At 43.6% G+C, this 72089-nt stretch overlaps 1 protein-coding gene across 2 annotated transcripts; it reads right to left on the bottom strand.

The window, feature by feature from the left end:
- Positions 1-21629: 21629 nt before the first annotated feature.
- Positions 21630-63429, bottom strand: DIPK2B (divergent protein kinase domain 2B). Of its 2 annotated transcripts, none has more exons than XM_087427338.1 (5): positions 62933-63429; positions 55290-55554; positions 26056-26256; positions 23168-23456; positions 21630-21979 (listed from the first exon to the last, which is right to left on the bottom strand). In XM_087427338.1, the coding sequence occupies exons 1-5, from the start codon at positions 63163-63165 to the stop codon at positions 21639-21641; spliced, it is 1329 nt and encodes a 442-aa protein (XP_087283464.1). In that variant the 5' UTR covers positions 63166-63429; the 3' UTR covers positions 21630-21638. The 2 variants fall into 2 exon arrangements, with proteins under 2 accessions (XP_087283464.1, XP_004435059.1); XM_004435002.3 differs by having other exon boundaries at positions 26056-26229.
- Between the last annotated feature and the right edge of the window lie 8660 nt (positions 63430-72089).

Genomic DNA, 72089 nt, shown 5'->3' with positions numbered 1-72089 from the left:
TCTGCCCTAGTCCTAGACTCAATCATTTCTCTTAGGAATCCTGGTTCCTTTTATTGAAAAATGGTATTAGAAACCATGATCTGGGTGATGAGTGTGCTCATTGCTACTTGGCTGTCACTGCTTCTAGACCCGCTAAAAGGACAGAACTAGGAAATATATGTATGTATACCAACACATGTATACACATGTATCCATAATTCTGTTTCTACCTGCATATATATTAAAATAAACATGATTTCACTCACATAAAAAGTACAAGGAAATTGATGCAAAAAATTAAAATCATGCCTTGCCTTCCCAATCTTCCAGAATTGTTTCATCTATAACTAAAATAAGTGTGATGTAATTGCATACGTACATACATAAACACGAATTCATACTGATATCTGTGACCTGAATCCAGCACCACAGGGTTCAGTCTAGCCATCTGCCCTCCTCCTTTGTTTATTTGTAACTATTTACTCTAGTACCATGGTTCCTATTATCTACAATTTATTTAATTATTTGTTCAACTCTACAATACATGTAAGGTAGTTTCAGAATTATTATTCTGTGGCCCTGTGAGAAAAAATCTTTACAAACTAGAGTGCAGTATTTATATACAGTTCTTTTTGTCTTTAGTCTTTGAGGATCTAATTAAAACGCTGTTTTCCAAAGTTACTTTGTTCAGCTCCTTTTATCCTCACCCACTTCAATGAGGTTACATCACACATTTGTAATACAGTTAGATTCATTTGTTGCAGTCTGCATTCCATTCATCCTGGCGTCCCCTGACACCTTTGTTGATTTTTAAAAATTTGTATACAGTAAAGTTCTACTCTGTATGGGTAGAATCATGTGTCCACCACCCCAGGACAGTTCAATCACCTTAAAAATTTCCCTTTGTGTTCTCCTCCTGCTCCCTCACCCCGCCCAGGGCCAGGGCCATTTTGAAGGGATAGCTTCCAAGTCTGCAGAAATCATAACACTGACCCACTGAAACTGCTGAGATCAGACAGCTGGGGTACAACAGAATAGAAGAATGTGATTTCTTCTTTCTGACTGCCCTCTAGAGGCTGAATAAAAAGCCTGCAACAATTCCCAGAAGGAACAGAAAAGAAGGTCTGTAACCTTCAGTTGGTCCTTTATCTTTCTCATATACTATATTCCACTTGTTAAACAGCAAATGGTTGAGATTATATGTCTTCCTTCTGGAAAACCATAAAGAGAAAAAGTCTACTCACACAGTCTTGTGGGGAAGAAATCTCTTAATATTAAGAACATGACCTCATGACCTAATCTTTAAGCAGCCCTGTGAGAGACCAGAGAGGAGACCTATGCATTTGAATAGAGACTTTGCAATTGACAATAAAGTAGGTGTAGCATTTTTCTTATATGCCACTGAATTCAACTGAAAATATTTCATTTGTTATTTTTTGCATCTCTAGTTAATAGTGAGATTGGTTTATAGTTTTCTTTTTTAATTTCTTTTTTTTTCTTTTGCTATCTTTGACAGGTTTTGGTATAAGGATTTTGTTCCTTTTGAAAAATACTTTGAAGTTAGAATTCTGTAAAGATGACAAACTGGATATGGGTCGCAACCCAAATCTGGTCAGTTTCTGGAGCTGATAGTTGGGGGTAAGTGAGACTATGAGCCTCATGAGAGTCCTAGCAAGGAGAATTTGGGTGGAGCTTTCTCCCAGGTGGAGTGGTCAAGCCTCAGAGACCAGAAGGGGAGACCCCCAGGGAGGGGATTAGAATGAGGTGACTACTGGAAAAAGCTCAGATCACCAAGGCATGGATCTCAAGGTGTGGAGGGGAGGGGGACTGACATTGGATTCTGTCAGGTGGGTTTGACTGTCTGGACTTCCAAGAGATGAAAGGGAGCTAAAAGGGTAGACTATGTCCTCTCTATGCCTGAGTCTGAGGAGGTGTAAGGAGACCTGGGAGCAGGAAGGTTTTCTCCTGGTGTGTCAGCGGGGTAAACTGGTAGCCTGCCTGTTGCTAGGGGAGCTCCTGAGGGGTGAAACCACTTGGTTTTCCACAACTTTGGGGCCTACTCCCCCTGTACTTTAATAATTAGACCTCAACCCCAAGTAGAACTAACTCATCTAAGGGGTCCCAGAAAGTGGAGAAAGATCAATCAGAATAAGGATAACACATGTCCAACCAAAATTGTTAAAAAAATATTAATCCAGGACAAGTTCTGAGTCAGTGTGACTTCCCGACTGCTCAATTCAGTAGTTGATTAGAAGAAAAGGATGGTCATTATTGAGACACAACTTTGTGGCCTGCAAACTCAAATGAAAGAAATACTTCAAAGCATAGAGCAAAAACACGGAGATGGAAACCACGAGGAACTTGTCATGAATTGAGGTGAATGTATGCATGAGTTTCTTTAGTAGATACTCACGAGTAGAACTAGTGCATCATAGGGTAGGTAATCTTCACCTTTATCAGAATGTGCTAAACCATTTTCCAAAGAGGTAGTACCAGTTTGCATATTCATCATCAGTTACGAGTTACCTTTGCTGCACATCCTCCCAACATTTAGTGTTATCAGATTTTTAAATGTTTCCCAATATGATATGTGTATAGTGGCATATCATCATGGTATTCATTTGTATTCCCTCTTTAACAATGAGGTTGAACAGTTTTTCATACATTTATTGGGTACTTAGATTTCCTCTTTTTTGAAATGGCTATTTCAGTGTTTTGCCCATTTTTATAATGAGTTACGTTTTCCTCCCTCGTTTGTACGTAGGTATTCTTTATATATTCTGAAAGTGAGTCTTTTGTCAATGAATGTGTTGCAAATATCTTCTCCCACTCTATGGCTTGTCTCTTTATGGAGTCTTTTGATGAATAAAAATTCTTAATTTTAATGTAGTCAAATGTATCAATCTTTTGATTTATGGTTATTGCTTTTTGTGTCTTGTTTAGGAAAACTTTCCTTGGTCTCATGTCATGAAGATATTCTCCTATATTGTATTCTAAAGGCGTCAAAGTTTTGTCTACATTGTTTCATAGTCCACCAGAGTGATTATCTAAGGTGTGAAGTAGGGATCCAGGTTGTTAGCCTCTTTCAGGCTGCCAGTCTCCTCACATGAACAGTAATCTTTTATTATCTCCCCCTAATTCTAATCAAGCACCTCAACTGAGCACTCTCTGGTACTTCTCCCCCCTCCTGCATTCTCATTAAATCAACATAGGTCAGATCTTCCCTTTCTCTCACTTGGAATGGAGATTTCTCTGCCTCACTCTAACACCCTTCATACATAATACTACCACTCACCTCTTCCTCAAATTCTGAATTTATTATATTATCCCTCTTTTCAACCCCACTTATGTTTCCCATGGCTTTAAGGATAGAATTTTAGCATATAGCGTGTCATCAAAGCTGTTGGCTGGCTATGCTCCTTCCACACTTCTTGCCTTATCTTCCTCTCAGTCCTGTCACAACTCTGATCTTTCTATTCTATTCTTTCTATTCTATCAACTTTGAACTTCCTTCTCTCATGTTCATCTTTGAATTCCTGGTGCTTAGCACTTACCCAACAAATTTCTGTTAAAATACAATTAAATCCAGCCCACACAAAGCACATGTTCTGGTCAATGGCACATCATAAGTACTTAATAAATGTTGGTTTGTTGAAAGAATGAATTACCATCTCTGCACTTATAATCTATATTTTGGTAGCTAACATACCATAATAAAGTTACTATGATTTACATATCTCACAGAGTTATGGGGTTCAGTCCTTGGAGAAATGAAGCAATAAGCAATGACAGTCATATATGACATAGCAAAATGTTTTGTAGAGACAGTGAACAAGATAGTAAACATGGAGCAGATTGTATAATCTGGATAATAGAGATAAGACGTGCTTACTAAGAAAGAGACTACTGAAGAGCAATGTCAACAAGGAAGGCCTTTAGGAAGAGGTAGGGTTCAGATGGAGTTTGAAGGATGGTTAGGCCTGGGGAATCCCAACCAGAGGAAAGAGCAAATTCAGACATGGGATTGGGCTTGGAGTCTGGTGGGACATTCAAGTTGGTGGTCATTGCCCCTGCAATCTGACCCTGTAGCTGGCACACAGGATCTGCCTGGCTGGAGCCCATCCTGAGGTTGGTGGTGAGACATGAATGTGAGCAAAGGTAATGATGTCATCAAAGCAGTATAGCATGGTGGTTAAGTGCATGGACTCTAGAGTCAGACCTAGGCTCAAATCCCAGGTCTGCTGCTTACTAGTGTGTGTCCATGGGCAAGTTACTACTATGCACTGAATTGTGTCCCCCACCAGATTCATATGTTGAAGCCCTGACCCTTAATGTGATGTTATTTGCAGGTGGGGCCTTTGGGAGGTAATTAGATTTAGATGATGTCATGAGGGCAAGGCCCTCATGATGGGATTAGTCCTTTTATAAGGAGAGGCACCAGAGAGCTTGCTCCCTTTCCCTGCCACACGAGGACCCAGCCAGAAGGCGACTGTTTGCAAGCCAGGAAGAGAGCTCTTACCAGAACCCAACCATACTGGCACCCTGATCTCCCACTTCCAGCTTCCAGAATAGTGAGAAATAAATTTATGTTGTTTAAGCCACCCAGTCTGTGATATTTTGTTATAGCAGCCTGAGCTAAGATGCTTATCTTCTCTAAGCTGTGGTTTCCTCACCCATGAAAAGAATAATATAATACTTACCTCCTAGTGCTTATGTGAGAAGTAAATGCAAGCAAAAAACAAACAAGTAAACAAAAGTCAGAATGGTTCTTGTCACCGGGTATACACTCAACAAATCTGCTACGGAAAGTGAGGTGGAGTTTCTCATAGGGAGTGGAAATGGGGGCAGGGCAAACATCCAGGCATCATTGTGACTGCAGGGAACCCTCTTTAGCATCACAGATTCTGCAAAGGAGATCAGATCAGTGTCCTTGGTCTCCATGGCATGGGGTGGAATCAGTAGTCTTTATTTTAGACCCATCATTAATAACCCCTCCTGAGTGCCGTAGGACAGTTAAGGGATGAATGGATACGACAGGGGTCATCCACGAAGAGGTTGGTTTAAATCCCATAGATGGTGACCAGGTCATTTACGTTGGATTTGTCAGGCCAGAGTCTGAGAAACTCAGCCAAGCACAAAATTTTAATTAAAAATAAAGACTTGAGCCCAAGAACAGCTCCCATTGCTATTGCGTTTCATTGCCATCAGATACAGCTTCCTTTGGACTGTTAGAAGCTATGGATGGCTTCCTTGATTGGGCAAAATTGGGGCAGCTTCTTTGATGCTCTAAATCTATCTGTGAGCCGGGCCTCTGGAGATGAGGCCATCCCTCCAATGTCTTATTGCTCTCGATGAAGACTTTGGACCCAGACTCAACTGCCTTGTTCTTCCCCAAGAGAAATGGATTCTTCAGTAAAACAGGATATGTCTCATGAAGACATGTACAAAAACGTTCATAACAGCTTTATTTATAATAGCTTCAAACTGGCAATAACCCAAATGTCCCTCAACGGATGAATGGATAAACAATACATGATATCTCCACACATGGAATTCTACTCAGCAATAAAAAGGAATGAAGTACACACAACATGAGTAAACCTCAAAAACCTGTTGAGTGAAAGAAGCCAGATGCAAAAGAGTACATACTGTGTGATTCCATTTATGTGAAGTTCAAGAACAAGTAACAGGAATCTATGGTGAGAAAATCCAGAATTACGGTTACCTTTGTTTGCAGGTGGGAGAGGGTACAATAGTGAATGGGAAGTTGCATGGAGGACGGTTCTTGGGGATTGGAAACGTTCTATATCTTGATGGTGCTCACCTGGGTGCATATATCTGAAAATTCATCAAACTGTACATGGAAGATGTGTGCCTTTTTGGTGTCTTAAGTTATACCTTAATTAAAATAAGAAGAAGAAAAGAAAGAACAGGGGTGGAAGTGGGAAATGAAGTCATCAATAAGCCCAGCAAAGCACAAACCGAATCTAGCAGGAAGTGCCATGTAGGCGTGTTCTCAGCAGAGTGGAGGCAGGCAGCTGCAGCGTGGCTGTGAATGGAGCCAGTCTTCTGGGCTGCTTCCCCCAGACTCCTGTGTGGAGTTGGCCCAAGGAGGGAGGCTTGACTTGATCTTGGGGCAGGGATGGGCTCTACCAGGCCAGGGGCTCTCAGCCTCCAGAAACAGTCATCGCATAGTCTTTCTGGGAAGACATATAATTTTGTAAAAATTACTCAAGCTTTTGCCGCCCCGTTCAGCCTCAACGTTTTGGCAGCTGCTTTGGGAGCGTCACAGAGCCAGTTGAGACACTTTCCACAGTGTGACAGAGTAGGCATTAATCCCACAGATTTGCTGCCAAACAGGAAGAAAAATGGCAACTTAAAAGAAGGTGAAGAAATAGTAGTTGGAGGCCAAGACTGCTTTACTGAAGGGCGAAACTGCCTCCTGAAGTCGCAGCCAAGTTCTGTGTTGGGCGGTTTCCTCCTATTCTCAGAGGGCTGGCTCTCTGACTTTCGAACCACTGATGGGGAAGAAATTATTGCTAACACAGCTCCTGATCTTTCTCCCCTCTTCCTTACTCCCTCCCTCCACATTCCTAGCTCCCACCCACATTGTTGCGTTACTTGCTTGTTCCCTCTATGTCTACGCTGAGCTGAGCTGTATCCTCAAAGAGCAGAGATCGTTTGTCCCCTTTCACTCAGCCTAGAGTTGCCCCTGTTTCCATTTGTTTCTTTCCTCCTGTGGGTCCTAACAGCGTTGATAGCAAGTTGGATTTCTGTCTCTCTTCCTCCATCCCACTCTCCTCTCTTATTTTGCGCATTCAACATATAGTTTTCATGCATCTATCCGTGAAAAACTCTATTATGGACACTTGGGTAGACAATTACTTTTAATATAATGTAGCCAAAAATTAGCCAGCCCTCACATGAAAAGATGTTCAACATCACTAATTATTAGAGAAATGCAAATCAAAACTACAATGAGATATCACCTCACTCCCGTCAGAATGGCCGTAATTAACAAGACAAGAAATAACAAGTGTTGGAGAGGATGTGGAGAAAAGGGAACCCTCATACACTGCTGGTGGGAATGCAAACTTTTGCAGCCACTATGGAAAAAAGGATGGCGATTTCTCTAAAAACTAAAAACAGAAATACCATACGATCCAGCTATTCCACTTCTGGGTATTTATCCAAGAACATGAGAACATGAAATCAACAATACAAAGAGATTTATGTATCCCTATGTTCATCGCAGCATTATTTACAATAGCCAAGATGTGGAAGCAATCTAAGTGCCCATTGATGGATGAATGGATAAAGAAGATGTGGTATATATATATATATATATATACACAATGGAATACTACTCAGCCATAGAAAGACAAAATCGTGCCATTTGTGACAACATGGATCGACCTTGAGAGTATTATGCTAAGCAAAATAAGCCAGACAGAGAAAGACAAACACCGTATGATTTCATTCATATGTGGAAGATAAACAAACACATAGATAAGGAGAACAGATTAGTGGTCACCAGAGGGGAAGGGGGTCGAGGGGGGGTGAAACGGGTAAAGGGGCACATGTACGGTGACGGATAAAAACTAGACTGTTGGTGGTGAACACAATGCAATGTATACAGAAATTGAAATATAATAATGTACACCTGAAATTTGCACGATGTTAAAAGCCAATATGACCTCAACAAAATTAAAAAAAAAATTACCCAGCCCTAGTGGTCTGGTGGTTAAGATTCGGTACTGTCACCGCCGCAGCCTGGGTTCCTTTCTGGTGAGGGAACCACACCACCTGTGTGTCAGTTGTCATACTGTAGTGGCTGTGTGTTGCTGTGATGCTGAAAGCTATGCCACTGGTCTTTGAAATACCAGCAGGGTCACCCATGGTGGACAGGTTTCAGCAGAGCTTCCAGACTAAGACAGAGGAAGAAAGACCTGGCCACCCACTTACGAAAAAATCGGCCATGAAAACCCTATGAGTAGCAGCGGAGCATTGTCTGATACAGCGCCGGAAGGTGAGAGGATGGCACAAAAAGTCCAGGCAGGGTTCTGCTCTGCTGTACACAGGATCACTAGGAGTCAGAATTGACTGGATGGCGCTAACAACAACCAAAAATTATGCATGTGCAACCTAGGCAAAAGTTATTTATGTATAACTATTAGCCTCCTTTTGTATGAGTACATGAAGGCAATATAAACTATCATTCCCCATACAACTCATGACTCTAAGGAGCAGCGCACAACTCAAATGGAAACCGAGAGAAAGCAGGCTGCAGACTGAAGCAAATAAAACAAAAAAAATGATAAATGTGAAAATTATTTTTTCCAGGTTTCGTTGTTAGTCACCCAGTTTCTGAAATTCTTCTGAAACTTTGTGTTGGTTTGTTTATAGTTCCCAGGACTCAACTTGAAAATAAACATCAAAACTGGTTCAGATATTTTTTTCAATAAGGTTTTATCTAAGTTTTAAAAAAATAGCGATCTTGGTGCCTTAGATCTGTCTCAAAGTCAAGGCCAAGACTCAGAAGCCTTGGTCAAATCCCCGTTGGCCAGCCAGACTGTCTGGGGCGCGGCTGTGCCCAGGCCGCTGAGCATGCGTGAGGGAGAAATCCTCTCTAAAAATGTCTGCATTTTTTCATAATAAAAGCAGTACATCTGGATGACTTTATTTTCTTCTTGGTCCATGTTAATGTTTCCAATATTTCTATAATAAACACATATTTAATATTATTATTAAAAATATTTTTTAAAGTTCCTAAAGAATATTTGTTAAATACAGAAAAGTAGAACTGATTTTTAAAGAATCAAAGCCCCATTATCTAAATCCAACCACTGTTAACATTTCGATATCTTTACTTCCAGTCTTATTTCTATGCAAAACTTTATTTATTAAAAGAAAAAAGGAAAAATACAAAAAACAAAACAGAAAAAGCTCAATGCATATAGAACGTTTTGTGACCTGTTAGTTTCACTTAGCATTGGGTCTTAGGCATTTTCTCATGGCATTATAACTTCTCTGTGAACAGTATTTTAATTTAGTTGCGTATATAATTGCCTGGGTGCCACTCAAATTACTTAGCCATTTCTCCACTCTTGGGAATTTAAATTATATACAACTCTCTGCTATTTAAAATAAAGATGTGATTATAATTTCAATGCATAAATCTTCTGTTTCTTATATTTAAAATTTTTTGGTGTTGCTTTAAAAAAATTTTTGGCAAAATTATAGATATATATAGTTTGGAGAGTCATATGGTGCTGTAGAGTTTGTTACAAAAACCAGCTGCCCCCACCTCTTCCCCTCCATTTGCCTTGCCACACAGGCAACAATATCTTTTAGCTAATTCTTTCACCTACTTACCCACTTCTCTGAATAACAGGTTTGAATGGCGACTTCTTGATTTTTCTATCGAATCTCCACTATGGAAGATGATTTGTTTTGCTTTATTTTTCTTCTCCCTGGCCCCCTCTTCTCATGCACACTCTTTCCATACTCGCAATATAGATACATCATTATTCTGATTAAATCAATATTTAGTATTAAAAGAAAATTTTCCAGACAATGTACTAATCTAGTAGGCTTTTGTTCAGTGATTCATGGATTGGGCAGCATCCAATCTAGCAGACAGAAAGGAGCTCTGAAGAGCTATACAGGTGAGAGGTTTCTACAGACCAAAGTGAGCAGGAACAAGGAAGTTATACCAGGCATTTGCCAGTTGGTTAAAGCAAGGTTGCTTTCCTTATATGAAGCAAAGGGAAGTCTTAGAGCCGGGTCTGGTAACTTGTGCTGAGCAGGCAAATGCTGATTGGTTGCCCTAGGCCTCTTTTTCTGGGAGAGCCATGCATAGAAACTTAGTTAAATTTTAGTTCACTGACATGGCGCTTAGCATGAGCAACTCCATCTTGGGCCTAATCTGGTTACTTTAACAGTGTTTAGATTACTATGTCTATGTAAATGCCATTCAAGGCTGAGCCGTGTAGTATACAATGCCCACTTTTCTTTTTCTGCATAATTTTTTGTTTTCTCAGAAGTTCTTAATTGTGTTGTTAATTCCTTTGATTGGTTTTCTATGTATTTATTGTCAGTTCAAATCCAAATTTTTTACCAACGGTCTAAATCTTCTTTCAAAAGATTCAGATGCATCAAGTTTGTACGAGTTGCACCTTCCTCAAGGAATGGCTCTTGAAGCCTTCTGATCTGCTCCCCTGTGGTCTAGGTGGCCCTATGCCTGGTGCATAGCTGTCTCCTGGGACCACCCTTTGCCATCATCCAGGAACCCCTTTCCCCTTTCTCCCACACTGGATATCTTGTTTCCTATATCTCAGGTCTCCTTTATCTTGGTCTACTGCACCCTTTTGGTAGAAAACATCCTCCAATAGCTTCCTAAGACAGAGTGCTTGAAAATGAAAACTTTTGAGAACTTGGATGTCTGAAATTGATAGTTTGACTAGATATAGGATTGATTGATTGTTTGGGTAGAGAATTGAAGGTGAGAAATAATTTTCTTTCAGAATTTTGAGATCATTGTCTTCTGGCTTCCAGTGTTGAAAAGTGTGAGGCTGTTCTGTCTCCTGACCGTGTGTGTATGTGACCATCTGCCCTGCCCTCCAACCTCTGGAAACTTGTAGGGCCGTTCCTTTGTCGCTAGGGCTCTGAACATTCATCCGTTGGAATGGGCACTCCAAAAGTCCTTCCAATGTAAACACTAAAGGCCTTTAATTCTGGGAAATATAATTTTCTTGTTGATGATTTCTTCCTCTGCGTGTATGTGTCTGTATGTCTGTGTGTTTCTGTTTGTGTATCTGTGTGTTACTGTGTGTGTGTCTCCATGTCTGTGTCTGTATCTGTGTTTGAGTGTGTCTGTGTGTCTGTATGTGTCTTTGTGTCTGTGCCTATGTTACTCTGTGGTGTCTGTGTTTATGTATGTATCTGTTTCTGTGTGTCTGTCCGTGTGTGTGTTCTCTTTGGAACTCCTATTATTGGACATTGAACTTCCTTGTTCCTGCTCACTTTGGTCTATAAAAATCTCCCACCTGAATAGCGCTTCAGAGCTCCTTTCTATCTGCTAGATTGGTTGCTGCCCGATTCATTACTCCTGGAGTAATTCTGTAATTAATTTTTTTCTCTCACTTTAAGTCTGAGGTTTTGCTCTACTTCCTGGGAATTTTTCCATTTTCCAAACCTGGGGAAATTTGGAGCATCAAAATAAGTGATAATAAAAAATTATAACCCATTGAATAAAATAAGAATCCACAAGTCCATATTTTATGAATGTATTAATAAGTAAGTAGGGGTGAAGAAAAGCTTTTTTTTTTTTTTACAATAGAATGCCAATTAATAAATGTAAAAGAAATAATAGAATTAAAAAATCACCATTTGGCAACCATCGTAAAATAATTGATTCAGGCAAGAATCATCAATGGATGCTAAAATCAGTGGGTAGAAGTTTGATAGAGGATATTTACATAGTCTCAAAGTATTTCTTCTTCTGTTGTATATTAAATTTACGGTGGAGAAACCTGGTAGACCTCACGTTAACCAAGTGAACATCATCAATAATGGGACAAACTGACCTTATGTGTCTTCTGATAGGATACAATGAAGAGAACAGAGCATCACTTCTAAGGCATTCCTACCAAAAGTGAAAAACCTAAATTGAATCATGAAGGAACAAGAGACAAACCCAAGTTGAATGAAATTCTACAAAATAACCAGCCTTTCCTCTTCAAGGATGTCAAGATGAGGAAACACACACACACATGGAAGCTGAGAAACTGTTCAAGATTAAAGGAGACTAGAGAGACATACAAACTAAATACAATATATGATCCAGAATTGGATCCTTGGCCAAAAAAAAAAAAATTTCTATGAAGGACATTATATGAGAAATTGGCAAAATTTGAACAAGGGCTGTAGTTAGAGAACAGTGTTGTATCAGAGTTAATCTCCTGATTTTGAGACTTATACTGTGGTTATGTAAGCCTTTATTCTGTTTTTAGGATATAAACTCTGAAGTATTTAGGGGCACATAAGCAATTTACTCTACGATGGTTCAGAAAAAAAATGGAAGGGGAAGTGGAGAGAGAAAGAGACAGAGGAGAAGAGACAGGGAGGGGGAGAGAGAGATGAAGAGGGAGAAAATGATAGAGCAAACATGAGGAAAAAGGAAACAATTGGGAATATGGATACAGGTTATATGGGAGTTATTTGTACTTTCAACTTTTCAGAGTCTAAAATTATTTTAAAATAATATTAGGATAAAAAAAAACACAGAAAAGAAAAGGAGTGGGGAACTAAAAAGATGACTGGGTGCTCTGGACAGCCAGTGGAGTTTGTCAGCTGTGACTTTCACTGTAGGGACCTGGCTGTGTGGGGTGGTTGAGGGGCTTCTGATGTCAGGATCTTTTGGTCTTTTCCCTGGAGGCTCACTCATCAGTTCTCCTGCCCTGGGGAGAAGGCCAGGCTGCCAGTGCGGGGGGTGGGGGGTGGTGGTGGGGGGCAGGGAGCTGGCAATCACTGTGCACACATGCCCTTGTAGGGGCAGAAAAATTTTCCCTTCTTCCCTTCTGGGTTCTTTGGCTGGTCTAATAATTAAATTGATGTAAGACAGATTAACAGGAGAAAAACAAATTTAATTTCACATGTACAGGAGCCCCATAAAAGTATGACACTATCAGGCAATTGAGGCTTATATGCCATCCTGAACTTAGGAATGGAATAGAGACCTGGGGCTTCAAAGGGGAGGAGGGCAATTCAGAGGATGATAAGAAAGGCAGATATTTGGTAATCAGATGTTTGCCCTGCCATGCAGGCAAGTCTTTCAGATAAAAAGTTATCTCTGATGATAGCTCTCTCTCTGAGCCAGACCCCCTATCTAAATTATTTTAGGCAGTTAGGGGAGAGGTAAAAGTTTTCCCTGAGTCTGCTGGGTTTTGATTGCCTTCAACTCAAAATAATCCACGTGCCAAAGTGGCACATTTTGGGATGGAACATTCTGCTCCCCTTCACCCTTGATACCCCAGTTTTCAGTGTGACCTGTTGTCCTAATCTCTGTGCTGTCCCTGAAGATCCTTGAATGGACTCGTTCCAGGGAAGGAGCCTTTGATCTTTTGTTGGGTCTTGGAGAGCTATCATCGGGCCATTACCTGGTTGTGAAGTGGGGAGGGGGCATGCAGGATCCAATTGCTTCTTAAAAGGGCCTTTTAAGACTCATCCTTATTTCAGCCTTCCCCCTCACTTCCTCAGGGATCTAGTGCCACCAATTCCTCAACCTTTTGAGAGATTTTTGTGGTGTAAATTGGGATGGTTCTCAGCATTCTTTGCTGCCAGCTTAGAATTCAGTTCTTTTGGTCTCGCTAAGTTATTTGCTTTCCAGCTTTCAAAATTTTGTTTCCGTTTTTCTATTCTCTCATTTCCTCCCGTGTGGTAGTTTATAGCTATTAAAAATTCCACTTATTCTCATTTTAGTAGGAGTTACAAGGGTTCAATAGGTGGTTTTTAACAGTCAGTCTGTGCATAAATCTCTCTGCATTCTTGATTACTTCCTTTGGATAGCATCCCAGAAGTGGAATTATTGGGTAGAGTGTGCAATCCTTTTTGAGGCTCTTGATGAACTTTGCCAAATTGCTTTTCAATAGGATTATATTCTCACCAAGTTTCCATGACTTGCCTCTTTTCCTGAATTTTTGCCTGCCTTGGGTAGGATCATTAAAGAAATAAAATATGAAAATATGTGTTATTTTGACAAGGGGAATATTAACTCACTTTTGGCACAATTCCCCCTAAAGAATGATTTTTCAGAGAGAATCTTCAGGTGGGGGCATGAGGCAGAAAGGTGGATTCAGCTAAGTGGCGGGGTTGGGGGATGTGTGAAGGAGCATTTCAACTCATGCTAGATGCCCTCTTTACACGAAGCACTGTGGTTTGTGTGTAGAAGGGAAGGAATCAGATGTGAGCGTGTGAGCCCCAGGTCTCTACTGGCTTCCAGTGTGGTGGGGGCAGCTCTGATTCTAGCATGGGCACATTCACCTGGGCAAATTGAATAAGAGAGACGGAGAGAAAGATCAGTAACAATGAAAATGGTGCAGTGGTGCTTCTACTCAATGAGCATCACCCTAGAACAAGCCCCAAATGGGAGACATGAATCTGACTTTTAATCTAACTCAGTTTCCATGTGTTTCTCGTAGTTGGGACCATCTTGTCACACAGGTAATGCTTTCATGTTTTGGGATACGTCTTTTGTTTTATATAGCACAGCCCCAATATGCAAGCCAGCTTCTTCAGCCGGTGCCAAACCAATTTCTACTTCACGCACTGAGTTGCTTTTTTAACTTTTTATTTTAGAATAATTTTATACTTACCAAAAAGTTCCAAAATACAGAATTTCTGCATCCAACTTCCCCTAATGTTAACATCTTACATAACCATAGTACAATTACTGAAACTAAGAAATTAACATTGATAAAATACTATGTACTAATCTAATAGACTTCATTGGAATTTCACCAACTGTCCGACTGAGAAAGGGAAAAGCAGCTGACGGTAGCTGGAAACTCGCCTGGTGTTGTTGGGCCTTCCCCTTGGTGTTGCTTGGAGCTGGCCTGGCCCTCGCAGCTGGGCCTTTGTGTTCTCCTTGAACATAAACAATTTCTCAGATCACTAACATCAAACAAGGCCACTCTGTGACCTTGATGAATCAAGACAAAACAAGGCCACTCTATACTCATGTCTGAACACAAACAACAACATAAACATTGTTTAAACAACAATGACCAAACTTCCCCCTATCCTGGCTACCATGAGTGACTGCTGCTTTACTAACTACAGCCCTAGCCCGCTTCACTCCTCCTGCCCTGTAGATAAGATTTATTGAGATGTGCAGTCATGGATTTACCCCCGCTTCCTGACAGCATTCAATCCAGAGCAAAGCCCCGCTTCCTTGAACCTTCCTCCAAATCACCTAATGAGTCCCAATCCTCTAAGAAGTCATTTCTAACCCCCTCTTACTGAGAAACCTCGTGTTGCTCCATGGTGTGCGTTCTCCTTTGTTGCGATGAGCGATAAACCCAACTTGTTCAGCTACAGGTGTGTTTCTGGTGAGTTGGGGCTGGTGGGTATTGACACTACTGATGTCCTTTGTTTGGTCCAGGATCCAATCGAGGATCCCACATTGCACATAGTTCTCATGTCTCCTTAGTCTCCTCCAATCTGTGATAATCCTTAGTTTTTTTTTGGCTTTCAGGGCCAGTTGTAGGATGTCCCTCAATTTGTCTGATGTTATTTCATGATTCGATTGAAGTTTTGCATTTTGGGCAAGAATACCACAGAAGTGATGCTGTGCCCTTCTCAGTGCATCATATCAGGGGGTACATGATGTCTATGTGACTTAGCACTCACCAGTGACCTGAGTCACTTGGTTAAGGTTATGTCTGCAAGGTTTCTTCACCATAAAGCTACTACTTGCCCTTTGTTATTAATGAGTATGTTGTAGCGAGGTAACTTTGAGACTATGCAAACATCCTGTTTCTCATACTTTCATCTGCTAGTTCTAGCCCCCACTGATGACTCTTGCCTGCAACAATTATTTACTGTGGTGTTTGCCAAGTGGTGATTTTCCACTCCCATCATTCCCTCTACATTTATTAATTGGAATTGTACTGTAAGGAAGAGCCCTTGCCTCCCCAATTTATTTACTTATTGGGTTATTTATTTGTATCAGTGTGGTCTCATAATAATTTATTTTATTCTGTAAATTATAACCCATTACTATCATTACTTATTTTGTAGCTCAAACTGTCCCAGATTTGGCCATTGGGAGCCCCTTCAAGTCACCTCCCGTGTCGTTTTGACACGCCCCCAATTTTTTGAGCACTTCCTTCCTTTCTGGCAACACAAAATTATTCCAGACTCATCTTGTACTTTCCCTGTCCTAGTCTTGGAATCAGCCATTTCTCCAAAGAGCTCTGGTTTCTTTTACTGGAGAAACCAAGACCTGAGCACTAGGCATGAGGGTGTCACTGCTTATAGGCCATCTTAAAGACAGAGCTAGGAAATATATTTCTCTATACTCACATCTTTATCTGTTTCTATACCTATCCATTTGTGTATACATATCAAAAATCCCGAGTTCATAGTGATAACTTCCAGTCTAACATCACAGGGTTCAATTTTGCCTTCCGTCTTTCCTTACTTGTAACTCCTTTCTCCACCAGTGAGAAGCCCATCTCTCATTATCCACAATATATTTACTTACTTGCTCAACACTTCAAGTAGTTTCAGAATTGCTAACCCAGTTCCCCATGGGAAAAATATTTACTAACTAGAGCACAATTTTTGTGTATGGTTCTTTTTTTCTGCTCTCTTTTTGAATTGTGATGAAATTCACATAACATAAAATTGATCATTTTAAAGCGTGCGTACAGTTCTTTTTGTCTTTGGCTTGTACTTGGGTAGTCAAAACGCTCACTTTCCAAGGTACTTAGCTTAGTTCTTTGGTGTAGTTATCTTATTTGTTTGTAATAAAGTTAGATCCATTTGCTATTGTTTATATTTCATTTTAGTTCAACCCACTGGTTGATCTTAGTTATTTATTTGTGGATTATGGGAGACATTCCCATGGTTCTGAGAGTCAGATTTATACAAAAAGGTATACTCAGAAAAGTTTCCCTCCTTCCTTATCCCTGCAACCCCACTCCCATCCCTCCCTTCTTTCCACCCTGTTCTCACCCACCCCTATAGGTAACCGATCTCATTAGCTGCTAGTTTATTTTTCATATATGTATCTTTATATACAAATATATATATATATTTTTTGCATCACAGGTTAGCAGATACATGAATGTTTTCTTTTATCCCCTTCTTTCATATATGAAAGGTAGCATCGTATAAACACCCTTGTATGCTTTGCGTTTTTCTCTCACTTAACAGTACATCCTGCGAATCATTCTGTGTCAGTTCATAGGGCTCTTCCTCATTCATTTGCAGAGCTGCATAGCACTCCATCAAGAGGATGTACTGCAGTTTACTCAGCCATTCTCCCATGTACGGGCATTTAGGTTATTTCCAGTATTTGCAATTACAAACAACGCTGCAATAAATAACTCTGATGCACTGACTTTTGTGAGAGGGGCTGGCGCCGGATCTGAAGGTAGACGTGTCTGCTTCCAGAGAAGCTGCTCCCTCTGTGCAGCCACACTGCCTCTCCAGTTGCAGCCCGGGCCTGAGACTACGCCCTGGTCACCCTAGTGGGACAAGGATGCTCCCTCTCCTTGTCTACTTCTACAAAGAACTCCAATGAGTGGGCCACTTAAACAAGTTGCCTAGCTCCCCTTTGCCGGTCCACTCCTCTAAGTTGCCTTTTTGGAGGGTCCTTATATCTGCAAATTCGGGCCTCCCGCCTGGGTGTTTACTCTCTCACACAGCCCACAACCATTCTTAAACAATGCCATAAAGAACTGTGGATGGACCAGAGTATATTTGTGTGCACATGAGCCCAGCTGTGCCAATATATGTGGGCAACAGGCCTGAAGTGGGCAGAAAAGCCACGTCACCACCAACAGGCAGTGAACCTGGAGCTTTCAATGGGCTAAGATCGCTTCCTCCTTTCTCTTCAATACTGAGTGTGGATGGACTTCCCAAGGTTCCCAGCATTCCCTGCTTGAGGAGGGCTGGGCAGGGGAGGTGAGTGTAGTGGCTGCCCAGCTGCCATTCATGATTAACCCAGAGTCTGGCTAGCGGGAGGGAAAACGGCCCCAGTCAGACTATCTAGCAGCCTTCTGCATCCTGGCAGTTCCTTTGGGCTGGAGTAGAGGCTTGGGGCAGGGATCAGGGTCCCTCCCAAGAGGCTGCAGCCCTCACCTTGGCTGTGTGAGGATCCCTTTCTGCCAGGAGACCCTCTGCTGTTTCCCTACATTTGCCTTTAAATACAGAATGTCCTTATGTGCCAGGCTCTTGAGAGACATTGCCTTATTTAAACAGGACAATAACCCTTTGAGGATAAATCTTTTCCTCTCCATTTTATGGAGGAGGAAAGTGAGGCTCAGAGAGGTCAAACAACTTGTCCAACGTTACACAGTAACCAGCAGAGTCATGATTTGCAACCAGATCTGTCTGATTTCAGAGCTCCAGATCTTTCCAAAAAGAACACAAATCCAACAAAGTAACTCTAGAGAGAATGTTCAGGCTCCTGGAATAGGCAGAAGTCAGATGCTACAGGGGAGGACTGGGAAGGCAGGGGATCTAAAATTTGTCACTTTGAGCAAATAACTTAAACCAGTCTCCTCATTTGAAAAGTAGGATTTCCGCTCAGGGCTGTGTTATGCCTACTTGATAGCTGCAGCCATGGAGTCTGTTCTCATGGGTCAGTTCCTATGTCATGGTGGTGGTGAACTATTTTATACATCACCTCTGGTCCCACACCTACTTCCCTTGGTTGTGGAGGTTGAGTGAGACCCCAGCAAGCTCCAGGAACACGCTATGCCAAGGTTAAGGAGAATTAGTACTCTCAGGCACTCAGGGTGGGCTTCGTAGGCATGCAACCCATGCAGTCGCACGGGGCCTGGACTTAGTTTAATGCTCTGTTGTCTCTGTCTTGCAATTCTTAATAACAAGAGGCCCCACATTTTCATTTTGCACTGGGCTCCACAAATTACGTAGCCAGTCCTGTAGGCAAAAAGGCAGTGGCTGGCAAAACTCAGAAAAATACTCTAACGCCTCCAATCAGATTCCAGGGGACTGAGAATGTACTGCAATGATTTTGTTCTGGTTCAGTGTGGACTCATCTGTCTCCTGGCTGTTGAGGGGAAAGAGCTGTTTTCAAGGAAGTGGCTGTGTCCTGTAAATGGCCAGCATGGTATCTTGGTCCGTTCGGGCTGCTATAACCAAATACCACAAACAGGGTGGCTTATAAGAAACAAACATTTATTTCTCACAGTTCTGGAGGCTGGGAAGTCCAAGATCAAGGCACCGGCAGATTCAGTGTCTGGTGAGGGCCCACTTCTTGGTTCATAGTCGGTGCCTTCTCACTGTGTCCTCATGTGGTGGATGAGGGAGCTCTCTGGGCTTTCTTTATAAGGGAACTAATTCCATTCATGAGGGCTCCACCCTCATGATCTAATCGCCCCCTAAAGGCCCCACCTCCTAATACCTTCACCCTAAGGGGTAGAATTTCAATATATGAATTTTGGGGGGACACATTCAGTCTATAGCACGTGGTATGTGAAAAACACCAAGGAAAAGGGCTAAAGAACACAGTCATCCTCAGCAAGAACATTTTCCGAGCACCTGCTTTGTGCCCAGCCCTGTGCCGGTTGCTATGGGGAACACAAAGGGCCCCATGCCACTGCCATGCTCAGGGTGTTCCCAGCGGGACGGGAAGGTAGGACACAGATCTCTCTGGAATACCTTTGGGATTACAGAGATGGGATTCAGAAAGGGCTCGCTGGGGGCCGGGCTGTCAGGAAAAGCTTCCCATCAAGGTAGGACTCAGACAGGGTCTTAAATGATGCTGGGGACTTAGCAAGTGGAGGTACGGCACCGTCCAATCCTCAGCCCTGGGTACAGACGCATAACACACCCCTCACGTCAGGTCTGGCTTTTGAATCCATCACAATAGACTGGAGTTGGGGAGTACTGCAGGTTGGGTTCTCTGGAAGCAGACGTTAAGATGGAGTTCCAGGTGTGTGTTAGTTTCCTGTGACTGCTGTAACAAATTACTACAAAGTGGGTAGCTTACAACAATAGAAATTTATCCTCTCACAGTTCTGAAGGCCAGAAATCTAAGATCGGTTTCACTGGGCTGAAAGCAAGGTGTTGAGAGGGTGATCAATCCTCACCCTCCCGACCAGGCCAGAAAAACTGTCTCAAAGACTCTCAGGCAGCCCAAGCCTGCCCTTCCAGAAACTTGGCCTGTCATCCTCACTGTCATGGTTGCCCCGGGGGTCGTGCCTGGAGCAGTCAAAAAGCAAACCCCAAAGGCAATCTAGTGCACCAGAAAATAGGACTTTTCTTGGCCCATCTTTAAATGTGAGTTGAAGGGACCAGAATTGGGTAGGACAGGGTGAAAGTCAGAGGCTGAAGGGGAAGGCAAGAGGGGCAGGGACTGGTAGCAGGAAGTTACTCTTCCTCCCTGGGCCTCAGTTTCCCCATCTGCAGCATGGAGCCTGTTAAGCCAGGCATTCTGACCTATAGGTGGTGATTCAGAGGTAGAAAAGAGGAGGGCAACTGAGAGGTCCTGGGGATAGAGGGCTGGCAGGGAGGCCGGACAAAGGTCCAAAGAGACCCCCACTAATGTTTGAGGGGCTGGGGCAAGAAGATACATGGAGGCCCACATACCATGGCTAAACATTTAAAAGGTATAAAGCAAACTAACAAACTGTTGAATAAAATATGTTCTGTTGGCTGACCTTGGAAAAACACATTTTTACTATGACCTGTAAGGCCAAGTTTGAATGAAAATTCTTGGACTGCTTAGAGTCCTGCACTGGAGGCTGTGATGTGGAGAGAGCTGGCCCGGGTCTCCAGCTGTGGCTACAATGAGAATGTTCTACTCACAGACCTCCCGCTCCAGGGAGCAGAACTGGTTAGGTGCCCTGCGCTCAGCTTTGAAATCCATCTTCGCGGTTTGGCTGTGGCCATGCTTCCCATAGGCTGTTCCCTGCAGCAGGGATATAAGGGCCACCCATCCTTGGGAGACTCAGGGCTCCTCTGATGGCTAGCTTTGCCTCAAGGACACCCTGACAGCCTTGCCGAACCTTCCAGAGGGCAGTCTAGGATGCTCCCTCGTGACCTTCTCTCCCTCACTGGGGCTCAGACTTACAGCATGGCCTGATGGTTCTCCCAGCCGTCTCCGGCTCCTCCTTCTTTCCTTCCACGCAAGCATCTTCCTTAATACAATCCTTGGTCATTTAATCCTGTCTTGACACCTGCTTCTCAGAGGACCTAGATGAACACATTGGCCGCCAGCCCACTCCCCTCTCTTCTGAGCCCTGGCTCCTTCCCACACCATGAAGCACCTCACACGCACGCATGTGGGGCCCGAGGCACCCAGGGCATGGTCCTGTCCACATTCCCCCTTGGCCTGCAGTCTCCTCACCCCATGGCAGTGTGGGGAGTGTGGCAGGAGGGCTAGAGCAGGGGCACAGGGAGCAGGAAGGGGTCCCTCCTGCCCGAGTCTAACGTGCTACTGGCCAGAGGCCTCACCTTCCCTCCGCGCCAGCCTCTTCACCTCCATGGTTCTGTCTCATTTGCCGTGTCTGTGCATGCTTCTGGAACATTCTGTAACCACCTGGGCTCGGGGTGGGGAGGATGTGTCCCTGGCCCTTCATATCTTTGATTTCTTTCACTAACTCAAGAGTCTGGTGGAGAACAGAGGAAACTGAGGCTCAAAGAGGTCGAGGAAGAGTCCGCACTGGGGTCTTCTGATGCCCACCCCTGGGCTCTCCCATGACATCCCGGCTAGTGGGGGCAGTCACGCTGTGTCCCACGACTGCCCTCTGGTCGCAGGAGTGCTCCTCAGTCCTTGGGACATGAATGTGCGTTTCTCCTAATGTCTACAATGGAGCTGCTGCTTTCAACCTTGCAGCAGTCCAACTGGGGAACAGAGGGCAGAGGATGTTGTTCCAGGAGGCCAGCTAGGCTTCAGCCCCTCAGAACTTATCATTATACTTGCAGTCTGGGTAACGGTAGGCAAATCTGGGGTCACAGGTTCTCAGGGGCCTCAAGATGTCCTTCAGCCGGCTGGCGGCCCCAAGGACTTCGGCGTCTGGGCGGGTGTCGTCCCCACACCAAGCAAGGGCAGCGTCTATCTCCTCCTGCACCGGGGAGGGGAACTTCCCCTGGAGAAGTCGAGGCAGCACCTGCCCACACACCAGCACCAGGCTCTGCCTCTCAGGGACGGTGTCACAGGAAGGCAGCGCGGCCTGGCAGTCAGAAACCAGGCAGCTAAAGATGTCTTTGTTCTCTCCTGCCCTGGTGGCTGCTTGGTTGCCTAGAAGAGAAACGGGAGATGTTACACATCCTACAGCCTCTTGTCCTTGGGGGAGGCACCACTGCTTAGAACTGTTGGGTGAAGTGGTTTAGACTCCTAGCCTCTCCTGTCACCAGGAGATTTAGGGCTCGGGGACACAATGGCCCTGCTGAGAAGAACATGGGAGGAACTCTCTCCGCTACAATAGGATGAGGCCTGGGCGTGGAAATCCACTTATCCCCACCAGAAGCTGGGCTTCTAATTGTAAGGCTCACTTCCACATTGTGATTTTCCCATTATTATTACGGAATTAGGGAACTCAGGAAATTACTAGGACCAGTTTCATTTGCTCTTTTTAAATACAAAGTCAGGGGAAAGAACAGGTAATCCTGTTCTTATGCATTTCGCAGGTTGTAGTGGGACTGACATTCAGTGGTTTACATATCTCGAATATTATGGAATCACTCTCATTTCTTATAATTTGATTCTTCTTAATAAAGGCAAATCAGGAAATGAATAGTGTTGTTTCAATGGTCTATCTTTGTAGGCCTTCTGATATAAACAAAATCAGAAAAGAAAATCCTCTGTCCTATTATTGGGCTCAGAAAATTTGGTCACTGTTAGAGATTGGGATGTTCAAAGGATTCTAGAACCCTGGATGAGCCTGTGCACACAGTGAGAAACGTGATTCCCTCATACACCTCATTGGGCGCCATGCTTTTTAATTTGAAAACTTTATAAAAAGCAAACATCCCAAAATGGATTGTGAAATGTGCCAGTGAATCAGCCAGATATTTAAGTTTCAGATAAGGGTAAAAGCATCTGATGGGAAAGGTTCTGAGGGGGAGATGGATACAGGCGTTGTGTGTGCTGGGGGGGCAGGGCTGGTCTCCAGGCCACACAGACCAAATTGGACAACAGCAGGTCCCTCGGAGGGTGCAGTCAGGCCACGCCACAATGCAAAATGCCCCCTTGGCCATGGATAAGGTCAAGTCCAGCTCCCCTTTGGCGATGGAGTTGGAGCAGAGACTCTAAAGGGGGAGTCACACTTTTTACATGACAGCTAACATCCCCTGAACTTGAGCTGCTCTCGCTATGACACACAGAGACTGGACAGGCCCAATTGTGCGACCCCTGGTCGCCTCTCCTTAGCTCTTGTCACTCTGACTTCCCCTCTGACAGATGCTCAGCCAGGCCCGTGCTGGCTACCTTCCTGCTTGTCGATGACGCCCAGTGTGCTGGCATCCCGGATGAACAGATGCCCGTTGTTAAAGATGCCAAACATGCCCGCATCAACGTGGGTGAAGTAGAAGAAGTAGTTCAAATCGTTGCTCCTCAGAGACTCCAGGACACCAAGGAGCTGGTAGGCCAGGTCGGCCGCCTGGTCTGGGGGTGCGCCATAGAATTCCTGCAGCGGGCTGGTGCTGGTGCTGACGAGGAATCTGCCACAGGAGCCCAGGTACTTGGGCAGCGGCCATCCCTCGGCGCCAGGGAAGATCTGCCAGCCGGGAGGAGGAGGCATCAGAGGATTAGAGAGAAAAAACTCACGGAGACAGCTCTCCCTCTGCCTCTCACCACGAGCACACAGAAAGATCAGCCTTATGCAGGCATTCTCCTTCTCAAAACATGTCGGCAAAGTGTCCCTCAACCTTTTTTATACCTCTTGGAACATGGCAATTCCCCCCCACCCCCCGCCCTCCTGCTCTTTTTTAATGGAGAGATTCAGAAAAGGAAGCCTTATTTCCATGCAGTGGGGTGCATTTCAACGGAGTTTCCCCAGAGGTATGAGAATGCTGGAGTTTCCCCGGAGGTATGAGAACGCTGATGCACTTGCCGATTGTAGATGGTATTCGGGATTCAGGGGAATATGCTTATTTTAAGAGTTGGAGAGTTGAAAAAAATGTGACTAGGTTTTGAGATTTCACAGATACCGCTGCTTAGGAAGAGCCCATGGGGGAAAAAAAAGAGAGTCAACTTAAGGCCAATTTAAGGAAAAATATTTTTAAAAATAACAGTGCAGGCACCAGGTTCTGGGATAGGGCAGAATCATGGAGATGGCCCTCGGAGACTCAAGTTTTAGGAACCACTGCACTGGTCCAAAGTCTCCTCCGGGCCTTGGGCAAATCTGTCTGGCTGGGGTAAGTACATACTCACAGATGCTCCCCAACTGACTGGAACCTTCCGACAGCCTAACACTGGTCTAGGGAAGCACGCAGCCCCAGCTGGTCTCCTCTGTCTCCTTGTAAAAGCTCCAAACTTGTGGATGTGTGAGACGAAAAAGAGGAGGGAATCCTGGCTGGCCTTTTCTTGACTATTTATTGAAGCAGCTATATCTAGAATGGTATTTCTTTAAACTATGGGGGAAATGACAGAAACTATAAATACTTAGCACTTTTTGTCTCGTTTTCCTTCTTAAAAAAATGAAGTCATCCCCCTCTCTGATGATTTCCCATGGCCTTCTGCCCATTTTTACCCTCCTGCCACATTGTGACAAACCCTTTCTTGTTTCCCCTGCCTAACGGGGACTTCTCCCACTACGTGCTGTGGAGGGAGGGCCCAGGGCTACTGGCGATGTCTAAATGTCCAGCTGCAGAGTCATCCCCGGGTTGGCGGCAGATCCACGCCATGCCCTTCGCGGGCAGAGCTCAGGGTGGCTGGAGGGTCCCAGCCGAGGCCTCTCAGGAGCCAGGGCTGCCAGTAGCCAGGTTCTGCCACTGCCAAGATTAGGACAACGGGAGAAGACGACCTCTGAGAGTGGAGGACAACCAGCAATTCCTCCTCCTCCTCTCGGATTGAAAATGCTAATGTTACTGGGCGGGTTTTAGCGGAAAGAGCACGGACCCTGAAGTCTGACAGCTCTGGGTTTGGGTTCCACTGCTGACACTGGCTAAGTGACTGTGGCCAAGTCACTTCACATCTCTGAGCCCCACTTATGTCATCTGGGAAAGGGGACAGTAATAATATTCCTATGGGGTTGTCGAGTTGTCCTGAGCATTAAATGAGATGATGATGTCAAACACTGAACACAATGCCTGGCACACAGCAGGTGCTCAATAAATGAGAGCTGTTAGTATGTATTTAGCCGTCATCCTTTTGGCCAATAATATATAATTATATATAATATATATTTAATAACATATAATTAAAATATAACATATATAATATAATTAGAGTTATATATAATATATTATATAATTATTATGTATGATTACATTATGTAATTAATTACAATAATAAATATTAACTGTCTTCATTGTGGCTTCTTCCGCTTCTACCCTCTCCTTTACCTGCACCTTCTCTCTCTCTTCTTCCTTTTCTTCTTCCTCTCCCTCCCCTCCTCCCTCTCCTCCTTTTCTTCCTTCTTCTCCCCCCTTCCTCCTCTTCCTCCCTCATCCTCTTTCTACCCCTCCTCCTTTTTCTGCTCCTTCCTCCCACTTCCTAGTTTCCTTTATGCCCATTATGTGAGTGTCTTGACTCTTGGGATTTGGGGCAAATGGGTGCAATTGGGCTCCACGTCTTCTATGGATGCTTGTTGACTTGATAAGCAGCTATCTCTGCCACTGGACTGGAAGCTTTATGAAGGCAGGGGCCACCAAGCCTGCCTTGTTGACCAGTGTATCCCCAGGTTCTAGCACACTCATTTATTTGACCATTCCCCTATTGATGGACATTTAGGTTACTTCCATTTTTTTCTACTTTCCAAGCATAGCTGCGGGGCACATCTCCCTGTGGGTCATTCTTTGGCTATTTCTCCACTTCTTGAGCTTGCTCAAATCTTAATGATCTTTGAGGTACAGGTCAAGGTTTCCCTCCTTCACAAAGCCCTTCAGGGCTGCCTCAGGCAGTGAAGGTGGCCATTGATCCTTGTCACCCCCCACCCCAGCCTTGAGTTCTCACACCTCTTTCCTCTATAGCAACAATAGCACTTTCCCACTGCAGAAGTCAATGGGTATTTACTGAATGCCACACGGGTACAAACATGGGCTGATGCCCCAATGCGGGCAGCAAAGCAGGAGAGAGCTCAACGCAGGGCCAGCCCCCTCAGAGCCTAACTTGAACCCGGTCCCTGGAGGGGCTTTCCGGGGGTCGCTGCGTACCTGTAGGAGGATGGGATGGGCGTTAACAGCCAGCGTGTAGAGCAGACGCAACTTGTCGCGGTCCGTGAAGTGGTCCATGAAGATGCTGCCGGCATCGGCCACCTCAGCGTAGCGCCGGACCACGCGGTCCAGGAGTCGCTGCGACGGACAGCGCAGGAGGGGGCTGGGCAGGCCCTGCGAGAGGGGAAGGGGTGTTGAGCACTCGTGGGGGGCCGGCAGGACCGAGCACGGGCAGGGCCTGCTGGTGTGGGAGATCGCGGGGTTGGGGGCAGATCATCCCTAGGGGGCGTGGCGGGAGGGGGCTGAGCAGGCTACGCGGGGGATGGGGACGGGGGTTGGGGCGGGGGAAGAGGCCCCGGGAGCCCAGGAGAAGCGACTGAAGAAATCTCCCCGGGAAAGGGTAGGTGGGCACCGGGCAGGCAGCGAGCCCCCGGCAGGCAGGCCTGCGTCTCCACCCACCGTCGCACCTCCGCCCTGCCCTTCCACACAGAGTTAATCTCAGGCTGAATTAATCAGATTGGCCCTCTGCGATCGGCCTTTTCGATTCCTTCCACCATTTCGCTATGATGTCACCACAATTATGATGCTATACATGAGCATGTTTATATGTGCCGCTTTGTATTCTTGAGATAAAATTGGGAGATATGGACCTAGGCTTATTTTCCATGACCTTCTAGCCCTCCCCTACACCTTCCTCTCCACACTGAACAAAGACAATGAACCTACTAATAAAAGAAAAGAAACATAGCTAAGAACAGGGCCCTGGGGCCCAGTCAGCGGGAATTCAACCCTGGCTCCACACTTACCAGCTAGCTGTGTGACCTTGGACAAGTTACTTGGTCTCTCTGGACCTCGGGTTCCAGTCTAAAGTGAGGGTGCCAGTAATAGCACCCTAAGAGGTCATGAGGATCAAATACGTTAATAGATGTAAAATACTAGAACAGTGTCTGGCGAGCAGTAAGCACTCAGTAAATGCTATCTGCTCTTGCTAAATTAAAAAAGTTTAAACTCCCAGCACAGAGAACAGTGGTGATAGCCAGTGATAGCAATGATAGCAAGAGTCAGGCTTTGTGAGTGAGAACAGGATTTTCAAGTCCCAAGAGGCTGGCTTTGAAGGTCACAAACCAAAGCCTGAAAGACCCAGGGCAGAAAGTGTGTCAACAGCGTGTCTGTAGACCGTGTTTGCAGGCTGCCAGCCTAGCAGAGGCTCTGGCTCAGTGGTCCGTTGGGTAGGTGGCTAAGGGCAGTCTCCAGAGCCCTGGCCACTCCAGCGTGAGGTGTATACAGCAGCATAGACCTCTCTCTCTCCCCAGTGGGAACCCAGGAGGGTGGAAGGACCTCTGGGGGCCATGAGGTTGGAGCTTGGAGGTTGGAGAGGGCATGGACAGGCCAACAGGGTGGGATGCCCAACCATTCTGGTTTGCTTGGGACTGAGGGTTTCCTGGGACATGGAGCTTTCAGTGCTAAAACTGGGAAACTGAGATGGTTGGTCACACTACCACAGGGCCACAGCTGGACCATGGCTGTGGGCAGAGTATGCTCCTGTCCCCAGATGAGGACCAGAACAGTCTGGCAGAGGCCAGTGTGGATGCTTGTCGAACTACCACAGGCCAGACACACAGCCTGAGCACCAGGTAAGCCCTGGACTCCCCACGGAGGGAGGGGGCTGGCTGGGATTCTGAAGTGACTGGGCATGATGGGATGTGACTGAGGTTGCCTGACAGTTTAGATGATACTTTCCTCCCCTCAGAGGAGTGGGAGCACAAGAGCTCAGTTCAGGGAGAGAAAATTAAGGAACATTCCATTTTTGTACCTCTGAGTACGTGGTGTCCAATTCATGTGTGCTCCATCCTTTGAGAATGTTTATAGGTGGGAGGAGAGGGGACTAACCTACCAAGTGCCAGGCAGTGGGCTGGGCATTTCACGTACAGTAGCTCATTTAATCCTCCCAGGCACCCCTCGAGGTAGGTGCTATTATGAGCCTCATTTTGCAACTGAGGAATTGGAAGTTTGCAGAGTGTAGTAAGGGTTGGAAGGATTGGATTTGGGATTTGAACCTGTTATGGACTGAATGTTTATGTCCCCCTCCCAAGTTCATATGTTGAAACCCTAATCCCCAATGTGATGGTGTTTGGAGATGGGACCTTTAGGAGGTAACTAGGTCATGACAGTGGAGCCTTCATGATGGGACTTATAAGAAGAGACGTGAGAGAGCTTGCTTTCTTTCTCTGCTTTCCACCATGTGAGGATACAGCATGAAAACAGGTGTCTGCACACCAGGAAGAGAGCCTTGACCAAGAACCAAATCAGCCATCACCTTGATCTTGGACTTCCCATCCTCCAGAACTGTGAGAAATAAATTTCTGTTGTTTAAGCCACCCAGTCTATGATATTCTGTTATAGCAGCCTGAGACAGAACCCAATCCATCGGACTCTAATATTCGTGCCTTTTCCCCTGTAATAGGTCTTGCCCCACCCCCAGCCCCATAAGCTACCCAGGTGGGGCTCATAGAAGATGATTTGAAGCTATGAGAAGATCTCTTTGCTTCTGATAGTCTTTCCTACACAACCTGAAATTCCACCTTTAGAGATAATCATTGGCAGTCGGGGGAGGTAAGTAATGTCTTCTTGTCTCCAAGAGCCAACTCTCAAGTGAAAATACCTCTGGGAGAGATAGGACACTCATTGGCCACAACAACAACAATAATAATAGGCAATAATGATTGAGTGCTTACTAGACAACAGGAACTGTTCTAAGCCCCTCACAACTAGTGTATTCTTTCATTTACTCCTCATAGGAACCTAATGAGGTTAGGGACTATTATTGTTCCCATTTTACAGATGGCAATACTGAGATTCAGAGAGATTAAGTGAGTTGCCCCAGGTCACACATACCTAGTATTTGTACCAAGACTGTACACCAGGTGAGAGGTAGGTGGAGCCAGGCAGGACCTGCAGCCTTGTCTTTACTGGGAATGTGACCCTGCTGTTACCTGAGATCAGGGCACTCATTCATTCATTCACCCACCAATGTTTGCAGAGACTCTACCAGGACCAGACTGTACTCTAGGCACTGTGGATACGAAGGGGAACAAAACGGGCCCTGCCCTCCCAGGGCCTGTCAGGTGGGGGAGGCATCAAGTGCCCAGCAGTTACCATGTGGTGCGGGGAGAGCTACGACTGGAGTGAGGTCAGGGAGCTAGGGGAGCCTGCGGGAGCAGGGCACCTGCAACTTTTGTAGGCCTTGGTACTTCTGTCTTCATGGACCCCTTCCTCCATAAAAAAATTAAAAATTATATTTTGCAACTGCATTGATATAAAGACAAATATATTATTTATATTATGTATTCAAACATTTTTTGGACCTAAGCGTTCATTTTTTCTTCTGATTTTAAAAGAAATCAAAACATTTTCATGGGCCCCTCGAAGGCTGCTTGAAAGACAGTGAAATCTAAGCTGAGGCCTGAAGCATGGGTAGAGTGAACCTGCGAAGAGGGTGGGAGGGGATTTTATGCAGAGGGAATAATCCATGCAAAAACCTTGAGATGAGAGAGTATGCTGGAGACTATGAGTAGGTTAGTACTCCTTGAAGCTCGAGCATCACTAGTGAGAGCGGACAGAGAAGAGGCCCCGATAGGAAGGTTGGAGTCGTTTTAAGGAATGTTGATTTTATCCAGAAGGGATGGGGAACCACTGAAGGCTTTAAGCAGGGAAGTGATATGCTCAGATATACATTTTAGGGAAATGATTCTGGGTGCCATGTGGAGGATAGATTCGGAGGAGTGTGGCCAAGACTGCTAGTTACTGACCCCTGGATTTTAGCTAGGCATATGGCTGCCTAGAACAAACTTTCCATTCTTAGCTTCCTTTGCAGCTAAGTGTGGTAATGTGACTAGGTACTGGTCAATGAGATCTAAGTAGAAATTTCTGAGAAGGGTTTTTAAAGGGAGAGGGTGTATCGTTCTTCACTAGTCTTCCTTCCTGGCTGCAATGTGGAAGCGATGGCTGGTGCTTGGGCAGCCATCTTGGACCAGGGCATGCTAAGGGCTGTGGAGCAGAAGAATGAAAGCTGCCTGGGTGCCTGAGAATCAGGGACCCACTATAGCAGCCCTGGACAGCTATGTATCAGTTTCTTTTATGTAAAAGAGAAGTATATTTTGATCTTGTTTAAGCCACTGTTATTTGGATTTTTTCTCACATGCAATCGAATCTAATCCTAAATGTCACAGAGAGAGTGGAGGCAGGAAGGTCAGTCAGGATGATGCAATGGTGCAGGCGTGAAATGAGAGAATGGAAAGATTTGAAGATAATTGTTGATAGTAGAATCTACAAGTCTTGGTGATTGGCTGAATAGGGGAGGGGGACAAGGAAAAAGGAGGTGTCAGCGATAGTACCCCACATGAGGGTGGACACCAGAGGTATCATTTGCTGAAGTGGTTTTAAAACATGTTCACAAATTCTTTGCCACCCTTCCCATCAAGGGGTGGAGTCCAATTCCCCTCGCCTGGAATATGCACTGGCTTTGGTGACTTGCTTCTCGTGACTGGAACGCTTGCAGGAATGATGCTGCCTGACTTCTGAGCCTCGGCCATGAAAGGTGATACAGCTTCTACCTAGCTCTCTTGTACCCAGCCACCATGCTGTAAGGAAGCCCAGGCCACACAGAGAGAATGCAAGATCCCCGGCTCTCACCCCAGCCGAGTGCATAGCTGACAGCCAGCCCCCACTTGCCAGCCATGTGGCTGAGCCATCTCGGAAATGGCTCCTCCAGTGCCATATGGAACCATCCCAGCTGATGCTGCGGGGAGCTTGGTGAGCCTTCCCCACCAAGCCCTGCCCAGATTGCATGAGCAAAATCAATGATTGTTGTTGTTTTAAGCCAGTAAATTTTGAAGTGGTTTGTTACATCAATAAATAACTGACCTATTTGCTGAGAAGGTTCTGAGCCACCTCGAGAACTATAGCCAGAAAAGGCTTTAAAGACCATCTTGTCCCCCAACCTCCCTTTGTGGTGGAGGCAGCTCCTTTCCAAGGTCCTACTTGCAGAGCGGGGCTCCATCTACTTCTCTTTGGTGTGTGCTGGCTGAGTGCAAGGCCACAATTATATTGGCCAATGGCAGACAGAATTGGGAAAACAAACATTTCCAATAAAATAATGATTCATTTCAAAGCCAAATACATCCTTTTTGGGGATTTCCCACTGCTTTGGAGTTTCTAAATCACCCCTGCCTTCTGCGTAGGTGGGCGACAGGGCTAACTCACCACCTTCCAACAAAAGGCAAAAGGAAAGCTAAACCCGGGCCCTCTGTTGCTCCTCCCCCTCCGTGTCTGGTTTCCTCATCCTCGAATTTCCTGTCTGACGCTATCCCTTAGGGAACCAGCCACCCTGTCAAGGTCTTCACGGTATGGTGCTAGTGCCCGGGTGTTTGCTCTGCTGCACTGTCACTTCACAGGGGCCTTCTGTGCAGCATGGCCCTGAGAGCAATAGACCACAATCCCTATCAGTCTGTAAAACAGTCAATAAAATTTAGTGGCTCTGTCACTTGGTAGTCAGTTTTACGTGTCAGCTTGGTTAGGCTACGGTGCCCAGTTATTCAATCAAACACTAATCTAGGTGTTGCAGTGAAGATATTTTGTAGGTGTGGTTAACATCTACGTTCAGTTGACTTTAAGTAAAGGTGATTACCTTTGATAATCTGGGTGGGCCTCATCCAATCAGTTGAAAGGCCTTAAGAGCAGAACTAAGGTTTCCCTGAGGAGGAAGAAATTTCACCTGTGTACTATAGTGTCAGCTCCTGCTCAAGGGTCTCCAGCCTGCTGGCCTGCCCTATGGCTTTTGGACTTGCCAGCCCCCACAATCACATAAGCCAATTCCTTGAAATAAATCTGTTTTTATATATAAATATATAACATTATATTATACGTTATATATAATTATTTTTATAAAATATTTTATACTAATTAATAACCTAGTTTGTATTATTATATTAATTAATAAATTATTAATATATTATATATAATATAATAATATATACATATAATATCATACACACACACACGCACACACAGATTATACACTGGCGTTAAGGGAAAAGCACTTGTTCATCGTGGAAACGGCAGCAGCTGAGACCGGAATCTAGATTTGCTTTCACTTTTGAAGTTTCTTGTGAAATCTGAGTACCCAAGACGTAACTTCCTCAATGAGTTGTTTGACCTTCAGATGGCTTTTATCCACTTTCTCAGATGTGTTGGCTCAAAAAATGTTACCAGCAATCAGTAGTGTCCTTACTTAAAGGAGTCTTACCAGAACAGAAGCATAAAAGTTAAATTGTCTAGGGGCCGGCCCCGTGGCTTAGAGGTTAAGTGCGCGCGCTCCGCTACTGGCAGCCCCGGTTCGGATCCCGGGCGCGCACCAACGCACCGCTTCTCCGGTCATGCTGAGGCTACGTCCCACATACAGCAACTAGAAGGATGTGCAACTATGACACACAACTATCTACTGGGGGTTTGGGGAGAAAAGGGGGTAAAAAAAAGGAGGAAGATTGGCAATAGATGTTAGCTCAGGGCCGGTCTTCCTCAGCAAAAAGAGGAGGATTGGCAGGGATGTTAGCTCAGGGCTGATCTTCCTCACACACACACAATAAAGTTAAATTGTCTAGACAAATGATTTCGTGACTCTGATGGAGGTACTTAAAAAGTAAAAGAGCTATGCCTGTTGTTCCTCTCTAGAAGCTAGAGATGAGAGAGTTCATCTATTGGTAGAGCAAGAAGGGGGTTTCCTTCAGAGCAGACCACAACTTAACAGTTGTGTGGCTCTGTTGTGTGGATCTTCAATAATCTTGGCAGAATTGCCCTAGCTCCATCTCAAGTTCCATCTCATGGGTGAGATCTGCCCAGCCTGAGGGTCCCATACGAAGTGGGAGATGGCAGCAGGGGGACCCCATCTCAGTTGGGGTGGGCTGAGTGACGGCCCCACCTAGGGAGCCATGCAGAGTGGTGGAAGGAGTCCGGGCTTTGGAGTTGCCCGCCTGCCATCAGAGAATATTGTGCACATGCAGCCCATTCCCCGTGCTCCTGTGTGTCGGTGTGTTCTGGAGGCTGGCATGGGGGCTGCCTGTGGAGGGCTGATGCAGAAGTCTCTGTAGTGATCGCTATTTGAAAACATGGTTGGCACGACACAGTTGGAGCAAGGAAGCTCACACTTTCCGGAAGTTCTAAGTGTCAGGCTCTATGGCAAGCCTTCTCACAGACATTATCTCGGCACACACAGGGACTTTGAGCCTTTAGTTCTCTCTTGCCCTAGTGACTCTCCTGGAAATGTAAAGTCATTGATTAAAAGAAGGCTTACAAATTTGTGGAAAACTCAGTGACATTAATTTTCACGGCCCATGCTGGCAAATGCAAATGGTACACTGCATTATCAAGTGAGCTAGTAAAATGCTCTCATTTCCCAGATAAGAATACTAAGGTAAGGACCAGGAAAGGAAAGTGGCTTGTTAAAGATCATGCTGCTTATTAGTGCCCAAGCTTGTTTTCATACCCAGATCTCAGTAGGGCAATAAAAATGATTTAATAGGGAGAGAGAGGGGGGAAAAAAAGAGAAGAAATTGGTGATTTCAGAATAGTGTAATGTGTCCCAAAGTTGACTGACAGTCGAACCCTTCAGAGTGCTGTAAAAATACAAATCTCTAGAAATTCTGAAAAGGAAGGTCCAGTGAGGGCCTGGGACTCTGCAGTTTTGACAGGTGTCCCAGGTCATTCTTGTTACCAGGCAAGCCTGGGAAACAGGTGGGGATGAGAGGGGAGCTGTGATTCAGCGTTCCTATCTTAAGACATTTGGGAGAAGTCCCTGGGCAGACTTCTTCCTTTATTTTGAACACAAATACAAATGACTGTGCATTCTCGATGGCAGAGTGGACATTTGGTGGAGAAGCACTTCCCCGTCTCTCCTCAGACTGCCAGCACCTTTCCCCGGAAGGTGTTGGTTGATAAAAGCCCAAAGCATTACCCTTTAAAAGGGGCTATGCCCCCTGTAATAAAGGTGCCCTGGAAGCCCAGACAACCTTCAAAACCCAACCAAATGAATCTCTCCGGAGGGAATCGAATGCTTGGAGGAGAGATGGGTTGCTGACCCCTTTAATCCCATCACAGAGCCCACTCTGCCTTCTCAAAAGGTTTGAACCTCTCTCCTAGAGAGCCAGGAGAGCTCGAGTGGGAGGATGAGGAATGGAGGAGAAGGAGGAGGCATCAGGAGCACCAAGCTGCAGCAGAAAAGGCATTGACTGTCCAAGAGCCACATACTGACTCAAATAGGCCATTAGCCCCATGTTGCCCCTTAGGGTGACAAGAACAAAAGGAGAGCGGGACTCCTGGGTGCCTCCATTTTTATACTTCCTATGTGGGGTCAGGGGTGGGTGAAGATATTAGGATTGCTCCTTTGGTCATTTTGGCCAGGAAAAGGTGCCAGATGTCACGCTGCTGAGTAGCTCATTTTGATATAGTAGAAGGACTGGAGAAGTTGTTCAAATTCCGTACTGCTGTCTGTCCCGCTACCTCTTTGGGAATTGAGCACAGAGCCAGTTTACAAGCCTCACAGAACATGCATGCTAAAGGCTTGGCATGGTGAGAGGCACGTGTTTTGCACTCAGTAAATGGTACACATTATTATCACCATCATCATCATCAGCATCAGCGTCAGAGTCATCACTGTCACATTATAGACTTGCCTTCTAACCAGCCATGGTACTCTCCATGCCTCATGTCCCCTTCTAGCTGAAGCTTCCTCTCCCATGGCCGCCTGCTTAGGCAAGCAGAGCAAGGCCATCTTTGATGGGATGGGGGTGCCTGATGTGAAAGGCTCTGCTTAATGCAGTGTTGGTGAAGAGTGAAGCCAATTATTCTGACTCTCTTTTGGGATTTAGATTTAGAATCCATCTGAGAAAGAGGAGCGGGGGCAGAGCTATGGAAAGCAGCAGAGATGCCATGAGCCAGGGTGATTGGGGCCTCACGAGAGATTGGCTGAATCACTAGATGCATGGTTGCTGGATGCCAGAGCTGCCTCAGGTCCCAGAAACTTCCAGGCCCAGTTCTGGGCCAGGGATGGCCTTACCACAAACTCCCTTTCCAAAGAGTGAGTTCACTGAGTCTTTGCTCCTCACCCCAGCACAGCCAAGCACCTGCTAACCCAGAGAAATGTGGCTTTGTTGAGGCACGAGGGAAGGGATGGGAACCTTGGCCTGATTGAGACTCAGCTTCCACCTGTGTAAGAGGGGGTGATGGAATGGCAGAGGGACTCAGGAAGATAATGTATGCGAATCTCTTTAAAGTACTCAATGTCTTGGGCCCCTAGATAGCCATATTATCCTCAAGCCTATTTCCCATATTAATTGTTCCATTTGGTTCTGGATGACTTTTGGCTTTTTCCCAAAAGCAAATACTTCTCAAAAGACAAAGATTTACCAGCACTGAACATATTTGAACACTTGCTCCGATGGAAATAAAGGTGTGGAAGAAAAGAGCACTAAGTACTCTTAGGAAGAAAATCTAACACCAGAAGTGTGGCTATTCCTTTATGATCAGAAGTCAGCTTTCCCAGTAAGAAGGTTGCCCTGGCCAGCTAGAGGTTTTATGTTGGGTGAATTAGCTCTCCTAGTACCCAGGGAGAAGAAGAGAAAGTTCTAGTGCTAATAAACCTGTGAGTTGACTTTCTGGTTACATACTTGAACACCTTTTACATGATTTAGTTGTTAAATATGCTTGTGAAGTGGGGTTTAGGTTAATTATGTATCATAGTTAATCAATGTGTCATAATTAAAGCAATAATGATTCAATAACTGTATCAATTGTTGTGGATAATTAAGCCAAAAGTTACTGAACATTTCTTCAAGGTGAATTGTATTCAAAACCATGAAAACCCCCATTTGATTTATGTTATTAAGAGAAACATCTCACAGTTCTTTTCCTGTTCCAGTAGATGGATTTCTTCCTTTTTGTCAAAGTTCTTTCTGATTGATTTTTTCTCTGAAACCCAGACACAGCGCGAGCCTTCTTGGTTTGTTAACTTTTCATTCTACAAGTGCCTGCCACCCCAGTGGTTATTTTGGAGAAACCGTTTGGATGATTTTAAAAGTTTAGACATCCAAAAATGTCCTCGTAACTCTCAATCATGTTGCTTTATGACACAGCTCATCCTCTCAGCTACTGTTACTGGGACTAGCGGAGGGAAGTAATTTTGTACAGTAGATGGTCCCCAAATCATTTCAATTTTGCTTTGAAATCCACAAGATATGGTAGATTAATGATAGGCCCCTTCCCCCATTAGGAAGTTTCTCTCTGCTATCGTTTGCCTCAGCTGATCAATTCAGGTTCTCTGCAACTCAGTCACTGATGGAAAGTCGGGCTCAAAGGGTAGAGGAAGAGACAGGATGTCAGCCAGGAGTGGGTCCAGAATTCGGAGTTTGCCTTGGATCATCTCAGAGTGGATAACATACCCAGGAGGGTTGAATAGATGTTAAAACAACATTAAATTAAAAAACTAAACAGACTTGGTGGAGCAGAGTGAGAGATACAAAATGTCTCCCTTGCACCGGAAGGTCAGTCTCTTGCAGAGCTCCCGTTTCCACATAAAACAGGGCCTCTAACTCTGGGTGACATCCTTTCCTTGGGCAGGGTTTCTGTTTGTTTAGATTCTTGGTACTCTGCAGAGTTTCTGGGTTGACCCCTGATGGAATGTTCGAGAAGTTCTGTTTAAATTGATGGGGAGGGTTCCCAGGAGAGGAGTAATGTAGAGCCATCCTGAGTGTGTGGCATTACGTGGCCTCATCCGGTCTCCCGCCTCTACCAGCGCCTCCTGGCGGATCTTCTCTATATCTGACCTCTCCAGGCCACTGCCTGCTTTCCTCCATTCTCTCTTGGATTCCACTGGCCTGAGACCGAGGTCTCTGCCTGGATGGGTGGACAGCCTTAACCTCAAACTGCAAAGGTGAAAAACTGGATTTAACACCACCTTCGGGAGGCAGTATGACCAAGTAGCTACAAGCAAGCTGCCTGGGTTCAAATCCCAGCTCTGTCACGTTACAACCGCATGACCTGGGGCAAGCTCTTTAATTAATCTGTGCCTCAGTTTCTTCATGTGTAACTGAAGGATAATAATTAAGGGGACTATATGATTTATCTTCTAAACCTGGATATTTTTGAGAGTGAAAGGGATGATATTAATAATTAAATCAGGACAACAGGCACATGCTGGGACTGACAAACATGGATGTATGATTACCCTAATGATTATGGTATCCTCATCAGGATGTTGGGAGGGTCAAATCTGTGGGAAAAGTGTCTGGCATATGGGAAGGGCTCTATAAGTATTTGCTATCATTTGCCCCAAAGGCGGCACTTTCCCAATTTTTCCATCTCTGTAAGGGGCCCCACCATTCTCCCGGTCTTCTGGGTTAGAACATCTGGAACTATTTCAGCTTCCTTAACTTAATGGCTGATCTCTCCCGTCTTTCACTCCCGTATCAATTCGTGCTGTCATCACTGTGACCTATAACATGCACTCCGTTGTGTCCATTTGTGACCTTCATGACCTCTCCCTCAGCTTGTGCTCTCTCTGGGTTTAGCTGGCCCAGGTGTGTGCCTTTAGGCAAGTCCCTTTCTGAGCCTGTTTCCTCATCTCTCATGTGGGGATGATGGGAGATTCTCGGCTTATACCAAGGACATCACCCCATTGCCCGGCTCTAGCTGGGTCTCTGGACATCATCGGCACCTGATACGGCTTTCCTGAATGCATGATAAACACGTCTCTGCTTTACTGGCTGTGGAGTACTTTGTAATCACAAGGTACTGTTGTCAGTTCAAAGGGTCATTGGGTAAATGTAATATGCCCCCTCCCCACATTTCACAATAAATTGGACCTCTGAACAGGGTTGCCTTTGGAGGCTCAAAAAATGACCTCCACACTGTGACTCTGATTGACCCAGGACTGACTTTAAATATGGGGAAAACAGTTGGAAACCCTGGGAAACCCTAGTCAGGGAGCTCTGGAAGTAATTTCAGAGAGAAGGGCTGAGGAGTGAGTGTTATCGTCTTGTCCCCCATTTGGAGAGGCCAAGTGGACATAAGGGATTGGTAAGATTGGGCACTTAGACAGGAAAACCCGAGGGTCAGAAGTTAGCCTTAGGGTCTGGGGAAGAGGGTGTCCAGCCCACCGCCTCTAGCACTGCAGTCCATGGACAGGTGGCCGGGCCACTGAGGATCACCTGGCCTACGCCCCTCTCGGATCAGCGCCTACCCACCAGCCTTCTGACTGCGAGTTGTCTTCCACTTGGCTTCTTCCACTGCGTTTGTCTTTACGCAGAGAGAAGTGATTTCCACTCTGGATGACTGTAATGCTTTATTAGTAGCCATTTCATTTGCTGGCTCTGTGACTTACGTGACCAGCATGAGTTGGCCTCTCTGTGGGTGTGCTCCAAGACCACCAAATGGCAGCTCCAAGAAAGCAGAGACTTTGTCTTGTTCACCACTGTGTCCCTAGTACTGGGTAGAAAGTTCATACTCAATACATAGTTGTTAGATCAGTGGAGGAATTATTGAAGGCCCCTCTGGACTGTGGTAAATTTACCAGGGTAAATGCCAGCCTGTGAGACTCTTTAGCAGCCAGAAGAAAGGGTGGCCTTTCTGGTGACACACCGTGCATTGCTGTGTATTACGACCCTTGACACTGATGATGATAAAAACCATAGCTGACATTATCAAGTGCTTGCTCTCGTTCAGGCATGGTGCCCCGTGCCTCGCATGTGTTGTCTTGGTTAATTCTCACACTTCCGTGAGGGTAGGCACTGTGACAGCCTGCAGTGAGGGTTCTGTGTGCAGGAAGTTCAGGAACATGCTCAGGGTTTCCTACTTAGTGGTGGAGCCAGGACTTGAACCTCCAGCTTCCTTGTTGGGCTTTCTTTCTCTGGTACTGCCAGGTGGTTTGGGCCTCAAGCGCAGGACCTGGATCCCGTGAGTCCTCATTTCTCCAGGAACCCTGGGCAGGGTCTGGCTCATGGCAGATGCTATGCCTCTTGGATGTGCCCTCCCATCCCTAGTTTCTTCACCAGCTGCTGTGTGTGTGTGGCTCTGTCCTACTTTTGCCACACAGCCTCTCTGATCCCACTCTCTTGCCCATCCACCCTGCCTACGACTTTTAGGCCCATTTGTGGCAAGGTCCACTGTCCTCAAGTCACTTTTCTTCAGAAATGCAAATTCTCAGCCCCTGCCCCAGACCTGCTGAATTAGAACCTCAGAGGCTGGGGCCCAGTGATGCGTGAGTTAACAAGCCCTCCAGGGGATTCTGATGCCCGCTCATGTTTGAGAACTGCTGTCCTATAGAATGAAATTTACTCCCCCCAAGCCGGTCCTGCCATTGCAACATTTACCCACTGCTCTCGACACATACTGTAATCATGGGTCATGACACTTGCTACTTCCCACAATCGTGCCTTATTCGCACTTCTACATCTTTGTCCGGCCTGCTCTTCTTTTATTCTCTGGAAGGTCTGCCAGTGACATTTTCCCTAGCCCATCCTTCCTCTCCCAGTTCAGGTCACACTTTCTCCAAGCAGCTTTCTTGACCCCTCCAAGCCCTCATTTTCTTCCCGCTCCTGGAATCTGTGTTACACGGGCCTTGCGCTGTGTGTCAGATTTCTCCCTAGCTTTTCAGTGCCTTGTGGATGGGAACATTGAATAATAACACTTCTGTAACCTCCTCAGCTCCTAGATAGGGGTGGGCACCTAGGAGGTTCTTGACAAGCAAATACACAGTCACGGACTGATTGATGTATCACAGCGCACTTACTTGGGGCGTCTGCCCCTACCCACAATTTCTGAGAGGCTGAGTCAGGCGGCTGCTTGTGGGTCCAAGAACTGTAATGTCATGTCATGTTGGGGAGGAGCAAGGAGCACGACCACACAGAGAGATCCAGTCTGCCCAGAAGGTAAAGGAGCAGACATGCGTAAGGAGCAGAGACGAGGAGCTTCTGGAGGCAGAGACGGGCCAAGTAGGTGCCTGACAACTTCCTGGTTTCCATGAGGCCTGGATGGATGTACTTCCACCACAATAAGCCCCTTTTTTACTTTAATTGGCTTGAGGAGGTTTCTGATCCTTGAAACTACTGATCCTTGATTAAGATACAAGCAATTGTTTCTTTTGGAGACTTGCATCATTGTGGTTACATAGGTGACCATCTCAGCTGACTTCCCCACAGTGTCCTCACGGTATCTATGTAGCAGAAGCCCTGGCCAGAGGTACTCCCCCTTGCCTACCTATGTCCCTTGCTATCAAACCTTTAGCAGCCAGAGGCTTACTTGGGGTCAATCGTGGCCCCCTCTTCCATGGGGTAGCCAACCTCTTGGATGGTCCTGCTGGTGGAAGTGGTGACTAGCTTTCCCTCCTATTGGAATCTCTCTTTTTTTCTTCTCACCTCATCCTCCATCTTCCTCCATTCCAAGGCTCTTGAGGCTTTGCCACGAAAACATTTGTGGGCTGCTCAAAGATTTTCCCTGTGGCAGATGAAATAATCATTGTGGCAGGCAATTCAGCTGATAGTTGGGACAGGCAGGGCAGCTGACGCCGAGTAAAACACATTATTTCATGGTCTGTCATTTTGATTCAGGTATGCCAAGGCTGGTCATGTTCTCCACTGGGCCATTTCATTTTATAGGCGGTTTTTTCTTTCTTTCTTTTTTAATCAAAAGACAAGAAACCAAGTGCTTCTGACAACTCATCTGTGCATGCAAGCTTGCAGAAACTTCCATAGGAGCTCAGTGGCTTCTGCTATGCGAAGGTGCTGTGGTCCAGGAAGCTCAGACAGAATTTCTGATTGTCAGGAGAACCTTCCAACTAGCCTCACACTTGCCTGAGGGGAGGGATTGCCAGGTTTCTTCTTCTCCCCAGCCCCTCTGTTCAAGTTGTACCATTTGTATCAGTCAGGGTTCAATCCGAGAAGCACAATAACTAGATTTTTTTTTTTTTACAGGGATTTGACCTTACACAATTGTCGGAGCAGGTTAGGCAGCCTCTGTAAGGCTGCTGTCCCCCCCATCTGATGCTAGAGCTTGCAGTCCACAGGCAGGCAGCTGGGAAGGGAAGATGGTTGCGAAGTGACAGAAAGTCGAGGACAAGATTGAACCCACAAACACAAACTGGAATTCACAAAGATGGACTGAAACCTATGTCAGTTCTTATTGCCCTTGAGCTTGATGGTGTGGTGACCTGTAGAAGCCAGGGCCCTTCGGTATGGAGCTAAACCTAGCCCGGGAGGCAGAGAAGCTGAAGGAGGAGCCAGAGGAAAGCAAAGCAGCTGCAGGCCCGGCCGGTGCCTCATTCCAGCAAGTGGAACCAGAAGATAGGCGACACTCAGTGTGAGCTACAAAATGGCCGCTGTCTCTTCTACCCTCCAAAACTCCCAATAGAATTTCCCTGTGGCCCACTCTAACTGGAAACATACGGGGGGCGGGGGGGGGGATGCTGGGAAATGTAGTTTAGCCTGGCCAAGTTGACACATTACAAAGCTACCACATCATCTTTGGCTTTCTTTGCATCTCTCATAGTGACTTGTCTCTTCATTAATGATATAGGGGATAGTATGTGATATAATATTAAGTCATAGAGAAATATGCAACATTAAATGTATTTAATGTTTAATATGTTTAAAAATTATTCTTATAATTTTTCAACTTATTCAACTTATAATTATTAAACTTATTTTTAATCAAGTTAAATATGACTAGGAAAAAGATTAGAAGGAAAAATGCCAATGTATTAACAGTGGTTGCCTCTGGATGCTGGGTTATGTGATTTTTTTCCCTACTTTCTTATGGGTTTTTAAAAATATATACTTTATAAATGTTTATAATGAGCATATGTTACTTTGATGATTAAAAATAAAATTTAAAAACTGAATGGGAAAGGAAAGATTTATTTGTTGGGGAGGGTAGCAGGTGGCTAGGTTGAGGATGTGTCTGAGAAAGGAAAGGTGAGAGGCAAGGAGATAGTTCACAAGGCTCTCTGAAGCAGGCCAGAAGTGGTGCCTTTCCATGTCACAATGGATGGGGAAGTGCTGAGGGTGCTGTGTAGGGGAGGGACTTGGATAGAAGAGTTCTCTGTGCATAGCCAGGAGGTCTATGCAAAGGGAAGGAGGTTTGTCATGGGGACCTCTTGCAGGAAAATATGCTCAGGCAATCTTATGGCTTCCTGAGCTGCGAGGGTTTGAGGTATTAAGGTGAAACAGACAACTGAAAGGGGAGGCCATAGATTGTTCACTACTGGGCCATGGGCAGGACTGCAGGGAGGACAGAGAGATCAGATGGACCCAAGAACAATGAATGTTAGGAATGAGGTGACTCCCATGACTTTTCACACGTGACTATAGCCGTCTGGCCGTATAAAAAATAGTAGCTTCACATATAGAGTTCCTTAGACCCAGAACTCTGAGGAAAGGACTATAGTTTTAGGATGAAAAGAAAGCGCCAATCTCAAGAGTCTAGAAGGTAGTCATATTTGTTGGTTAATAAAAAAGTCATTTATATTCTAGAGACCTGTCCCCCCCAAAGACATACATACTGTACAGTGTCTTGTCCCCAGAATTAGAAAGTGCCCCAGGTACTGCTGAATCTGAATGACTGATTGTGTGCAGAAAGTCTTCACTGCAGCCAGTACCATTTTTGGGGCCCTAGATGCAGGGTCACCCTAGACCACTGACCTTCCCAGAAGCCTCTTGGTAGGGAGGCTGTGCTGACCTTTGGAGCAATAGTGATGGAAGGGCAATTGGTCTTTGCCCCTCATCTTTCCTTCTGGTGTCTCACATTCCCTTTGAAGCACAGTCCTCAGAAGTGCTTGGGCCAACTTACAAGGTCCCTGGAGGAACCATCCCTTGTCCTCCTGAGCAAGAGGCTCCCCATCTACTTCTTCCTCCCCTGCCCTGGGTCAAAATGGTTCAGTTGTCTCTTTTCAAAGATAACTATGGAGAGATAAAGCCCTGGAGAATGTTAGTGGATAGCTGTGTCACCATGCCTCCGCACCCAAATCGGGTAAACATTTCTAGTACCAAGAATCATGTTCCAAGAAGTAGAAACCATGAGACTTTCAGGCTTGTTAACACCCTAGTCGGGCCAGTAAAGATACTCTCTTGGGGAAAGACAGGACTTTCAGAGACTGAAATCCGATGGCTTCTAGAGCTGAGCAGGGCGTTAGCACAGGTATGGATGGAGAGTCACCCTGAAGCCATGAATAGTGAATGGTGAATGATGTCCTAGCCATTCACTCATTCTATCATTCCTTCATTTCCCAAACATTTACAAGGTGTCTACTCCACATCAGACATGTATGAGGGAAGACATTGATGAACAAGATTCAGTCCCTGCCCTCAGTCAGTTCCCTGTCTGGTCAGAGAGGCAAAAACAGAAAGAAAGAAAGATAATCAATGTCGTGTAATGTATAGAAAGTGTTTTTCTGGTCTGCTGTGTGTTATCAAGTCAGATTCTCCCCTGGCTCCCATGCCAGGCTTGGTTCCTTTCCTATGTGCTGGGCTGAAAGCCACAGGTATTCCCCACACTTTCTTCAGCCTTGAAACAGTAACCAAAATGCCAAAGCCTTTTAGAATAAGGTGAGATTTTCAAAAGCAAGAAAGATAGCTTTAATAGCTATATTTAGGATTTGGATATATGAATGCATAGCACTGTTTTTTTTCCTCCTGGAGAGTAGATCATTCTGAGACTTCTAGCTCTAGCCATGACAGAATATCTGGTATCAGACTTACCCTTCTGCTGTAAATAGCTCTAAAACCTGGACAAAATGTATAAAACAACTGTTCATGGGCATTGGACCATGACCAACATAGGGCACTGATCCTTGAGAGAAAGGATGCACATGAGCTGAGCCCTGTATTCACACTAATCTTTTTTCCATGAGGGCATTTTCCAGCTGCAGTGCAGGGTCTTGCTAGGTAGGGGAAACAGCAATCAGAGTTTGGGGATGCCAGAGTAGCTGGCTGGGATTTGGGGGGCCACAGAGAAAGAGCCCCCAAAATATATGAAAAAATTCCCCTCAGGTCTTTGGCCAACTCCTAAGCTGCAGAGGAGCAGAGTGGGACTCCAGAGGCCTAGCAGAAAACCATATTAGAAGGCTGTATCACTGAGCAGAGATTTCAGAGGCCACATAGTGCTGGCAAGTTGGAGGTTGGAGTTTGGGCTAGACGTCTTAGTGAGTACCCTGGACTTTCAACCCTGGACCTCGGAAAGTCCACATCCCAGTAGTAAGGATCACGTCCTACCAACAAGTCCTACCAGAAGGACCATGTCCTAGGAGTAAAGACAAAACTGAAAGAGACCTGCACTCACAAAGTCTAAAACCCAGCCTCAACAGAAATAAGGCAGCAGTTCTCAACTGGGGGCAGTTTTGCTCCCCAGGGGGATATTTGACAACATCTGGAAACAGTTTGGGTTGTCACAACTAGGGGTTGTGGTGCTACTGGCATCTAGTGGGTAGGGGCCAAAGATGCTGCTGAAGATCTTACAATGCACAGGACAGACCCCACTCCATCCCCTCGACAAAGAATGATCCAGCCTAAAATGTCAAGAGTTCCAACATTGAGCAACTTTAGATTAGGTGATCTGTGAGCAATTTAATTGGCTGCTAGAACAAAACTCAACAATCTTTAGAGAAAGATAACATAATTCAGAACCTCAGCAACGTATTATCTTTAAAACCCAGCATACAATAAAAAATTACCAAAAAATGTGAAGAAGGAAGAAAAACTAATTGATAATCAAGAAAAAAGAAAACAACCAACAGAAACAGAAGTAGAACCAGAGATAATCCAGATATTAGAGTTAGCAGATATAGAATTCAAAGTAACTATGATTAAAATTTTAAGAAAATGGAGGAAAAGAGACAAAATTAGTGAAAAGGAGAGAATTTCAACAGAGAGAATTTATAAAAAATCCATAAAAAAATCAAATAGACATTTAGAAATACAAAATGCAGTATCTGAAATTAAGAACTTATCGACTGGATTTAACACCAAACTGGGCACAGCAGAACATAAGATTAATGAGTTATATATGAGAGATAGTACATGAAATCTTCTAGAAGTAAACAAGGGAATACCTTTATGATCATGGGATAATCAGGACATGAAAAACAGTAACCTTAAAATAAAACAATCAGTAAATTGGACTTCATTGAAATTAAGAATTTCAATCCATCAAAAGATACCATTAAGAGAGTCAAAAGGCAAGGCATGGACTGGGAGAAGATATTTGTAATATATATATCCAATAAACAACTCATATCCAGAATATAAATATAACTTCTACAAATCAATATGAAATACAGATGACCCAATAAAAAATGGACAAAAACTTAAGCTAGCACTCTACAAAAGATGAAATCAAAGGAGCTGATAAATACATGAAAAAGGTCTCTATATTATTAGTTATGAGAAAAATACAAATTCAAACCACACAATGAGATTCTGCTAGACACCTACTAAGATGATTAAAATGAAAAACTAACAATATCAAGTGCTGATAAAGATGTGGAACAATGGAACTCTCTCTTCCATTGCTTATAGGAGGAAATCAGTACAACCACTTTGGAAAACCGTTTGACAGTATCTACCAAATCCATGCCTATGTACATGCTGTGACCCAGCAGCTTTGCTTCTGTATGCTTACGTTCACCAACTGACATATATAAGAATGTTTGCAGCAGCTTTAATTCACAATAGCCCAAACTAAATACAACCCAAATGTTCATCAACAGTAGAATGAATAAATTGTGACATCATCATACGATGGAATAGTATACTGCAACGAAAAAACAAACTATTGATAAATGTAACAACATAGATAAATAGCATGGCAATATGTTGAGTACAAACTGTGTGATTCCATTTAAATAAAGTTCAAAACCAGTCAAAACTAATTCATGGTGATTTAGGTCAGAATAGTGGTTACCATTGGGAGGGGGCAGGGTAATCAACTGTTCCGGTTTGCCTGGGACTGAGAGGTTTCCTGGGATGTGGGACTTTCAGTGCTAAAACCAGGATAGCCTCAAGAAAATCAGATGGTAGGTCATCCTGGAGGGGATCTTTTTAGGGAGGGGACATGAAAGAGACTTCTGAGGGGCCAGAAATGTTCAGAATCTTGATGTCGATTGTGGTAACCTGAATGATAAGTGTAAAAATTTATCTAGCTGTATACTTAAGATTTGTGCATTTAAGTATGTAATTTATACTTTGACTTAAAAACTTTAAAAATAACTATATTTTACAAAGTATAGAGTAAAAAGAAACTAAAGACCTTTTGAGTAGGACCATGGGGAGAATTTTGGTGGATAACAAAATGAAGGTCCAATTTTTATTCTTAATGTTTGCTTGTCTTCTTGGCCAGGTGTTGGGCCTTTGACCTGAAAAGAGTGGAGCAAAAAGTGATGAACAGGAATGGGAAGCCAGAATGTGTAAAGGAATCCTTCATTGTCCTGAATGAGTTTTCCCATCTGGAAGATTCACAGAGACCTTGTAAACGGTATTGCTGAACCACGGGCAGTGAAAGCAGAGAACAGAACACGCATGAACATCCATTTCTGATATTCAAAGGAGTAAGAGGGTGGATTTCACAAACTAGTGATTAGTGGACTGATCCTGGATTATAGGAAATATTCTAAAACAGGTTATTAGTAGAATGATTTGTGTACCTCTAGAAGAGGAAGTGATGACCCTAAGTAGTTACTGAGGATTCATTTAATCAAATCATTCTAGACTGACTTAACTTTTTTTCTTTGACCTGATTATTTGATTTTTAATCAGAGAAATGCATTAGACCTAGCATATATAGACTTCAGTGAGGCCTTCAGCAGTAACTCTCATGATAACTCTATAAAGGAGATGGTGAAGTAAGATTTTGACTGCATAGAAAATTAAGACGATTAGTAATTTATTAACTGAGTTTACCTAACAATTAATGGATCAATCCCCATAGAGTAAGAAGGCTATCTCTTTGGCCCTGTTCTGTTTAACATTTTTATTAATGACTAGGCAAAGAGTTGTGTTTATCAAAATCGAAGATGATATGTAGTTTCGGTAATAGTGACTATGATAAGTAACAGAATCAAGTTGACAGGCCAGAGTAGTGGATTTAATCTAAGAAGATCATATTTAACATGATAAATAAAAGGTTCTATTCTTTTTTTTTTTTTTTTTTGGTGAGGAAGACCAGCCCTGAGCTAACATCCAATGCCAATCTTCCTCTTTTTTTGCTGAGGAATATTGGCCCTGGGCTAACATCCATGCCCATCTTCCTCTACTTTATATGGGACACCGCCATAGCATGGCCTGACAAGCGGTGCGTCGGTGTGCGCCCAGGATCCGAACCTGCGAACCCAGGCCGCGGAAGCGGAGCGCGCGCACTTAACCGCTGTGCCACTGGGCCGGCCCAAAAGGTTCTATTCTTGAAAACTAAAATCTAGCTGCAGAAGGGGTTTTAGCTGACACAACTTTTAATATGTATTAATAGGAGGGGGATGACCAAGATGGGAAAGAGAATTAGAGATGTTTAGATTGGGAAGTCTGGATTTAGGAGGCAAATATATGGGAGGCAGAAATGTCATATGTAACTCCTTGGAGTAGAAATAATTTAATAATTTAAATGAGTGAAAGCTACAAGAAGACAGACTTGAGATGAACTTTCTAATGATCTGTTCAGTTCAAAGAAGGAATACATAGGCTATTTCTGAACGCAGTGAATTTCCTGTCATTGTATGGTAGGACAAAGGATGCAAATATTTTGAGAGTTCGAATTGGTGAGCTTTCAAGCTTCTTTCGACCCCAAGAATCTATGACATATGTATGGTTCAGTGGGTAGAAATCTATTTTGATCTTTAACAAATTGATATACTGCTCTGTGGTCTACTCTTTTATGTTAGGACCAAATTGACATGTAATTCCCCATTTTTATATTTTTTTGTATTATTCCTCCACATTAATGACCAAACTTGTATCAACAGCTGCCTAACACAACAGCGGATTGATTTCCAATTTTTCTCTGAGCAGTGATTTGGCAAATGTTAAATCATAGATTGGGGATATATAGAGTTTTCATCATTGTTATTTTCCTGATATGATTACAGCTTCAGTTATTTGTTCTACAGCTCAAATATAAGGTTTTTAAATTCCAGGTTTGGGAGGTTTTTGTTTTTCTCTTTTTATTATTGTTAATGTCTGATATTATTGCCTTCTAATTAGAGAAAATGGTCTTTGGTATTTCTATGTTTTAAAATGTATTGAGAGTTTTGTGGCCTAATAAGCAGCTTTTAGAATATAGCCAATATATCGATTAGTTCTATCATTGATTTTTTTCAAGTGAATATCTTTATGGATACATATTATATACTATATAGTTTAACCTCTGTTTACTTCATATTATGTGGACATATGTAGAGGCACAGCCAATCCCCAGGCCTCTGAGCCAAGTCACACTACAGGAGAAGCATTTGTGCCAGAGTACATCAGAAAAGGATAGTGAGATAACAAAGGAAGAAATCATAGCAAGAACAAAGCATGTCTTGATTTCTTTAAGAAAGGGCTTGGTTGGCTAACATCTACGTTCAGGGGAAGCTGAGAGCCCCACGAAGGTGAAGGCTGCTTGGGATGGTCCGTGTTGGGACTGTCCAGGCTTTAGTTGTGCTTTGGCTGGAAGCTGCCTCTATTCTGCATTTGAGACTCACTGGGAAGGAACCACTGGTGACTCATGTCATGTCTACCTTCTCAAAGTCTTCTCTTGCCTCCTTTTTCTTTCTCAACTTGTCTGTGTCACGGCAGGGGAACCTTTCAATGTCTCCTTTTCACTCATGAGATCCATAGAGAATAATTTAGGAGTCATTTTAGCAGGCAGGCTGCGTGATCTATTAGTCCCTTTTCTATGAGCCTGTGATACAATGGAGGCCTGGAAATTAATAGGTTAGTCTCTGTCCCATTCCACATAACCCCTTTGCTGCAAATGCTGAGGTGATGAAGTCTCAGTGGTTTTAACCCTAAACAAATCCCATGATTCAAAGTCTTAGTTGTTTCAACTCTGACCAATTCCATAATTGGAAGGAGAAAGTGGACTGCGGGGGGCTCGCATCCACGCCATAATCTCTTTCCATTTGGCTCCTGAAACTCCCAGGGGCAACAAATGAAGCACCATGACTACTTCCCAAGGGTTACGAGGTGCAAGTTCTCATGATCTCATGGTCACAATGTACCTCTGAAGGGGCTCTGCTTTCTGAAGACCATTCAGCCAGAAAGTGTGTGCTGATGTCCTGGGAATATTGTCCTCCGTGGGACTGGCGTGACACTTTTAATTGCTCAAATTTCCTTTTCCACTAATAGTTATTTCATCTTCGACTCCAATGTTAGATGAGTGTGAAAATGGTACAGCCACCAATCAGCTGTTCTTCTTTTTCAGCATCAGTATAGCCATGGTATTTTTAAAAAAATGAATGCAATGTTTTGGAAAGGTCCTTGACCTGGTAGCCTGTGAGGGATTAAAATATTTATAGTCTGAAAACTAGCTGTGACTCCAATATAAAATTTCCATCTTCATTCAAACACTTTATCATAACCTGTCTACAAGAATGAGTCAAATATGGCCTGTCTCCCCCAGTGGGGTGTAATCTCCCAGAATGCAGGGACCTTGTCCTGACAACTTTATACCCTTCTAGGGCCTAGCATATGTCCTGTAAATACCTCTTCTATATTTTTGAATTAAGTTTAAGCAAAAGTAAATTTTATTTTGTTTAGTGGTTACCTCTAAACCCATATTCTGATTAAATGGTTAACATGCATTTTCGTAAATTTGTTTCTTTTCCTTATTCCACTAATTTAAAAAAATAATTGAGACCGAGGAAGTAAAGTTGCCAGCCATCCTAGGTTAAACAAAGCTCCCTGAACACTCTATACTGCCATCTAGTGGGAGAAAAGGCTCCACGGTTATGGAGTTCGTTCCGCCTTGAGGAAGAAACAGGGTCCGTGTTTAGAACAATGTCAGAAGTGGCTGGTAGCTGAGAGGCTGGGAGGAGGACACGACGGAGAATATGTGTTTTCCTCTAATTAGCCACGTGCTGCTGAGGGTGGTTGCCTCTTTGTGCTTAGCATAATAGCAGAGGAAGCCTTCTTTGTCGTTTTGCGAACAAACACATCACGATAAACTCTGGGTGGTGTTCTTGGCTGTGGTTCTATTCGTGGGCTAGTAATTTAAGCTGTGGGATATTCCCATCAGAGCAATGCAGCTTTTAGAGGAGAAAAGTCACGGTTTGATTAGGATAAGTGCCCCCCACCACACACACACAGACACAGACACAGACACAGACACAGACACGCAGATACACACATGGCAGTGTTTCACCCTCTTGCTGATTCCTGGTCCTGTCCTGCCTCCTTGGCAGCCCCTTGCTGCAGTCTGTTGCCTGAGGCTCAAAAGAGCGTCCTTAATACAAAGCTGCACTTGGCCCTGCAGGAGGGGAGCCACGGACTTCCTGGCTCAGCCTCTGACGGTGATTACCAGGGCTTTTCATCCAAGTAGAGTTTATTTATTCATCAGCAGGACTGACAGTCAAGGTTCTGAGATCCTTGCACCAGACAGATCCCTCTTGCCTTCAATTTTCTTTGATTTCTTTGATTGTTTCTCCTCTCTTCTCTGCCTTACCAGTTCTCTGAACAAACCTGTGAATTCCTTGTGGCCCCTTTTGCCTCCACCAAACACACACCAGCACACACACACTCAAATATGCACACTTGAGGGCTCTGGCCTAGATCGCTGTTGGGAAGTGGCTCTTGAGGAAATCAGGGAAAACCCATTAAGTCACATGGCGCAACTGGTGGGCTGAGTTGGCATTGGGCCATTGGTATGAGTTGAAGGATGAGACAAGTCTTGGTACTGTACATCCTATAATATCGCTCCAGTTGGCTCCTGAAACTCCCATATAAATAGAGAAATATCATTATTTTCAAACTAGAAATTAGGGATCATATCTGACAGGTTATCAGAAAAATAGGACAGAGCTGTTTGGCCAAATCTGGGACAAATGATCGCTCAGAAATAGATTTCACCTCATATTCCAGCTGAGATCATGGCAGAGGCTGCTTGCTTGGAACACTATTGAGAAGGATTCTGGGGCCACGTCCGGGTTTCATGTGGTGAAGAATGCAGAGATTTACTGGGAAGGTCTGAGATAGTCATGGGATGTATAGCAGAAGCATTGCAATATTGACTTTACACGCAAATGGTTTCTTGGAGGGCTAACAGTGAAATGCTGTTAGCTGTTAACATCGTGGCATGAGTTAAATTATTAGATTAGCTGTCCATTACCTCTCAGGGCTCTAAGGGAATGAGTCACAGGACTAGTGAAGTTTTTTATGGGTTCTTCTTCTTTTATTTTTTAATTGAGCTAAAATACACATAACATAAAATTCACCATTTTAAGGTGTACAATTCAGTGGCTTTTAGTACATTCACAAGGTTGTGCAACCATCAGTACTAATTCCAAAATTTTTTTTTTTCCTGAGGAAGATCAGCCCTGAGCTAACATCCATGCTAATCCTCCTCTTTTTGCTGAGGAAGACTGGCCCTGGGCTAACATCTGTGCCCATCTTCTTCCACTTTATATGGGACACCCCCACAGTATGGCTTGACAAGTGGTGACTCGGTGCACGCCCAGGATCCGAACCCGGGCCGCCAGCAGCGGAGCGCGCGCACTTAACCACTATGCCACAGGGCCAGCCCCACTAATTCCGGAATTTTTTCATCACTCCAAAAAGAAACTCTCTATCTGTGAAGCAGTCACTCCTAATTCTCCCTTCCCTTCAGCCCCTGGCAACCACTAATCTGATTTTTGTCCCTATAGATTTGCCTATTCTGGATGTTTCCTATAAATGGAATCATACAATATTTGTCCTTTTGTGTCTGGCTTCTTTCTCTTTGTTTGTTTTCAAGGTTCATTCATGTTGTAGCATGTGTCAGTACTTCATTTCTTTTTAGGGTTGGATAGTATTCCATAGTATGGATATAACATTTTGTTTATTCATTCATCAGTTGATGAACATTTGGGTATTTTTTACCTTTTGGCTATTATGAATAGTGCTGCTATGAAATTCACATACAAATTTTTGTTTAAACATCTGTTGTCGACTCTCTTAGGTGAGTAGGTGGTTCCCCGCCCCCCAATTTGGTGATGACGGACCTATTTGAAACTGTCTGATAGGTCAGTTTTGCTAAGAAGAAAAGAGCAGGAGTTTGAGTGCTGCTTGGATGAGGCATGGAAGGGAAAATGTGCAGAGCACCTTGGGCATGCTGGTGAATCCTAGGGGCAAAGGGTCTCTGGAAAGGAGAACAGGAGAGGGAGGAGAGGGTGACAAAATGGGATAGCAATGACCTTGAGCTTGGTGGATGGAAGAAGAATGGGTTTGTCCAGAATTTATAAAAAGGCTGTTGATATTTTCCTGTTTTTTATAAGGAAAGGAAAAATCTCTGGTGGGGATGAAAAGATGGGTTAGGAGAGGGTCAAGGCAAAGTGAAAAAGGTTATGGCTTTGGCTGTGTCTTAACAGGGTGTTGTTAATGGAGGCATTTTTGGCAGAAAGAAAGCTTGTTTAGCTGCGCATTAATGCAAGATGACAAGATTGTTAGAGCAAGTTTTATCACAACAAACCAAAGAAAAGGACCCTCTTATTTCAATAATGCTGCCACGCATTTCTATGACAGTGGACTTTTTCGAAAGTATCTATAAGGTCATTAGGATGAGTGAATCAGGTAGAGCAGGCACTATTTGCTGCCTTTTGAGAAACAGGAAATCAAGGCACCGAGAATAGGGCTTTATGACAGTAGGTATTCAATCAGGATTTGTTAAATAAGTGAAGCAGAGTCATATCAAGTCAAAGAATGTCAGACTGGGAGGGTCTTTGAGATTATCCAGAAGCCCTCCTCCCAACCCATTTTTGGAGGAGGAATGTCAGCGCAGAAGGGGGATGTCCTGGGCTTAAATGCAAGGTCAAGTGGTTGGTGAGTGAGAGACACAAGTCAATAGTCTATCCTTGTACAGAGTGTCTGCATAACATCCACTACATTGCTTTGTCGTGGATGTTCTTGTGCGTCCTCACTACTGGGACACATGATCCTGGAGGTGGAGCTTGTGTCTGACTCATCTTTGTGTCTCCAGGATGTAGCACAGTGTGGAAACTTGTTGAACGGATAAACAGGAACTGCAAGCTCTCTGCTCTTCCTGGGTCTCTGCCCCTTCTCGTTCTGCCACAGCTTTTAGTAGCAGAGCTAGGACCCAACCAGTTTCCAGGCCCCAGAGATCTTTTGCCTATATCTCAATGTCTATACTCATCAAGGTAGGTGACATTAGATGTACCTGGCAGGTTGCTTTGACTTGCCAGGGCCCCTGGGATAATCTTCACTGTATTGTTACTATGAAAGTGTCTAGAAGGTGAGGGAAAGAGGAAGTTTTCTTTAGTTCAAAGCCTAAGGCCAGTCTAGCTACTTTCTGTGGGATCTCACGTGTATCTTGTGCACCAGAAAGTTCTGTCCTTTGGTATGCTGTCCAGGTCCCAGGTGGAGGTAGTCTAGAGCCAGTGCCTTGGAGGAACTGTGCCCTTCAGTGTGGACCTGACAGTGATGGGGGCAGGAAGAGGTGATGGGATTTTCAAGAGGTTCTGAAACAATTCCTTGTGTATCTTGTTTTGCTCTTCCTGAGGATTTCTATCTGTTCCTGAACACATATTGGAGGCAAAGTAAAGGAGGTCTCATATTAGTCCTTCCAGTGCCTCAGTACTAGATGTGGCCAGCCTGCGAATGGCAGATGGTGGGTACCCAGGCCAGTGCATGGAGGGTCTGTCTGCAGGCACAGGTGCAGAGGGATTACACCTAGGGTGTGGACCATGGTGTGGGCTTTGGTACCTGTCCTCTAGTTCTGCCCAGTGTAGAGCAGCCCCCTTGGGGCTCTTGCCACCTGGACCTTTACTTCTTGTCTCCTGCACCAACTCCAAGATCCTTATGTTGGATCCTGCCAGCACCTAGCTGGCCTGGGAACAGCTTGACTTCCTCTGGCTCATTCTCTCTCCACTCCATGCCAGGGAGATTTATGGAGTGCAGAGTGTAAAAGGATAACATTGGAAAGCTCAATGTCAGATGACGGCCATGTTACCAGCAACTCTACTCCTCCTGATTTCAAAGCAGTGTCCACACAACCTAAGAGCAAAGCCAGATGGTCTTGTCGCATGGATGAGATATCCAGGGACCAGTCGTTCTTCTTTGCTCCACGCCCCTCGTCTTGAAGAGGCCAAGGGAAGTACTCAGAAGTCACCTGGGCAGCCTTAGGTGTCCATGTGAAGGGGCTAGTGGCCCAGAGAGTGTGAGAAGGAGCCTCTGCATCCGCCTGAGTGGGCCAGTTTAAGTCCTCCAGCCTCATCACGGCAGGGAGGTTGGGGTGAGCCCCATCTTTCCCATCTCTGCTGAAGGTGAGTAGCTCCTCAATCCTCTGAGGTGGCATCTTCTGCCCCAAGGGGCCCAGGGGGATGTGTATGAAGGTACATGGCTGTGCTGGTTTGTATGAAGAATGATGACACTGGAGACAGTGGTGCAGGAGGGGACCGATGCACTGGCAATATGCTGTCATTCTGAGGGAAGCCTACTCGTGGGAGTGGGTGGGAGCTCTCAGGTGGGAAGAGGGAGCTGTGTTATCAGAGTCTGCTTTTGTAATGACTGAGGTTTGGCTCTTCTTTACGGTGGGAGATTGATGAGGAAGCTGATTTTCAAATGGGCTCTCTGGATTGTGAGAAAGGATGTATATGGGAGATTCCAAGAGAGGGTGCAGTCTGGGGGTTGGCAAAGGCCCCCTGAGAAGATTGTAGGTGAGTTAATGCCTGTCAGGGGGGAGGGCTGGTGAGGGTCATCCTGTCAGATCTTCAGACCAGAGGTGGCAGCTAGGAGCTGTTTCCCAAACAGTTGCTGAGGGTTACATCAGTCAGAATGGAGGATGACAATGGGATGGGTCCCTATAACTAAACCTTGTTTAGTTCCTGTCTTGTCACAAGCCACTCTGTTTCATGACATTGTTTTGTCCCACTTTAGACAGACCACAACTCCTTTTCCCCATACAGAGCTATGAGATGGGAATGGATGCCCCCCCTCACCCACCATGGCTATCACACTCACCTGCACCAGGTCCGGCGTGAGGCGCTTGGCCTGCAGCCATTTCTGAAATCTCCTTGTTTTCCGCAGGACACGCTCGATGCTGCAGGTCTTTGGGGCTGCTGCAGAGGCACAGATTCTCCTGTCCGAGATCTCGTTTTGCTGTTTGCTGACCAGCCTTGAGATCTCCACAGGGCGCCAGGTTTTGGAATCATCTGTGTAATTTGCAGAGTAAGAAGGCAAGTAGTCGGAAGGCAGTCCGAGGTGGGAGGCCAGCCAGTTGTCAAACCTGGAAGAATAGCCCTTTTAGGGTCTGCCTGGGAGCTGGAGAGATGGAGCAGGGCCTAAGCAGGGACTAGCCACACAGCCAGAGCCAGAGCCAGTAGAGCCCGGGGACAGGGAGACAGGGGACAACATCTGGTCTGATCTATTTCTCCTCTTTAGACTGGGGCACCCCGAACACTTTTTGTGAAATGATTGTTTGTGTTTTCTCAAAATTAGGGAAGTGTATATGGGTTTTCAGAAAAGATGAGGGAAGTGCATGCCAAACACAAACTTTATCCTCTTCACACAACTGGCACAGAAGGACTGTCCATGGCTTTCTGAACTTCTACTCCATGTAAAGACAGCAGCTTTGCACATGCTGGTACCTTTGATTCTCCTAATACCCCATCCCCACTTTACAGATGTAGAAACTAAGGCTTATAGAGCTTAAGCACCTTGCCCAAAGTCAGACAATACGTTACCAAGCAGGGGTGCAAACCCAGGGCTGTCCATCAGCAAAACCCATCATCTTTCCCCTTCCCTGCACTGGTTCCAGAAACTGCCCACCATCTTACCAACGGCTGGGTTTTGGAATCATAGTTCTTGAAGAGGCTTCTGAGCCTTCACTGGGGAGACCACTGCCTCTCCATATCCAACCCCAGGCAGCCCCATCAATTTTGCTTTCAGTCCAAAGATTTAAGTTATCAGTACCAACCAAGTCTCAGGGAACAGGGCTGCTAAAGGGTCACCAAATTCAAAGCTATCTGGGATCCAGGAGGTGTGTAATTCCACACAATAGTCTTCTCGGTCCAGGGGAGAGGCGCCGGCCTATTACCACCTGCTGATTTCCCAGGCCCCACTTGGCCCTTTTCTCCAGTCATTCCTCCAGCTGTGTGCAGACATTTCCATTAGGGAAGAATGTTAAATCTTCTTCCGATTTATATATGAAAAATTACTAAGGTAACGTTTACCTTCATTATTATTAATAATTGCGGGTCATACCGCAAATGAAAATTAGGATTATAAGATATGTTATATTTTTAATTTAAATAAGAATGTGAAGATTCTTATTATTGGGCTTTACTGGGCAAACTCATGATAATGAGTTTTGGAATAATTAGCAGTTTGATTAGCCCCCAAATCTAGACTGTTTTGTTTTCTCCCTTATATGACACAGCTTTACCCTAAGAGACTGCAAGCTTTTCAAAGAAGGTGCTCTAGCAGAAAGTGTCAATAAGCGCCTTCTGCAATGCAGGACCATTCAAATTGCAATGGAAGTAGGCACAAAGAATTCTGTTCAACAACATTGCCCCACATCTATTTAAAAAGACAAAAAACACTGTAAACCAACAACGAGTCAATTTTACTGGAATTTTTAGGACGACCATGGGAAATGACCCTCCCTTCTGGGAGGATAAGGAAGGGCCAGCGCCCAGAGGCAGGCCTGTCTGTCTATTTCCTGTAGCTGCTCTTGCTCATGAGGGTTCACCCTCACCAGGGCCTGTGACTAAGGATTTAAAACTAGGTGGCTCTCTTACATAACAATAAGAGCAACACACATTTGTGAAACACTTAAGTGTGCCAGTGGCTTTGCTAAATACTTTATGTGTATTATTTCAGTTAAACCTTTCAACAAACCTATGAGGTTGGTGCTATTATTACCATACAGATGAGGAGACTGAGGCACAGAGAAGTTAAGTAATTTGCCCAAAGTCACACAGCCAGGAATTGGAGGAAGTGGCATTCTGCTTAGTCCTCTATCATCCATTTTATGAATTTGCTCTTGGGAACAGATTGGAGACATTATTAGGGGTTTTAGCCAGCAGGGTCCTTAAGGATGATTTTGCCCCTGTCCCCTTCCCCATCATATTTTAAGGAGGAGAAAATCGAAGGTGACTTGTCTAAAGAATCACAGACAATTAGTGGCAGAGGGGTCAGATCTTAGGGGCCCTTGTCTCCCGGTTGGTGAGAGTGGCATGGGGAGGGACTTCTTGCCCTGTGGGACAAGCTCATTGTCTTTTTTTTCTGTTCCCACCTCCTGAGGAGGCTCTGCTGAGAGGATAGCACTGACTTGGTAGGTGACCTGTAATGAATGCCTGGTGCACGTTCAGCAGTGGCTCAAGGCGTTCGCTAAGGACCAATTGAGGACAAATAAACAGGTGTACAGGCAACACTTCCCCCCTGTTCAAAATGGTAATCAATTTAGAGCGTTGAATGGGAAAAAATGTGTATTCTTACAACTTTGATTACCTACTTTTTTGAATAGAAGAATCAATGAGAAAATGGCCCTGCTTTTTATTCACTAAAATGTTAATATCCTGGAATTTGGAAAACCACAAAACAGAGGCAGAGTTCTAATCTTCCTTCTGAACTGAGATCGTGGGCGTGTTTGGATTGAGGCTGGCCTAGTTTCTTATTGGGCTGAAAGATGGACAAGCAGGATCATAGTTTCCCAGAGCTGGAAGGAAGCATAAAGGTCGTGTGGTCCAATCCCCTCGAGCCCCTCAACATGGAGAGCAGAGTGGAGGTGTGGGGGAGAGCAACAGTGTTAGAATGAGAATAAAATGCCCTCTTTTGTAAACTTCTCACACTTGTATCCAGTCAAACACTAGGTCTGCCGACATGCCTTCCTAAATATGTCTTGCGTCTCTTCCCTCAGCTCTGTACAGAACCCTTAAAACATCCAGCGTCTTCCCAAAGCTCTCAGGACACAGTTCCTACTCCTTAGAGCAGTTCACAATGCTCTTCCTAGGCCCATCTCCTGCTGCTCCCCTTACAAGCTTGCTTTGACTTCACCAAACCACTGACCATCTTTGGATAAGCCACATTGTTTTGGGCCTCTGGCCTCTGCTCACCTTGTCATGTGCTAATCTCTTTGTCTGAGATACTTTCTTCCTCTTTCTTGCCCGGATAATCCCTACCCAACTCTTTAAAACCCACGTAGGTACCATCTCTTCTGATTCTCACTCCCTCATCCCCCAGTTGAGATAGGTTCCCTTCCATATGCTCCCATGACACTCTCCCAGGACACACATGTCCCATATTTTGATAGTCCTCATACTTGCTTTAATCATTGGTTCATGTCTCTGTCTTCTCAATAGAAAGTAAACTTCTTCAGGGGCAGGATTGGGCTTCCTTCAACTTTGTAACTCAGTGCCTAGCAGGGTGCTTGGCACCAAGTTAGTGCCCAACACATTTTAGTTGGATGGATGGATGGATGGATGGGTATTTGAATGTATAGATGGATAAGTGAGTAGAGGGATACATGGAGGGCTGGGTAGATGGGATGCCCAGAGTGATGGTTGGGTGGAAGAATGCATGGGGGGATGCCCGGATGAACGGGTAGATGGATAGATGGGTGCATGTATGGATGACTGAATGTGTAGATGGATGCTTTTGCCATAAGCTCTGGGGCCATGCAGCTCCCAAGACCTCTGAGTTCATTTGAGGAAATGAGTTAAAGCAGCAATTACTATCATCTTTTGAGGGGAAGAGGCAGACAAGGGCAAGGGAGAAGGGAAGGCAAAATCAAGCCTAATGATTTAATTATTTTACTATGAGCTCTCCACCACTCAGTTAGAAGTATTTAAACATTCTTTAAGACTTTGGGAGTGGGGGCTGGGGATTTAAGGCCAAGTAGGTACACTAAGGAAGGCAAGGTAAGGTATCCATCCTGGTAAGAGCCCAGGAATCCCTAGGAGTGATTCTGATCAGAAATATTGTCACTAAGTACCCCTCCCCAACCCTCCACCCCAACCTGTTACCTGCATGTACACAAATACTGATCAGTCAGATCCTGGTAGATCTTGCCAGTTGGTGTGATCACTTAGGATTTCACACATAGGTATATTTTCAGTAAGAAGAATATGTCAACCAGATTTACTCATTTTTCTAGCTTCCCTTAACTTTTCCTTCAGAATTTGAAACTCAACATGGAATGCATGGGAAAATTGGTACTGGAAACATTCAAATGTTCAAAGGTCAATGGTTGAATATAGGAAGCATCGGATTCATCATTAGCCTTATCACCAAAGAAAAGATATGGAAAAGAAGGAAAGGTGACTTCCATCTATCAATCTTGCATCTTCAGCCTACCAAGCTGGCCTGGGAAGCTCACCCTTCATTTGTTGCTGAACAACAAGCCTTGTCTAGTCCTTAGTGAAGACCAGGCCATGCTAGCCTGGCTATAGCATTTCAGCCAAATGTCTGAGAGTTTTGGATGGGCTTTATGCTAAGGTATCATCATAATTATTTTTAAAAGTAGAGAAATGTTTAGAGATGAACAAGAACAGGATGAATAAACATACCATTGAAAAGAGAGGGAAAGGATGTGAACTTATAGATAATTTAGCAAAGAAGAAATACAAATGGCCAATAAGCCTGACAAAAGGGCTCAACTCAGAAAAAATACAAAGTAAAAATAGTAGTAATATTAACATTTGTGAGTGTGCAAGAAGTGAGCTCTATAGGTAGAAGTTTCCATTTGGATATATATATATCTCAAAATCCTAAAAATTTGCTACATTTTTTGACACAGAAATTCTACTTTTAGGAGTTTGTCATAGGAATTAATCACTGCTGTGCACAAAACTCTAGAAACAGGGATGTTCAACATAGCACTGTTTATAATACTGAAAAGTGAAAAAAACCCCTAAATGTCTCAAGATAGACGATTAGTTTAATAAATTGTGGTTGATTGATGCAATCGAATACCATGAAGCCATTAAAAATCAAATTGTGTAGAATAGTTAATAATGTGGAAAGGCATTCCTGATGCATTGTTAAATAAAAGTTTACAAAAGAGTATATATGGGGGGCCGGCCTGGTGGCATAGTGGTTAAATTCGTGTGCTCTACTTCGGCGACCTTGGGTTTGAGGGTTCAGATCCCAGGCATGGACCTACACACTGCTCATCAAGCCACACTGTGGCGGCATCCCACATACAAAGTAGAGGAAGATTGGCACAGATGTTAGCTCAGGGCCAATCTTCCTCATCAAAAAAAGAATAAAAGAGTATACATAGTATGATCGCATTTTTCTTGAAAAAATTTTTAATCCATCCTTAGAAAAAAGGTGGCAAGGATATACACTAAAATGTTAACTAAGGGGTGATCTCTTGGTGGAGGAATTATACATGATTTTTATTTTGTGCTTTTTTTAATCAATATTTCCTGAAAATTCTAAAATAAACAGATATTACTTTTAAAATAAGGAAAAAGTTATTTACAATGTAGAGAAAAGGTCCGTGTCCCCAGACCCACTCACTGCCTCTCTCTGCTTCTTTGTGCTGAGGAATGTGCATTCCAACATGAAGAGCTCTAAACCGCAACGTGCCCCGCCTGGTGTTTTCCTGCTTGCCACTGCACACTTCCCTTTCAGGCACACATGGAAAATGAATTCTGAGGGTGAAGTAATATCCTGAACTCTGCTGGAACACAAACCTATTTGGGGAAATGCTTCCTGAATTTGGCCAATACCTGGCCGGTGAGAAAAACTTCATTTATTGCTACTTGAAGAGTCAGTTGTAAGATTCATAAACTCTTATTTACTTATCTGGAGAAGGATGTGAACCTGGAGCTCTTCTTCAGTTGAATCCCTTAATTTTCCTCCCTCCTATCTTATGTCCATATTCTCACTGCCTCCTTTCTCCAGGGCATCAGCCCCACTTCACCTGTGTTCTTGGTCCTCTCCATTCCATTTCTTAGGTGGGAAATCTTGAGTTCACTTTCAACATCTCCATCTTTACTTCCTCGCACATCGAGTTGGTCAACAAAACGACTCTCTAGCTGAACCAACTCGCATTCTTCCTGCCCTGCTTTGTTCCTTGTGACCTTTCTCCTGGACTAGGAGAACTGGTCTGGCAGCCCCTGCCAGCGGCACCAGTCCATCCTGCACACTGCTTTCCATAAGATCTTGCCAAAGCACAGGCCTCATCTTGTCCCTATCCCACTTAACACCCTCAACCATTGCCTGCAATAGAGCTTCCCCAATTGGGGGTCTTTCAACTTTTCAATATTCAAAATGCCTTAAAAAAGGCCTAATAGAGAAAGTCCACATCAACTCCATACAATATCTACCATCTTGCAAAAGAAGTTCAACATTTTTGATTGATATTTTCTATTTGTTACTTCCATTTAGTAACTTAGTTGCATAATCCAATATATCTTTGGTTAATACAGATTGGAAACAAAATTATTGTAAATTAATGCCTTTTGTTTGGTCACCAAATCTTACAAGCCTGAGGTAGGTCCTTGGGGGAAGGCAGAGGAGAAGAGGCCTATTACACAGGATCTTTGGTATTGAAAAGGCTGGGAACCACTGGCCTGGAGGTTAAGGTCCCAATTCCTTGGCATGGCATCCAAGGCGCCCTGTCCCCCATCTGACCCTTCCAACCTCCTCCTTCCGCCACGCCTCCGCATACACCCCATGCTCCATCCACTAAGTGCTTCTCACCTCTTCCCACACTTTGGGCCTTTGCTTAAGCTGGTCATTCCACCTTAAGCCCTTCCATTCCCACCAAATTTCAGCTCATCCTTTAAGGCCTTGCTCAGAATACCTTCCCCTGGAGAAGCCCTTCCCTAGTCCCCATCTGGAATTAATATCCCCTCCCTGGAGCTCCTGGAGGTCCTTTACACTCCACTTCTGACCTGCATCAGACCAGGCCTTGTTATTGTTATTTGTAACATGGCTCCCTCCTCCTGAGCCCCTAGAGGGCAATGACCAGAGTTTTATAGCAATGTCACTACAGCATCTTCTGAGTCTTGGCCGTAGTCAAGGCTCATTGACTGTGTGATAGCATTCTTTGATGAGAACCATGTGTATCGCAATTTATTAACTTGGGTTTTCCTCTGATCAAGGCAACATCTTACAACAGAAAACTGGTTCAGAAACCTTGAAACAAACTGCCCTGGTTTGAATCCCAGATCTGCCACTTATTAGGTGACGACCTTGGGTAAGTCACTTAATCTTGCTATGTCTCAGTTCACTATCTGAATAATGGGTGCAAAACACTAACTACCAAGATGGTTGTAAGGCGTAAATAAAACTAGCTTTAAAATGTCTGTCACAGAGTAGGCTTTCTATACATTTTATTTCCCTCCCCCTATGAGAAATGAACTTGGTAAACTCAGCAATCCCAGGCTACTCCATTCATAGCAAAGAAAACTTTAAGCTCCCACTTCAAAAGGAAACTTTGGATTTAGCATTTAGGGCTGGAATTTGGCTTCACATCTTACCCTCCTTCCTCCCTCAACTTCAACCCATCACCACTATGATTAAGTGGCTTTGCTTCAGCTCCCACCCTTAAATTACATACTGACTCATTTTCAACAAACTCCTGCACATATCTTCACATGAAGGGAACAGAATTTTGCCCCTGCAAGTTATCTGATTGAGATTCTGACCTTATTTCTTCTTTAAAGAACTTCTTGCAAATAGATGTCCCGATGCAGGCATTGCATTTATCAAGACCGAGGAAAGTCCTTCCAAAATTGTTGCTGGTTCTGACTCGGGGCACCAGAGAAGGAGAGGGAGAAGCCGGCGAGGAGACAGAACAGCTCAGGGCTGAGACCCACAGCAAGAGGGCCGGCCAGCCTGGGCAGAGGGCGGCAGCCTCAGACCCCAGCCAGGGCTCCATCTCGGGCTCAGGACTCCAGCTGCAGCCTTCGGCCGCCCTCTCAGGGCTGCACAGAGGCAGGTCTTGGCAAAAGAGAGGGGGCTGGCTTCAGGGCGCTGACCCCATCCCAGCCTTCGAGGTTTCTGTTTGAGGATGCTAAGGAGCTTGGGGCTAACGAGGCTGGAGAGGAGGTGAGGAAGTCCGTGGAGGATGCTGATAACACCGTTTCCAGAGTTATTCTTCCTTTGCCTGGGGCGGCTGCCACAGGCTGGGGAGGGGCTGACTGGCAGATTTCGGGAAGGACAATGGTCAGGGCTTCTCTGTGCAGTCCTTTCGACAAACACAGGATTTCCTGGTTGGGCAGGAAAGGTCCCTGCAGGATGTATGTCCGACCTGGGTTCCACCTGGGAGTTTCAAAGGATCCTGAAGGCCTCCACCCTCCACTGTTTTAATTCTGGGTGTATCTGTCCCTATGGATCACATAAACACACACACACGCACACACCAATTTTTCTCCCCTCTGCAGTGGATATTTTGGCTTGCCCTTTAGCCAGCCATACCTCCCCCACTTTGACCATATTTGGCTGTGAAATAAGTAGAGGTCAGCTTGCTGGCCATTAAGCGGCACATTTAACACTGGTTTGCAAGGCAAAGCCTTTTTGCTGCCTAGGGAATAGAAAAACTTAAGTTAGTCCATGCTGCAGCTCCTCTTGCCAATCTGAGAAGAGAGGAGAGAGAACCTGGTGGACTCTGATGTGATGAGGGGAGCACCAGAAAGATCCCTCTGCCTGCACCCAGCTGTATCCGTCCCTCTACCCATGCCTGAAAATCCCTCTTCCCTTTACCACCCTTCCTCACTTCTCAGTGGCCGGCCTGACTTGGTGGGATTTAACTGCCCCAGGATTGCCTTCCTCCTGACACCAAGATAAGGTCCACAGCATGGAGTAGAGGGGAGTGCTAATTTAGGAATAGAGAGAGCCTATGAGGATCAAATCAGGGAAGGCAGGCTTGGGCTGGGAGAGGGAAAAAAGGGAGGTAAGAGGGGGCTGGGGGTGCCCTTAGGAGTTGGGGAGTTTTGCTAAAGATTGGTGGGAAAAGCAGGGTAATAGCAGGTTTCTGATAGTTAAGCATGTGCTTATTAGCTAACTCAGTGAAATGTCTGGTCGTGTTTGTTTGTTTTTTTTTTTGGTGAGGGAGATCAGCCTTGAGCTAACATCCGTGCTAATCCTTCTCTTTTTGCTGAGGAAGACTGGCTCCAAGCTAACGTCTATTGCCAATCCTCCTCCTTTTTTCCTTCCCCAAAGCCCCAGTAGATAGTTGTATGTCATAGTTGCACATCCTTCTAGTTGCTGTATGTGGGACACGGCCTCAGCATGGCCAGAGAAGCGATGCGTCGGTGTGCGCCCGGGATCCGAACCCTGGCCTCCAGTAGCGGAGCGCACGCACGTAACTGCTAAGCCACGGGTCCGGCCCTCGTGTTTGTTTTTTATTGTTAAGTAGTGAGAATTCTTTATATATGTATTCTAGATACTAGTCCTTTGTTGGATATGTGGCTTGCAAAATTTATATTTTTCTCCCAGGTGGTAATTTGTCTTGCATCTTCTTAGGATCTTTCAGAGAGTAAAAGTTTTTAATTTTAATGAAGTCCAATTTGTCAATTTTTCCTTTTATGTATCATGCTTTTAGTGTTAAGTATAAAAACTCTTTACCTAGCCCTAGGTCCCAAAGATTTTCTCCTATGGTTTCTTATAAGAGTTTTATAGTTTTACATCTTACATTTAAGTCTATGATCTGTTTTGAGTCAATTTTTGTATAAGATATGGTTAGATCAAAGTTCATATTTTTGCTGATGGATGTCCAATTGCTCCAGCAGCATTTGTTAAAAAGACTATCATTCTTCCATTGAATTGCTTTTGTACCTTTGTAAAAAATCAGTTATCTGTACTTGTATGTGGCTATGTCTGGGTTCTCTGTTCTGTTCCATTGATCTATGTGTCTATTCCTCTGTCAATACCACATAGTCTTGATTATTGTAGCTCTAGAGTAGGTCTTGAAATTGGGTAGAGTGATTCCTCCCACTTTCTTCTTCTTTTTCAAAATTATTTTAGTTATTCTACTTTATTTGCCTTTCTATATAAATTTTATAATGATCTTGTCTATACACAAAATCTTACTGGAAATTTGATAGGAATTGAGTTAAATATGTATATCAGTTTGGAGAGAATTGGCCTCTTTATTATGTTGAGTCTTCAAATCCACGAACACAATACGTCTCTCCATTTATTTAGATCTTTGATTTCTTTCATCAGCATTTTGTAGTTTTCGGCATTCAAGTTCTGTACATGTTTTTTTAGATTTACACCTAAGTATTTTGTTTTTTTTTGAGCAATTGTAAATGGTGTTGTGTTTTAAATTTTGGTGTCTATGTGTTCGTTGCTAGTATATAGAAATACAATTGAGTTTTGTATGTTGATCTTGTATCCTGTGACCTTGTTGAACTGATTTATTTGTTCTAAGAGATTTTTTGTAGATTCTTTGATATTTTCTATGTAGATTCTCATGTCATCTGCAAATAGGGAGTTTCATTTCTTCCTTTTATCAGTGTTTTGTAGATTTCAGGATCCAAGTCCTGTAAATGGTATTGTATTTTTTAATTTGGTTTTCACATGTTCATTGCAAGTTGTTTTTTTGTTTTTGTTTTCCTATTTTCAATTTTACTGATTTCTGGTCTTATCTTTATTATTTCTTTCCTTCTGCTGGTTTTGGGTTTATTATGCTCTTCTTTTGTTAGTTTCTTGAGATAGGAACTTAGATGATTGATTTGAAAACTTTGCTCATTTTAATGTAAGCATTTTACATTATAAGTTTATTTTTCAACACTGCTTTACCTGTATCCCACAAAATTTCATATGTTGTGTTTTTATTCGCATTTAGTTCAATGTACTTTTTAAATTTTCCTTGAGACTTCCTCTCTGACCCATGAATGATTTCAATGTGTGTTGTTTAGTTTCCAAGTGTTTGGACATTTTCCCGCTTTCTTTCTGTTATTTTTAGTTTGATTCCCTTGTGGTCAGAGAACACATTCTGAATGATTTCAATTTTTTATTTTAAATTTGTGGAGGTTTGTTTATGGACCAGGATATAGTCTATCTTGGTGTATATTTCATGAGCTCTTGAAAAGAATACATATTTTGTTCTTACTGGGCAGAGTGTTATACAAATGCTGATTAGTTCTTGTTGGTTGATGGTGTTGTTGGTTCTTCTATATCCTTGCTAATCTTCTGTCTAGTTGCTTATGAATCGTGGATTGACTATAATTGTGGATTTGTCTATTTTCCCTTTCAATTCTATCAGTTTTTGCTTCACATATTTTGCAGCTCTCTTGTTTGGTGTGTACATTTAGGATTACCACGTTTTGAAGGATTGACCCTTTTATCATTATGTAATGTCCTTGGTAGTTTTCTTTGCCCTGAAGTCTACTTTATCTGATATTAATATAGCTATTCCTGCTTTATTTTGATTACTTTTTGTATGGTATATCTTTTTCCATCCTTTTTACCTTCAACCTAATTATATTGTTATATTTGAAATGTGTTTCTTGTAGACAGTATTGTTTGATCATGTATTTTTTTTATCCACACTGCCATTTCCAGTCTTTTTTTTTTTTTTAAGGATTATTTTTATTTTTTTTTTTGTGAGGAAGATCAGCCCTGAGCTAACATCCATGCTAATCCTCCTCTTTTTGCTGAAGAAGACCGGCTCTGAGCTAACATCTATTGCCAATCCTCCTCCATTTTTTCCCCCCAAAGCCCCAGTAGATAGTTGTATGTCATAGTTGGACATCCTTCTAGTTGCTGTATGTGGGACGCGGCCTCAGCATGGCCGGAGAAGTGGTGCATCGGTGCTCGCCCAGGATCCGAACCTGGGCCACCAGTAGCGGAGCGTGCACACTTAACCGCTAAGCCACAGGGCCGGCCCTCCAGTCTTTTAATTGGTATATTTAGATCATTTACATTTAATGCAAATATTGAAAAGTTAAAGCTTAAGTATGCCATTCCATTTTTTCTTTTCTTTTTTTTTTATTGAGGTAACATTGGTTCTTAACATTATATAAATTTCAGGTGTACATCATTATAGTTCAAATTCTGTATAGACTACATCATGTTGACCACCAAAAGTCTAATTTACATCTGTAACCATACAAATTTCCCCCTTTACCTCTTTCATCCTCCCCCCCATATCCCTTCCCCTCTGGTAATCACCAATCTGTTCTCTGTAGCTATGTATTTGTTTGTTGTTTTTTATTATCTTCCACATATGAGTGAAATCATATGGTAATTGTCTTTCTCTGTCTGATTTATTTTGCTTAGCATAATACCCTCAAGGTCCATCCATGTTGTCGTGAATGGCAAGATTTCATCTTTTTTATGGCTGATTAGTATTCCATTGTATACATATACCACAGCTTCTTTACCCATTGGTCCATTGATGGGCACTTGGGGTGTTTCCAAGTCTTGGCTATTGTGAATAATGCAGCAATGAACATAGGGGTGCATATATCTTTTCAAATTAGGTTTTTGGGTTCTTTGAATAAATACCCAGAAGTGGAATAGCTGGATGATATGGTAGTTCTATTTTTTTATTTTTTGAGAAATCTCTGTACTGTTTTCCATAGGGACTGCACCAGTTTGCATTTCCACCAGTAGTGTACGAGGGTTCTTTTTTGTCCTCATCCTTTCCAACACTTGTTATTTCTTGTTTTTTTAAATGATAGCAATTCTGGTGGGCATGAGGTGGTGGTATCTCATTGTGGTTTTGATTTGCATTTCCCTAATAATTAGTGGTGTTGAACATCTTTTCATGTGCCTGTTGGCCATCTGTATATCTTCTTTGGAAAAATATCTGTTCAGATTCTCTGCCCATTTTTTAATTGGGTTGTTTGTTTTTTTGTTGTTGAGTTGTATGAGTTCCTTATGTACTTTTAATAATAATCCCTTATCAGATATATGATTTGCAAATATCTTCTCCCAATTTGTAGGTTGTCTTTTTGTTTTGTAGATGGTTTCCTTTGCTGTACAGAAGCCTTTTAGTTTGATGTAGTGCCATTTGTTTATTTTTTCTTTTGTTTCCCTTGCCTGAGGAGGCATATCCAAAAAGATATTGCTAAGACTGATGTCAAAAGGCATACTACCTATATTTTCTTCCACGAGTTTCATGGTTTCAGGTCTTACATTCGAGTCTTTAATCCATTTTGAGTTAATTTTTGTGTATGGTATAAGATAATGGTGTACTTTCATTCTTTTGCGCATGACTGTCCAGTTTTCCCAACACCATTTATTGAAGAGACATTCCTTTCTCCATTGTATGTTCGTGGCTCCTTTGTCGAAGATTAGCTGTCCATAGATGTGTGGGTTTATTTCTGGGTTCTCAATTCAGTTTCATTAATCTGCATGTCTGTGTTTCTGCCAGTACCATGCTGTTTTGATTGCTATAGCTTTGTAGTATACTTTGAAATCAGGGAGTGTGAGTGGTACCTCCAGCTTTGTCCTTTTTTCTCAGGATTGCTTTGGCTATTTGGGGTCTTTTGTTGTTCCACATGAATTTTAGGATTATTTGTTCTATTTCCATGAATAATGTCATTGAGATTTTGATAGGGATTGCATTGAATCTATAGATTGTTTTAGGTAATATGGACATTTTAACTATTAATTCTTCCAATCCACGAGCATGGAATATCTTTCCATTTCTTTGTGTCCTCTTCAATTTCTTTCAACAATGTCTTATAGTTTTCACTGCATAGGTCTTTCACCTCCTTGGTTAAATTTATTCCTAGGTATTTTATTCTGTCTGTTCTGATTGTAAATGGGATTGTATTCTTGATTTCTCTTTCTGCTAGTTCATTGTTAGTATATAGAAAGGTGACTGATTTTTGTATGTCTATTTTATGCCCTGCTACTTTATTGTATTCGTTTATTATTTCTGATAGTTTTTTGGCAGATTCTTTAGGGTTTTCTATATATAAAATCGTATCTTCCTCAAATAGGGACAGTTTTGCTCCTTCCTTTCCAATTTGAAAACCTTTTATTTTTTTTTCTGGGCTAATTGTTCTGGCTAGAACTTCTAATACTATGTTAAATAAGAGTGGCAAGAGTGAGCATACTTGTCTTGTTCCTATTCTTAGAGGGATAGCTTTCAGTTTTTCACCATTGAGTATAGTGTTGACTGTGGGTTTGTCATATACAGCCTTTATTATGTTGAAGTATTTTCCTTCTGTACTCATTTTATTGAGAGTTTTTATCGTAAATGGATGCTGAATCTTGTCAAATGCTTTCTCTGCATCTATTGAGATGATCATGTGATTTTTATTCTTTATTTTGTTAATGTGGTGTATCATGTTGATTGATTGTGGATGCTGAACAATCCTTGCATTCCTGAAATAAATCCCACTTGATCATGGTGTATGATCCTTTTAATGTATTGTATTCAATTTGCTATTATTTTGTTGAGGATTTTTGCATCTATGTTCTTCAATGATATTGATCTGTAATTTTCCTTTTTTGTGTTGTCCTCATCTGGTTTTGGTATCAGGGTAATATTGGCCTTGTAAAATGAGTCAGGAAGCATCCCCTCCTCTTCAATTTTTTGGAAGAGTTTGAGAAGAATAAGTGTTAAGTCTTCTTTGAATGTTTGGTAGAATTCACCAGAGAAGGCATCTGGTCCTAGACTTTTGTTTTTTAGGAGGTTTTTGATTAGTTTCAATCTTCTTACTAGTGATCAGTCTATTCACATTCTCTATTTCTTGATTCAGTTTTGGGAAGTTGTATGATTCTAAGAATTTATCCATTTCTTCTAGGTTATCCAATTTGTTGGCATATAGCTTTTCATAGTTCTTTTTTTTAATCCTTTGTGTTTCTGCGGTATCCATTGTAGTTTCTCCTCTTTCATTTCTGATTAATTTGAGACTTCTCTCTTTTTTTCTTAGTGAGTCTAGCTGAAGATTTGTCAATTTTGTTTATCTTTTCAAAGAACCAGCTCATTCTTTCATTGATCTTTTCTATTGTCTTTTTAATCTCTGTTCCATTTATTTCTGCTCTGATTTTTATTTCCTTCCTTCTGTTGACTTTGGGTTCATTTGTTCTTCTTTTTCTAGTTCCTTTAGTTGTGATGCTAGATTGTTTATTTGAGATTTTTTTCTTGTTTCTTGAGGTTTCTTGGTGTATTGTTATAAACTTTCCTCTTATTACTGCTTTTGTTTCATCCCATAGATTTTGGTATGCTGTGTTTTCATTTTCGTTTGTCTCCAGGTGTTTTTTGATTCCTCTTTGATTTCTTCTTTGATCCAATAGTGGTTCAGTAGCATGTTGGTTAGTCTCTACATTTTTGTGACTTTTCCAGCTTTTTCTTATAATTTATTTTCTAGTTTCATACCATTATGGTCAGAAAAGATGCTTGATATGATTTCAGTCTTATTAAATTTATTGAGACTTGTTTAGTTTCCCAACACATGGTCCATCTTTGAGAATGTTCCATGTGCACTTGAGAAGAGTGTGTATTCTGTTGCTTTTGTATGGAATGTTCTATATATATATCTATTAAGTCCATCTGGTCTAATTTAATGGGGTCTAATGTTTAATTTACGGCCAATGTTTCATTGTTGACTTTCTGTTTGAATGATCTATCCATTGATGTAAGTGGGGTATTAAAGTCCACTGCTATTATTGTATTGCTGTCAATTTATCCCTTTAGTTCTGTTAATAATTGCTTTATATACTTTGGTGCTCCTATGTTAGGTGTATGTACATTAATAAATGTTATATCTTCTTGATAGATTGTCCCCCTGACCATTATATAATGTCTATCTATGTCTCTTGTTATCATTTTTGGCTTGAAGTCTATTTTGTCTGACATAAGTATGGCTAAAGCCACTTTCTTTTAGTTGCCATTTGTTTAGGGTATCATATTCCATCCCTTTATTTTGAGCCTATGTTTGTCTTTAGCGCTGAGATGGGTCTCCTGGAGGCAGCATATTGTTGGGTCTTGTTTTTTAATCTATCCCCCCACTCTATGTCTTTTGATTGGTGAATTCAATCCATTTACATTTAGGGTGATTATAGATATATGAAGACATTAGTATCATTTTATTTTTTGTTTTCTGGTTGCTCTATATTTCCATTGTTTCTTTTTCCTTGTGTTTCTGCCTGCCATTTCAGGTTGGTGGTTTTCTGTGATTTGTTTCTCAGTTTCCTCTTTTTTTTATGTTTCATGTTTCTGCTTTAAATTTTTGTTTTGTGGTTATGAGGAGATTTGTATAAAAGGTCTCATAGATGAGATAGTCCTTTTTCTGCTGATAGCATCCCATCGTCTTTTGCCTATACACATTCCATCCTTTTCCTCTTCCCATCATATGTTTTTGTTGCCACAAATTACCCCTTTTTGTATTGTGAGTTTGTTACCAAGTTGAAGTGGTTATAGTTATTTTTAATTCTTCCTTTCCCTTTAACCTTTATGTTATAATTGTTTGCTAACCTATTCTGACATAGATTTGCAATTTTCTGATTCTGTCTGTCTATATATAACCTTGCTCAAAACTTTGTATACCTTTGCTTTTAATTTCAGGCAGAGAGCTCCTTTCAACATTTCTTGTAATGCAGGTCTAGTGGCGATGAACTCCCTCAGCTTTTGTTTGTTTGGAAAGCCTTTATTTCCCCTTCATATCTGAAAGATAACCTTGCTGGATAGAGTATTCTTGGCTGACCGTTTTTATCTTTCAATATTTTGAATATATCATTCCACTCTCTCCTGGCTTTTAGAGTTTCTGCTGAGAAATCTGTTGATAGCCTAATGGGGGTTCCCTTGTAGGTTATGGTTTTTTTTTTCCCTTGGCTGCCTTTAATATTCTTTTTTTGTCATTGACTTTTGACAGTTTTATTATTATGTGTCTTGGA

This window comes from Ceratotherium simum, chromosome X (genome assembly GCF_057802395.1).
Source record: "Ceratotherium simum simum isolate JZ-2026a chromosome X, ASM5780239v1, whole genome shotgun sequence".
NCBI lineage: Eukaryota > Metazoa > Chordata > Mammalia > Perissodactyla > Rhinocerotidae > Ceratotherium > Ceratotherium simum.
Note: the sequence above shows the minus strand (reverse complement) of the source record. Positions and strands in the feature narration are given on the sequence as shown.

What these genes read in the sequence shown, in the direction of transcription:
- DIPK2B (XM_087427338.1), bottom strand. Translation starts at nt 63,165, where the DNA reads ATGGAGCCCTGGCTGGGGTCTGAGGCTGCCGCCCTCTGCCCAGGCTGG. An exon ending in TCACGCCGGACCTGGTGCAG is followed by an intron (nt 26,257 to 55,289) that starts GTGAGTGTGATA and finishes GCCCCCCACGAG; the next exon opens with TGCTCAACACCCCTTCCCCT. An exon ending in CCCATCCCATCCTCCTACAG is followed by an intron (nt 23,457 to 26,055) that starts GTACGCAGCGAC and finishes CCCGGCTGGCAG; the next exon opens with ATCTTCCCTGGCGCCGAGGG.